Source organism: Saccostrea cucullata, unplaced genomic scaffold, assembly GCF_032062105.1.
Source record: "Saccostrea cucullata isolate Sc308-1 unplaced genomic scaffold, CSIRO_AGI_Scuc_v1 ctg766, whole genome shotgun sequence".
Classification (NCBI taxonomy): domain Eukaryota; kingdom Metazoa; phylum Mollusca; class Bivalvia; order Ostreida; family Ostreidae; genus Saccostrea; species Saccostrea cuccullata.
Window position 1 is genome coordinate 2,928 of NW_026923526.1, and position 72,089 is coordinate 75,016.

Consider the following 72,089-nt stretch of genomic DNA (forward strand, 5'->3'; position numbering starts at 1 on the left):
TGGAGAAATCAATTTAATTTAAGCATAAAATATTTACATTTGCAAAACTTTTTCTTTGATGAAACTATTGAAGAGAAGATAAGTTAAATTCATAGTGTGACCGATCACAGAGAGAGAGATGATATCTTATATCTATCTGGTTTCGGAACTAGTCTACTTAGTTAAATGCGCTAAAACAATATAATAATTGAAAGATATAACTTTTTTTTAATCAATTGATGTTCAATAGATCTTTCTTCGGGCTTCACATGATCACGTGACCAATTACGTTAATTTCCCAAAGAACTTTTTAACATTAAGGTTTATTTCTAAATCAATTTTTTTTAAAAAAAACTTCGTTGAATTCAAATTGAAGTTATTCTCCAATATTTAAGGCTTCATGGGAAGCCTGTTCACTTTGGGTATTGGGGAATAGGAGCATTCTATCAATTAAAATTTTATACATACTAATAAAAAAGAAAAGAAAATAGTTTCCAAAGGGTTTTATAAACAGCGTGGATGAGAAGTGTAACATCAGTTACGTTTATAACTTTATATTACTTAGTAGCAATATGTTTTATCAAGGGAGGGGTTTCACTCATATAATTTATTTATCCATTAAATATTGACACAAAAACACAACCACCCTTCCGACTTTCTATGGTCTTCTGAAGAAAAACACAAAATCATAAAAAAAATCATATGTAATGATCTTAAAAGGGGCTGCTCTCTTTCATTTCAAAAAATATATTTACCTTTAAATCCAATTTTAAATTCTGGAAGGTAAACTTATAATCTTTCCAACCTGCGCAAGGGTCACGTGTTACATATGTTTGTCATTGGAAATGAACAAATCCGTGCTTTTTCTCGACTAAAAGATAAAATCGCCTAAACTATTTTTATTATGTATAGAATAATATAGCATCTTATATTAAATTCCGGAATATTTGTGAATTTTACCGTAGGACATTTAAAGATCAGTGCAAAATATTTTTCACTTTCGTTTCATTGTTGTGATTTTATTTAAGTTATGTAACGGAGAACATGAAATATGCATTGCTACAGTAAGTTTTCAAGCAATTTTTTTACCAAATGAATTTATTATCACATGATTGTTTTATTCTAGGTATTGGTTTTTTTAATAGAAATATTTTAAAAGAATATAAATGAAAATGCGTTGCAAAATATATTGAATTATGTGATGTTTACTCTTGTATATCTTTCAAAAATAATTATTTATATCATGCAGCTATAGCCGAATTAAAAAACTTTATAGGTACGGCTTAGTTATCAAACATTGATCTATAAACCATAATTCATTTTATATATCATTGATCTCACAAATTATGAAAAAAGTTACCTGTTTCCTTTGTCATAACAAATATGTATTGACCTTCGAATCATTTTATGTCATTTACATTTTTTGGACTAAAGCACAAAGTATACGATTAGTTTTCGTTCAATCTTGAACCTTGAACTTGTTTCCTATCAAAAATACTGAAAATGACGATTGAACCTTCTATATTAGGATCAAATGGGGTTCATCCACCCAGATACATCCTAATGTCAAATCCTGTAATGAGCTCTTAAATCGCAGGTTTTTCAGATTTTTTCATCAATTTAAACCTTACCTGGAGTGCTGCATTCTGCCTACTTTAATATTTCCATTTTTCCGGAAAATGAGATGTCATTTAAGATTTTAAAAGCATAGGCTATAGCAAAAAAGTGTCAAAAGTTGATACAAATTTAGTATACCATAAACGTATTTCTTTTTGACTCAGTAGAGTCTTCGTGGGCCATCAATCTCTGGATAAGTAAATATTTTCAAATGAAGGTTTTCATGGAATGTATTTTTATAAGTAACATGACTGTCTTGTAGATATTAATTGAATTCTGTGGAACATTTGAATTGGTGTATCATGGCAGCCGCAAACAGTCCGTACAGTTCAACAGAAGAGACAACGAATGCTAACAGGGCTTGTCGTCTTCTGCTTGGACCCTGTACCGATCAATTAAGAGATGTTCTTCGCAAAGAGGTTCCACCTTCCACATTTGCCACGGAAATTATGAAGCAAAAGCATAATCTACCAAGATTAACTCTACAACAGAGAAACATCATTTTGCCTCAAAATGGGTCATATTCTGGAACTTATGATGACTATGATATTTCACTGTTGTACATTCTTTTACGGAATATATGTAACATCACACCCCATAAAAAGGGTTGGGGTAATATACCGGATGTAAGTGATGCATGTCTTTCTGCAAATATCGAAAGGATACGAGAGGCGCGAAACAGCACTGTCCATTCTGCAAAACCTTCCCTTTCAATAACCGAATTTAACGATATATGGACATACGTTCGAGCTGCGGTAGTAGCAATTGATGCATACCTTTCTAATGGACGTCTCTATGAGAGGAATGTTGACATTTTGAGAAAAGAAACAATGGATCCTGTCCAAGACAAATATTATAGAGATCAACTCACCAAACAATATGCTGATGATCAAGAATGCATTCGAAAACTCGATGGTATGTTCCTTTTCTTAAAATATAACAAAACGGTAAACTTGATTTAATAGTAAAACTTCCACACAATGGAATCTCAAAACAAGCATCAAGTGTAAATTTTCTGCAGACGAATTTACACATAATGTTTCAAACATATCTTCGCTGTAGTCAAAAAACATCAATCATTTTTTTTTCAGATCTGTAAAATAAAGTCTGTTATGAAAGTTCATTCTAATTTTTTTTTCATTTTAGAAAAGAAACGAGATCTTATTATTTGTGATGTCTTATGTTCAAAGAGTTTATTCTTGTTACTGATAAGTTTCTAACTGTGTTTTTGAACGAAAAGGAGAGGGAAGGTATTGAAACAGATGGCGTGCGTGCAGAAAAACGGATGTAACACATATTTATTGAACATTTAAAGCACATAGTACAACATATCCTTTCAAAAACCTGCGCAAAATTTATGAAATTAGCATGGAATTCCAATGTAAAAAAGGGACTTATCCTTCTTTTACTTAAGCTTATATTATCAGTCTTGCACGATGCAAGATGAGCAAAATCTTTTAGTTATGTTGGGCTGCAAAATGGAACCCTCAGTCAAATACTAGTTTGAAATTTTCAAACAGTGTCCATTTTTATGCCCTGTTGAAAAAAAAAAATTGTAGATTTTCATGAGATCAATCACTGTTCGCTATCTGGGCCCTTGTCATCGGGGTAATTTTTAAGTCAAACTGTCTGCTAAGAAACAATGGTATTTCTTGCATAACCAGCATATCTAATCGATTATTTGTGTAAGCTCTTAAAGGCACTACCTTTCACGTTATTTTACCCCACAGATACAAGAATCAAAGCCTTCATAAATCGCTACTGTGCAATTTTTAGGACATGTATTTGCACGATTAATATTGATTAGAATTGTATGAACCTTACGTTTTATCAGTTCAATGTAGAAATAATATTGTCCTATTTTTATAAATGCATTGCAATAAAATCTTAACTTCAAAAGAGAGCAAAATAATTAAAATATTTTTTTGCAAGCTAAATGAGAAAGTGTTACAACGGTCAAACGACTAGTTTCCTTATAGATCTAATACGCAAAGTATCCAATTATTAACCATATCTGCAATGGAAATATAAATGATATTTTTTAAGCAAGGAAAGGCAATATCCTGCATAGCATTGTGATTGTTAGCTAGGTGTAAGAGAAATACAATATAAATAGTTGCTTTAGTATTTATGCAATAGTAATTATTGCGGACAGAAGACTTATTTGTTCGTTTGAATATATTAGAAAACTTTAAAATGAATGAAATGGTACGAAAGACCATTTAGGACGTATCAAAAATATTTTTGAATTCGATATAACAAATAGTCGAATTTGTTATAATTAATTTCATTCGGTAACACAATTTCTTTAAATTCGTTATAATGAATTTAACGTGTTATAACGAATTTGTTGAATTTGTTAAAGCGAATTAAAAATTTTGTTTATACGAATTTTACTCGTTTTAACGAATTCTAAAACTTGATAAAACGAAAAAATTCCGTTAAATCATTCCTTCATTTATGACAAATAAAATTCGTTACACAAATTCTAGAAATCTTTAAAGCGTATTCATATATTCTTTGCTACATACCCTGATTGTTGAAATCGATAAGACAAATATAATTTGCTATAATATAACTTTAGAATTTAAACGAGCTTAATTTGTTATGAAAAATTTTAGAATTTGTTGTAACGAATTTAATTTGTTATTACATATTTCGATATCGTTATAACGAATTCAATAAAGAACAAAGTATTGTTTCAATACAATATTTTTCTGTGATTTTCTTAAATATGAAACTGATGTAAAAATGAAAACTGGTGCTTTCTGAATCATTGAAATTCCATTCAGAAAAATCATACAAATCATTTTTCTCGCATGCATTTCTAAATGCTAATTGAGACGTTAAAACATCTGCAGTTTCCCCATCGTTTGTTAAAAAGTTGTAGAAGACACCAATTTTCAGTGGGATTTTCCTTCATATAATAGTGTTCACAGGCATCGACCACAACGATTTTGAAATATATGATTTTTCATTGAATATTGCACAACATATCAAAACAATAAAATAGGGGACAGCCGTTGGCAATATTTTCTGAAGGACAATTACCCTTGAAATAGGTAATTTTGAGACATTTCAGTTAAAAATAGAGAAATTGCGTCAAATCAAATCAACGTCATATTTCCAGAATGGTACTCCCTTATGTCATATTCTTTCCTGATCTATTCTAGTCATAAATTCAACTAATATTTGAGCCAGTTTCAAAACTTTTTGAAAACATTAAATTTATGGATGCATAAAAGCTAAAAGTGTTTTTTCCTCTTTAATTGTTATAACAGATTAAAATCGTTATTATGAATATAAAGAAATTGTTATAACTAAAAAAAATTCATTACATCAAAATCGACAATTCAATATATCAAATTCCAAATATTTTTGGTAGGTCCTAAATGGCGTTTATTTTTATGGTGCTAAAAACTATGTAAAATCTCTTGATCAATCGTCCATTCGCGAATTATTGTTCTCGCAATTTGACGTTGAAGTACCCATTCCCGATACAAAGTACTCGCTAAAAATAAGGAATTTATAGTACGCATTTCTTGCTTTGTTGTTAATTTCAAAGAGAAAAACCAATAATTCTGTTCACTAATAGTACAATATTTCATTTCAGAAAACATTAAAAGTTACCATGAGGAAACATCAAGCAAGATAAGTCATCTTGAAGGTTAGATACCTACATTTTCACAAAATCCTTAGACTAAGACCAAAGGTATTTTTAATCATAATTACGTAATCGAAGGTTCGGGGATGAAGAGTTTTTGCCTTGTTTTTCCGTCTTTCTGCCTGTTTGTTTGGCTCTGTGATTCTTTTTTTTTGTTTATCCGCGAGAACTTTTTTTTTTTGCCGATTTTTGATATCAGGGGGTGATTGCTTTCAGATTTCATATCTGTATCACTTTTGGCACGGCCTTCCATTGGGTACCGATAGTTTTGACATTGGAGTTTTACCCACTTTTGCAAGAAAAGATTTCATAGCCTTGGTCATTTCTTTTCACAGTTTGGGGTATTCTTCATACTTGTTTTCATTGTTGCACAACAAATAATTTTAACCTTTTGACCTTTGTGTTTGACATCTGAAAAATAACCTTAAACTTTTTAAACAGTTAAAACTTAGGTTTTCATTTAATGCAGTTGTATTCTTTTTAACAAACCTTCGTTTGGATAACAACGATTTTAATCTTTTACAATGTCCTTGGAGATTGGCCTACTTATAAACTAAACCCTAGATAATTTTTGTTTAAAAAGTTGGTACTTCTGTTTTAATATTTTACATGTATGTCTATTAAGAACTGACCTATCCTTTAGGTATCTTAATTTGACCCTTGATGTTCGACCTTCATCTTAAAAAGTCCAAAGGCATTAATAAGAAAACATCTCAAGTTTTTGGATGTTTAGGGAGATATTTTGATTCTAGGATAATAAAGGATTGAAAAGGACTTTTACATGGATTCATGTTGAATTTTAATTTACTCATGATATTTATTAGTGGTTAGAATCCTGTTGAAATAGAAAATAATTTTATTGAAACCAATTTACCCAAAACGACAACAAACTATAATATCCAGCTTATTATGATTACTGGTCAAAATTCATATCAAGAAACTGGAGGCCACATTTTTCACCTGGGCAAGTTGGTTATAAAAAGCAGAATTCAGCTGAGTATTGAAACATTTAAAGAACTACATCACTACTCTTGATTCCTGCCTACATTTTACACCTATTTAATTCAATATTATTGACAATTTTTGCCCAAAACTCTTTGTTGAATGAAAAAATCTGTTCAATCATAATTGATTATGAATTTAATTTGATTAATAATTTTGATACCAGTGTAAAATTGTTAATTATCCCTTATTCTAGTTCTTTAAAAAAGGGAGGTAGGCGATATTTTCCGTTGAAACCGGGCTTTAAACCATCACCGTATTTTTTGTATGTTTTAAGCATATGAAATAAAACATATATTATGAATAAAATACTATTATATAGTCTGTGCTATTTTTTGTACTTTTTGGTAAAATTGTAGCGTACGTGATAAAACCATCAAGTGCCTAAAGCAAAAATTGATGAACTCCTGTACATATTTTCATGCGACAGGAGCAAATGTCAAAGCATTTTAATAATACCTGGTTATTCTGTTCATTTTATTTTCAAATAAACAATTGCAAATTGTGTTTAAAAAATTGAAATGATACTCTTTCTAGTTTAAATTTCAATCTACATATTTCGTACAACACTAAAACTTTGTTAGAGCAAGAACAAGAAAAGAGATCAAAAAACTTGGACAGTTTAATCACTTGTGTACGTTCTCAGAAGGGATAGTTATTGTATTAACGAAAATCTTAACTTTGTTTAATTTTATTTTGGGTTCAGCAGGGGGATGTGAGAGGTCTTTTAGAGAATAATATGGTATATGGATGTACATGTATGCAGTTGCAAGTGTGCATGTGCAATTTAATCAATAAAATGCTTTCTGTGGTTGTTAGAGGAGGAATCAATGTCGCAGCTGCTGCAGAAAAAATACATAACCCTCGTTAACGGCTTTCGTAATTTTCTTTCCATTGCTGTAATGTAAATTCCTGTCGAACAACCAAAGAAACGCATTTTATTGTTTATATTTATATCTGAAAAAATAATCATATCAAGTATAATAAAATTAGTTCATTATTGTATTATTGACATGCACATCACAGTATGTTTCACTAGTGGATCAGTCACTGATCAAAAAACTTGTGTACGTGATATGCCAAGCGTTGTTCACTGAAAAATGGTAATAGTTTTTAAGGAAAAAAGGAAAAATATTCAGTGGATGATATATATATATATATATATATATATATATATATATATATATATATATATATATATATATATATATATATATATATATATATATATATATATATATATATATATGGCAACAAGAAAGTTGTTGTCCCTTCTTTTGTACATAGGCCAATTTTCCATTTGCAGCTAGACAAACCAGTCTAGAGGAACAATGGAATTTGTCTTCACTAGGCCAGAATGAGCATCCCAAATTATTTTGTATTCCAGAAAACATCAGAGGTATTTTTATCTAACACACAAATATTTTGACACACAAATATCATATATGTAAGTAAGTAAGTAAATATTTTATTATAGTGACATGTGTATAATATAAACAAGTAAATACAATATAAACGTATATACATCACATCTGGCCCATTGGACCTATATGTCACTTTAATATATGTACAGTAATATATGAATAAGGTCTAGATGACAGACAAAAATCGTTCTTATTAGCCAAAATCGAAGCGTCGTGTTGGGATTGAAAAAAATGAATGCAGTTATCTACGCCTATTCCCTTCAAAGAAATGTACATGGCTTTTATTTTTATGTAAGAGAGGAAAATTCTTCTTTGGGAGATCCAAATCCTGTTTTCTTATCTTCTATATAGAAATTTAGTAACGCTGATATTCTAGGCAGTTGACGATGACTTGCAAGATGAAAGTGATATGCGTAAATACTGGGTATTTAAATTGAAGCCTTGAATGGAGCCTTAATGAACAAATAACATATTTAGTAAAGGAGGTTTATAATTTCTAAGGCATATTTTCATTATTAAGTAACCAGAATGAATTATGCATTTTAAACTCTTCTCAAGAACAATTTATTTTGTGCGATTTTTGGGGTGGGGGTAGGGTGGTGGTTTCTATGCATTTCAAAGGTTTCATAGAGGCCTAATTTATGAAACAATCAATTCTTGTCTAGGTGGTATATGTTTTAGCGATGTATTCAATAACCTTGAATCTGTAAAATATAGCTGTAGCGCAATCTAATTTAATTTAACATTCAATGCACTTTTACGAAAACGAACAATTCATGACATAGCATTCAAACGTAGCATCTTATAACCAGAGGGGAAGCCAAACGTAGCAATTACAAGTGCCAAGGGTAGCATACGGTATCCATATTCGCTTTGTTATCAGAAAACATTATATTGCATCAAAAGTTAAAATCTTATGAAACATTACAAACATATAAAATAATAAACAATTTAAATACTATATTATTGCATCACTTTTAACTCAAATAATGTAGTAGAATTCGTGTTCAAAATGTAAACTGGAAATATGAGCAGATCCGGTTAAACACATACAACGGGTGTATTCTAAAGCAGTTACTGATTGCTCCTTCCACGCATGTGATCAACCAACAAGCAATTTTTATTTTTCGGCTTTCTGCAAATTATAAAACCTGATGAGTTCAGAGTAGCTCTGGCGATGGCTCTGGCGAGAGTTACCGAGACTAAAGCGAGATAGGGTTAATTATTTACGGAAATGTGGCTAGGAAGTGGCTTGCTCGTGGAGACATGGTAAACAGAAAAGTTATGTTGCGTTTCAGTTTTCACCACCTTATAATATCTGTAGAAATGTACTTCAATCGATCCCTCTTGAATCAATTCAAACTTAGATAAGTATTCTCTATGATACAAGTTCTGCAGTCATGAATTAAAATTTCTTTTAGGACAGATATTCTTGCATGGGAACCGGAACTATATTTTTTGCGTCAGATTAGCAATAGAGGCACCAACATGTCTTTAACTGATACTACGAATACTACAAGAAATTTACGCTCGAAAGAAAAGGAAAATCTTATGGCGATTGGAAAGGAACAAAGACCATTTTTCCATCCATTTCTTAAATGAAAAATATTTTTTTAAATTATATTATTTTCATGCTCAAAATGACAAACAATTTATTTGTTAAATAAACGATGGAGGTCTAGGTTTCTCAAAGTCATGCTGCAATTGAAAGCGATTTGCGTCTCTTTTTCTTTTGTTGTACTATTAGTGAACTGGTGAATACAATTGTCAGGTGGATTCCCTGGCAAAAACACGTAATCACGAATATAGTTATGTAAAAAATGTTTTGTCCATTTAAATGCATAAGAGATGCTCCTCGTTTTCCTTACCCTTGTTGAGGCGCTGGTGTTCTGAACTTGACACAAAGTACATTTACCTAAACATATTTTTGTCTAATTAACCAAAGAAACGCCCTTGACATCTTTCATACCTTCTAATCTTTGTATTTTGTTCATAAGAACATTTTTATTTATTTTGCACTGCATTGACATGATCATAGACTGACCTGAACCACGTGTTCGAAGTAAAATATAAACATGTATTTGGTTAAATATTGCTATTCAACGATTTGTATCGTATAATATTACGCATTTTTACCCGCGTGTCGGTCGCATATGTGCTCTAATTTTCACCATAATTTATGATAAGATATATTGTTATTTTAACTCACCCTCCTTTTAGCCACCTTTTTGTTTTGAAATTCATGAATGTCTTTCAGAAAGGTCTGGAATCATATTTTGCATAGAACATTTTTTCAAAAGAAACAGACGGTATTCAAACAGACTATACCAATTTCCTGTTCACTGCCAATTTTATTTATAAAACAGGTTACATCATAAAACTTTTGAATGGGTCAACTTTTTTAAATCTAATTTTTGAATTAAATCACAATAACATTAACAAGGGTGTATTCTACCTCATAAAATCATACTGAACGCTAATAATAGTTTTGGAGAAGGCGTGTTCTCATAATTTGCGGGTTTCACATTTTCTGTCACTTTGTATCACAAATGGCTCTAACGAACTTGAAATGTAAACAATTAGAAAGCTCACAAATCAAGGGCTGATTAGATAAATTAAGTATTATAAATCAAGTATTATTACTATAATTGCAAGAATTCAATTTCAGGATTTACAAAAAATACTGTATTGAGAATTTTGATTCAACTAAATATTTCTATTTTCAGATCACCACAAACGAACATTACAATCTTGGGAGAAGGACGTCTTTTATGAAACGTCTTATTTTAAAGACGTAAAAGACTTTTTTATTGCCCACCAAACTGTTGTTGTGGTTGGATCTCCCGGGTCCGGAAAAACTGCTTTGATCCGCCACATCGCTTTACAGCTGGAGGCCCAATATCAGATTGTTCCAATCTCCAAACCTGAGGACATCATCACATATGGTGACATCAAAATATCTCAAATATTTATCATTGATGATGTTTTAGGCGTGTTTACTTTAGAGAGAAATTTGTTGTCAGATTTAGAAAGACACAGCATGCAAATTGAAAGCGTTCTGGATGTAAAAACAAGGAAATCAAAATTATTAATGTCATGCAGATTAGCAGTTTATAACGAGGCAAAGGAATTAGATGTAGCGTTTTTTGAGGAAAATAATATCCTCAGTTTGGATAGTAAAGATACCAGCCTTACACCGGAAGATCGAAAAGGCATATTTGAATCTCACATAAAGAATGTAGGGATTTCATGTTTCATTGAAGCTAAACTTCTTCATGAAAAAAAAATATTTATGTTTCCACTTCTATGTCAAGTCTTTAGCTGTGATAAAAGCATCAGGAAATATGGAACTGACTTTTTTAAATATCCAGCTAAGTGCTTGCTTACAGAAATAGGTAAAATTCAGAAAAGAAACAGTATGCAATATTTATCTATGGTTCTCTGCATGCTTAACAATAATTGCCTATCTGAAACAAAACTGAATGATAAAAGAAAATTAGAAAGTGTTTGCAGATCTTGTAAGATTAAGGAAAACGTTCAAAACTGGAAAATAATTGAGCATTTGGTACATTTAATAGGTACATATATTACGGAAAAAGATAAAAAATATGTATTTACCCATGACTCCATATTTGAAGTTGTAGCTCATCATTATGGAAAACAGTTTCCAGATCAGATCTTGGAGTATATGAATAGTACTTTTACTGCAAACAAAGTTGTTTTAGGCAACACAGAAACTGGAAACGACCTCTGTATCAAACTTAACAAGTCGCAATATGAAAATCTTGCAAGAAGATTGTACGTCGATGTAAAAGAGGGGAAATTACACGATGTCTTTTTAAATAGAGCCTTACTGGATTCCATTCTCAAAAAGCAGTTCATGAAAATATTGAAAAAACTACCATATGAGGAAGTCCGTTCTTCTTTTTTATTACCCAAAGAAGAATGTTTTGAAAGTATTATTCTTGACTCAAAGAAACATAGTGAAAACGAGAATGACGAAACAATGACACAGAGAGAGTCTGAAAGGCAGAACCTTCTTCTGGGCCTGAAATGCATTGAACAGCAGAAAATTTATGAAATACGTGCCATCAGTTTTATAATTTATTACGGTCATTTTGATTTACTGAAATATTTCGTTCAATTGGTGGTTAAGCATCATGAAGTCACAGACATTGTTTTTGGGTGTACACAGGAAGAACACGTGAGATTACTTGTTTTGGCATGTTATAATGGGAATTTAGACATGGTAAAATTCTTAATAGAAAATATTGGGGAAGGAAATATTAATAGAATGCCTGTGGAAGAAGTTTATCAATCACACAATCGACATAGATACATAACACCGGTGATTGCTGCTTGCTTGAAACTGAAACTTAAAGTTATAAAATATTTAGTTAATAATGGAGCAGATTTGAATGCCAAGAATTGTTTGTACCCTGCTTTGTGGACACCAGCTAGAATTGGGGACCTCAAATCACTTATAACATTAATTGAATTAGGTGCCAACTGTAAAAATTGCAGCAAAAGAGAAATTTCTCCCCTATATCTTAGGTCTCGATTTGGTCATGTTGATGTCGTTGAAAAACTAATTGAATACAGTGCTGACATCAACAAGTGTGAACTTCATGGTCGATCACCTTTGTTTATAGCATCATCAAAAGGTCATCTTCCTGTTGTAGAAAAACTAACACAGCAAAGCGCAGAGATCGACAAATGTGATATTCACGGACAGTCACCTCTACATCTAGCATCACAAAAAAGTCACTTACCCGTGGTAGAGACATTAATTCAGTACGGCGCTGAATGTGATCTATGCGATAAAAATAAGATAACACCTCTGCATAGAGCATCATTGAAAGGTCATAGTTTTATTGTAAAAAAATTAATGAAACACGGTGCAAATATTAAAAAGTGTGAAAATCATGGTCTATCACCTCTGTCCTTGGCGTCATGGAAGGGCCATCATCTTGTTGTAGAAATACTTATTGAGCAAGGTGCAGATATAAACTCGTGTGATATTTATGGTCAGTCATCACTTTTTCTAGCGTCTTCTGAGGGTCACATTCCTACTGTTTACAAACTTATTGAACGTGGTGCCGACATAAATAAGTGCAATACCGAAGGTCAAACACCTCTACATATAGCTTCATCAAAAGGGTATCTTCCTGTTGTAGAAAAACTTATTGAGGTTGGTGCAGAGATTGACGAATATGATATTCATGGTCAGTCATCACTTTTTTTAGCGTCCTCTGATGGGCATTTTCCTGTTGTTGACACATTTATTAAAAAAGGCGCCGACATTAATAAGTGCAATACTGATGAACAAACACCTCTCCATATAGCCTCATCAAAAGGGCATCATTCTGTTGTGGAGAAACTCATTGAACGCAGTGCAGACATCAATAAGTGTGATAAAAACGGTCAGTCATCTCTTCATCTAGCGTCACAGAATGGTCACTTACTCGTGGTAGAGACATTACTTCAGCACGGTGCTGAATATGATCTATGTGAAAAAAATGATTTAACACCCTTGCATAGAGCGTCATTGAATGGATATGCCACTATTGTAGAAACATTATTGAAAAATGGTGCCAACATCAACAAGGTTAACATATACTCACAATCATCTATGTTCTTTGCATCACTAAAAGGCCATCTTCCTGTTGTAGAAAAACTTATTGAAAATTGTGCCGCCATAAACATATGTGATATTCATGGTCAATCATCTCTTCATGTAGCCTCAAGGCATGGTCATTTGTCAGTTGTGGAAACATTAATTTTGCATGCTGCTTGCTATGTTGATGATGTAAATAATATGACACCTTTACATAATGCGTCACTAGAAGGCCATGCCTCCGTTGTTGAAGAATTAATTAACTATGGTGTCGACATCAACAAGCGTGATAGACATGGAAGGGTAGCCCTTCATTTAGCATCATCTAAAAGCCATCTTCTTGTTGTAGAATCACTTATTGAGAATGGTGCCGACATCAACATGTGTGATTTTCACGGTCAGACATCACTGCATTTAGCATCACAAAGTGGTCATTCTGTTGTGGTAAAAACATTAATTCGGAACGGGGCTGAATGTAATTGCTTTGATAAAAACAAACTCACACCTCTTCATAAAGCGTCCTTAAAAGGCAATTCTCGTGTTGTAGAAGAACTTCTGGCACATGGTTCTGATATCAATATGGTTGATATGAATGGCCAATCATCCCTATACTTAGCATCAACAAATGGCAACCTTACTGTTGTAGAAATACTTATTCAGCAAGGTGCCGACATCAACAAATGTGATACTAGTGGCCAATCTCCTTTACATCTTGCGTCGTCAAAAGGACATCTTTCTGTTGTAGAAATACTTATTCAGCAAGGTGCCGACATCAACAAATGTGATACTAATGGCCAATCTCCTTTACATCTTGCGTCGTCAAAAGGACATCTTCCAGTTGTAGAAATACTTATTCAGCAAGGTGCTGACATCAACAAATGTGATACTAATGGCCAATCTCCTTTACATCTTGCGTCGTCAAAAGGACATCTTCCAGTTGTAGAAATACTTATTCAGCAAGGTGCCGACATCAACAAATGTGATACTAATGGCCAATCTCCTTTACATTTTGCTTCATTAGAGGGACATCTTATGCAGACTAAATTGTAGAATGTGGTGCTGACATCAAGTAGTGTGACATATATTGTTACTCAGCACTACCTTTAAGGATATAAAATGATCATCTTCCTGTTGTATAAAAACTTAATGAAAACAGTGCTGACACCCACGCGTGTGTTCTGCATTCAGCGTCACAAAATGGTTCGTTGTCTGTTGTGGAAACGTTAATTCGACATGGCGCTTGCTGTGCATATGCTAAATATTATAATTTCCTGCTCTTAAAGAATTATTAAAAAAAAGATGTCGACCTTAACAAGCGTGAAATACATGGAAGGACACCATTGTATTTAGCATCATCAAAAGGCCGTTCTCCCATCGTTTAAAAAATTTATTGAGCAGGGTGCCGACATTAAGTGTATATCTTTAACAGGGTTCTCTACATCTAGCGTCGCAAAATGGTCATTTATCCGTTGTAGAGACATTCAGCACAGTGATTAATGTGATCTTTGCAAAAAATACATTAACCCACTTTCTAGAGAGCATTATTGAATGGCCATCCTACTATTGAAGAAAAATTATTGGAACATGGTGTCGAAATTAACAGAGTTGATATAAAAGGTAAATCACCTTTATTCTAGCATCTGGGAGAGGCAATCTTCTTGCTGTGCAAAGACCTATCAAGCATGGTTATCAACAAATACGATACCCGTAGAAGTTAAAATTTATATACTTTAAGTTGACGAAAGACCACAATTCTGTTTAAGAAAAACTTAATAAACGCGGTGAAGATAAAAACCTTTTTCTATATACTGTCGGTCAAAACGTGTATTTTTCATTAAAGGATATGAATGTTTCCGTTGTAACTGTATAAGCTGAAACGTAATACTGTCTTTTTCGAAAGTAATGCATGACCTTTACATCACTAGAGAGAGATCTGTTTCTGTTTTAGAAAAAAAAATATATAAAAATATTTTGTCACAGTTATTGTAATATGAATTTTATCTTTTATACTTACATTGTATGTTATGAAAAAACTTTGATTGTTTACATTGAATATGGCATTAGAATAATTTAATGGGCTTGTTTTAGTAAAAGAATGAACATAAGCTGAAATTTCTGTCCTAAAATTTATAAGAATAAGGAATTTCCTGTACATTATTTCTTTAACAATTTTAAATGGCATGCATTAATGAAGAACAATTATGATCTTTTAAGAGGGTCCCGACCCTCTGCTATAAATTTCACTTTAGGAAATTTAAAATTTGTAATAATGATTTTCATAAACAACAATAACAATAGAGCCACATGGAAAATAGTTTGAAGTATGAAGCGCTGCTTATTTTTTCAGAAATAATTTTTATTTCAGATCATGAAGAAATTGAACGCAGAGAACAGAAAGTTAAACGATTTATTATCACAGCAATAAATTTAATATATGAGGTGCATACGAAAATAATACTTTGTATCATACCTATAAAATTCATGTTAGAAAACATCATGAAGTGATGCTTCCTAAGTCAGAAAATAATATGTTGTACATGTATGTGGTTGTAAGAAAAAATTCATGGTAGAGGAGGAGTTATCTTTCTTCTAAATATTTCCTCATGTAAAAAAAGTCATACTAATAATAATGCTTTATTAAGAACTTGAAACATTAAACCATTTTTAAAATGGTCCTTAAAAGCTACAACTTATTCAATTCATAAGTCTTTTGATGTTAGATTTAGACGTTTTATGGTTAGACATGATAAAACAATAACGAAGAAATAAGCAAAAGAAATAGAAAGTAATGTTTCCATTGTAGGTAAGATTACACGAAATTAACTTCTCAGAGGTCTTAATAGGGAAACTTTGATTAAGAAAACTGTGAGTAGTATTCATAGTTTGTACTTTGAAGTTATCTCTCTTATCAGAGGGTCGATACCTCTTTACCTTTATTTTTTGTGTTTTGTTAACTAATTATTATTTGTTTTCAATTATTGTTTTATTCATTCATTGAATGAATGGAGGGGTATCTATACAGACATATGTATTGGAGAGATACATATTATAGATATTATACTGAGTTTATGATTTTTTTTGAACACATTTTAGTTAAATGCTTGAAATGTTATATTGTTTTTAAATAAATGGAGACAATGGCATACATTAATAATCCATAGATTTTTTTTTCAAATAACAATGATATTATTTTTTAATTTTTTAGTACATGTAGTGAATTGTAATATCAAGATTGAGTTACTCGGTAATAAATAGTTGGTTTTTCTGCTCTTCAGTCCATCATATGTGTTTTCATATGAATTGAAGTTTTTTAAAGCATCAATATTTACTTGCTTATCTCCATACGTCGAGGGTTCTGAGCCCAGTCCTCCGGATGAGACAGTATAAACCGAGGTTCCATGTAGGACTACATGTAGGTGTAGGAACGAAAATGATTCCTCAACGTTCAATGGTCGTAAGTGCCTAGTATAGGACAAAATTTATAGCTCTACATTGGCAGGTTGTGGCGTCCACATATGAGTGAAACATTTTCGAGAGGAACGTACAAGCAAAAAAAACAAACACTCAATATTTGAGCAACATTCCTCAGGCTTTGAGTTCTATCATCTGAATAAGAGGTGCAATAACAAGAAACCGTAATGTGTTTTTAAGACGTTAATAATAAGTTACAAGGTCGAATAATATTGGAAGCATACATGTATCTGCAAACAGTTAAAGCAGTTTTAAATTATCAGCGAGGTTTAGTGACAAGTGACAATACAAAGTGTGTGCGTAACTTTTACATACTCATTATAATTGACGTCAACATACATTACGTAAGAATTGAGTATAACATATATATTTATGGTTATACGTTTTATGTCTATTTTCTAAAGAAAAATATAAGCGAAAGTGTAAATGAATTATAGATAACATTTTACACTTTAAAACCAATTCGTGTATTTTATAGTACACTGTACATGCCCTTCGGCAAGTAGCTTTGCCTTTAATAGTAAAGGCTGTTTTGAAAATAATTGACCAAAATGTATTTAAAAAATTAAGTAATTACCGGACTTTTTGGATCAATAATAGAAGTGGGTTCTGTCATACTGCAAAAAAGTACATATGGATTTGTGTGGCTTTTTATTATGACGTAGACAAAGTATATAATGTTTAATGTGTAGTCCTTAAAATGATAGCTAGTTTATGACCCTTTTGTATATAAAGGGTGTTAAGAAAGTTCATTTCGTGATTTACAAATACATTTATTAATCATAAAAAACTAATGTGCCAATTTTTTACTTATAATAACCAGACAGTCCACCAATTTTTCTCAGAACTATTTGGCATTGAATGTATTAATGAAATCAAATGTTTCTGAGGTATTTCCCTCCATGCACGTTGAAGGCGGCGACCTAATTGTAGCATGGACGTTGGGTGCAGATCCTTGTAGGCCTCACTGTCCAGGATAATTACAGATTTTCTACGCAGTCTAGGTCTGGAGAATTGCCAGGCCATTTTCTCTTTTGAAATAAAGTTTGGTAAATTATTTTTACACCAATTCCGTCTTACCAGGGGCAGTATGAGGTGTCGTCCCATCTTAAACAAGCGTAGCGCGTCCCGGATAGTAGACATACCTCCAGACCTAAACTGCGTACAAAATCTATGAAGTATCCTGGACAGTGAGACCTACAAGGATGAGGTAGGTCCAGTACACGATGTTGTTTCGATATTGTCGACATCGCTGTAAAATACCAGTCCTCCTTATATCATAACATATTCAACATGACAATGTTTGATAATACTACGGAAACTTATAACCGCCTCGTGTTGTTGTTTTAGAAGGCGATATTATGATATAAAAATGTTGTAAAATACAATTGCTTCAATGTTTGGCGATATAATTAGGACAACAATCTCTGATGAATAATACTTTTCTGATATGTTTTAGACGACTAATACGCTTTGATATATCCAAGTTGAATTCCTAAATGTCGCACATAAAATAATATGTAAACATTATGCCGCTAAAATCAGATATCGAAGACTTTAGTGCAATTTTACATATATGAAGACTTCATTTAGACGACTCGATTTCATCAAAGAGAATAATTCAACAAAATTCGAACGACTTGCAATATCAGATTTATACAAGATTAATGATTTTATCAGTCCAACCTGGGCTCTTAGAGGAGAAAAATGTTTTACAAACAGAAGAAGGAGGAGGATCCAGTTGAAAGAACAAGCATGATCTTACATATAATGAGAGCAGTTGATAAAAATGTACTAATATATAAGAGATATACTGAATATACATACATGTATAGTGTATATGTTATAGCAATATTATAGTCAAAGGCAGGAAACTGGGAAAAATACATATATGCATATCAAAATATCCTCAATTTAGGTAGATCACCAAGGAATCAAGCCATTGATTTAAGAATGTCAGGGTCTCAATTAATCATGCACCAATAAAATTGATTGTCATAAAAAAGAAAATGAAAATTTTTACATTTAATTTTGCAAATATTTAAAAGTTCAAGTTCAAGTCTTTTTACATTAAGATGAGGACCATACAATGAGAAAATGAATCCCGTCCATAATATATATTTCACTGAATTGATGTCTGATTTAAATAAAATAATTCAAACAGTTATAGGATATCTTGCATGCTCTTCTCTAAACAAAAAATCTTATGAATATTGCTTCAAAGGACAGTCACTATATTTGGTAATACTTGTCCACTATTCAATGCAAACTATGATAACAATATCTTTAATCATGTTCCTATCTTGGAGAACATATGCATACATATATGCATTTAATATTTTTGTCTGATGTGATGTCATGCATCAAATATTTCTTCACGTCTGCACATACTCTATATTTTATAGTTATGTGTTGATTGATAAAATGAATGAAATAATTTGCATTTTATCCTCTTTCTTTTTCTTATTAGTTAGTGTTGTCACAGATACAATTTTCCTTCCAATCATGTTATGAATCATTTTTTAAATTCAGATTTATGTTATTATTTTATATAATCATATACATTTTATGAAGTTGCTCTTTGAGTACATTTTAAAAAAGAATATACACAAAGAATTATAACACGGTAAAAATTGCAAATTTATTTTTGTTTATTCTGAAATTTTAGGTTTTTATTTTTTAAAATCATATATTTTTGAATAATCATTTTCGGAGAATAAAAATCAGGCAAATAGTTACGGTTTTCAAAGAGTGTCCAGAGTCCTAAGAAAAGCACACACTCAGAAATAGAGGTAAGCATTGTCTAGACATGCAATTAGTGCTATAACAATGACATGATATCAATGCAATACAATACGTTACATTAATAATCTTTTTTATCATACTGACATATAAAAATTAAACTATTATAAACCCATGAAAGTAATTCTCTTTTATACACCATTTGCAATTGAAAGATGCGCAATGAGAAAACTGTTTACGCAGAATGTATTATAAATAAATACATAAATAGATCAATAAATCCATTAAGAAGGTCTTTTCCTTGAAGTAATGGTCTATAAAATATATATGCAGGTAGCTTTGATTATTTTATGTCCCACATATATTCTTTTAATTGCCAATTATTTGGGGGGATACTGGCAGTATACGACTGAAAATTATGTGTACATGCACCCAACAATCAAAGATTGGAATTTTGTGCATTTGTTTTAGACTGAACTATTAATTGCCTATTCGCGTTTAATGGCTCATGTGTTTGAAAACTGTGATTCCCGTAATATCCCAAATTAACAAAGGGTAATGTACCCTCGGTCCACCAGTAAATTGACAAAAAGTTAAATTTCTAATATTTTTTTGCATATGTTTTGTATCATGCACTGATATTCAGACCCTAACGGAACACTTATACTACTGTCGTTTCATCAATATTCGTTGGGCACCAATTTTCGTAGATTTCGTTGTTGAGCGGATCCACGAATTCAAATGTTCTTTGAATTACGAAATATGACATTCATTTGTATAGGCAATGCTTCTGTCCACGAAATTACGTATCCTCGAAAATGTCTGTTTTAAAAAATCCACGAAAATTGATGCCGACGAAAATTGATGAAACCACAGTACTTTTGCCAAAAATAGAAACGTAAATTATAAGATATAAATCTTAAATCTGGGTAGGGATTCCAAGTTTTCAACAAATTCCAATAGAGGTTTGACCCAGTCCAGCTCTTTGAAGCCATTGAAATATGTGAAGGTTCTTTTTTTGCCTTTAGCTGGTCATGTATGTAAAAAAAATCTACCTATATGTGAAAGAAGAAAATTGTAGCTGATAATTTGTGCTGATATGTTGTATAAAAAATATTGTAAGCTCCCCACGGATGGCCATCCTGGAATGGGGGCTATACAAAGTAATTACACACAACACTTTTCAAGGTCACTCCTTATTGCTTGTTTCATATTTCTCAGTAAGGACAAGGCATGGTATCAGTTTAATAATTGATTTATTAATTGATCATCAAACAGGAAATAACAGTAGATAAACACGCATCTATATTGGATACATATAGATAATTAATATTCATTTTTGGTCCATAGTGTCAACCATACTTTCTAGGATAAAATGGTAACAAAGTTAATTTGGAAATAAAAAGCTCTAAAAATCTAACATCAGGTGTCCAGTGTGTTGGGAGATAATTTACAGTTGTCTCACCTAGGATTAGGCTACTACTGCTACAGTGCTACATGTTGCCGATGCAACTTATCTGCCAGAGACTGGCGAGGCACTTGTATTTATAACCTTCGGAACTAGTCATGTGATACAAATTAACCAAAGAAAAAGCTGTACGGTGACACTCAACCAATCACAGCGCTGTACGGCGCCGTACAAACAAAGATCTGCCAAATAGTGCCAAACAACGTCAAACAAGGCTGCCGTACAACGAGGATTATAATAACAAAACAGAATTAAAATGTGAAAAGACAAAATAACCAATAAATATGGATTACAAAAGATGTTTTCATCTACTGTAAGTAAACAATCCATGTGAATTAAACGCGTATTTCATGATAGAAATCTGCAATCGTATAGCAAAAAAGATATCCAAATAGCCCTGTCATAGTAAAAATGTGTAACTACCATTAAATCCCGTTTAACGTAAAAACCCTTGATAAATCTTAGTAAAACATATTCAAACATTAATTTTGTGGATATTCACAAGCAAATATAACAGTGGATTGCATAACAAAATACAACCCGCACAAATACGAAACTCTGGCTAATACAAATAAGATGTCGGCGGGATGTAAACAACTTCCATGACTCCAACAATTGTGTGCAATTATGGCTATGTCAAGCGCTTATTTGACTCATAAATAATCAAGCAAAATACAGTAACATGTAAAGATTTTGAAGGTATGCACATGAATTCAAAGAATATAGGATTTCATGTATAAATCCAAACAACAAGTATGTCAAATGTGCTAAAAATAGACAATACTACCTTGAGTAAATAATCAAAGGACTGAAATGTAGTAGTGTAGTTAATGCATAATAAAATCCACCCAAATAATATTCCCAATAAATATTGACACATTTAAATCATAAAAAAATATAAACTAATTAATAAAAGTCTACCCCAGGCCATTACAATATGTTTTAATCTAGCTGACTTTTCCCATTATAATAATAAGGAGAAAAAATATTTTATTCGGACGTAAGAATAATTCATATGCATAAATATGCAATGACTTGACTTTCTGAGAAATAAGCTGCGTTGCATTCAAGTGAGTACATAAATGAATACTTGGAAAATTGAATGCTTTAAAAAATTGCATTCTTTTACTATCTACACAAAAGGCAATTCAGATGCATTTCAATCAATTACATATTAAATATGATTCTACAATTTCCATGCACACCGTTACAAACATTTTATTTATTGTATAATATAATGTATAATTTCATACCTTTGTAAGTCGATTGATATCAGTGAATTCAAAATTTCATTCGTTTTTCTTGGTCTAAAACGATTGACACCGAGTTTCCGTGTGTATTACCATGCACAAGAAGTTTGGGATTTAGTAGAAATGGGTCATTTTCAAAAAATGTTCATTTTTGGAATGACATATTTTTGAAAAATGAAAGTGGATTTACTATGATGTTTTTTAAAACTTTATTTGAATAATACAGTAATAAACAACTAAAATCCACTGCACTGCAGAAAAGAAAATACAAAAAAAAATATTGACATTTTATCTTAGTCTTTAAAACCTTAATGTCCTTCCTGGTACTTTCATAAAAAGAGCTGTAAAACTCTAATTTTAAAATTTCATCAAATAATCTTTTGTATATTGTTTAAAAATGAAAAAAAAAAATTATCATTGATGCCAAGATGTATTACATTCATTTAATATATGACCGTTTAAAAGCATGTCAAACTACCTTATACCAAGCAGAAGCAAAATCTACGGTTTTTCTTTTAATGAAAAAAACCTTATTGCAGAATGTTTATATACTACAGTCGAAAAAAACATTCTTGTACATTATTTTTGTGATTAGAATAAACAATGACAGAAAGTTATTTAATATCAATTCTCTGTAATTATCAAAATTGGTTGGCCACGCATTTTGATTTTTTTATAATAATTTTAAACAGCTATGTCATTAATTGTAAAATCTAAAGTGGGTTTATGAAATAGACCCTTGGTTGCCATAGAAACGGGGTGCAAAATTCTCAATTTCGTTAATTTTGAAAAACATGTACTTATCAAGAAAAACTGTGTCCAGAAATGAAAAGGGATAACTTTATATGTTTTCATTATTTAAATTTAATACTACATATTAAAGTAATTATATCTGTAGTTTTAATTTAATTTCTCAATAGTAAATGGCCATTTTAAATATTATAACATATCAGATATGTGATTGGTTTAGTGGAGTTTTTGGAGGCTTAAAACAAAAAAGGCACACTGATTACAAATTTAGTAATAATTAATTATGAAAGGCTAATATTTGATTATATCAAAATATGTAAAATATTGGTGGGAGACTCAAAGATGTAAAAGGAATTCAAAGGTAAAGATTACTTTTTTCTACATTTTGAAGCATTTTTTGCTTCCTAATTACTTCCCTTGAACTACTCTCTAACGTTTGGAGGTACAAGTAACAGCTTTTTAAAAAGCTTGCCTGACTAAATCAATCAATTTATCTGCATGAAGAGTGATAAACCTTTTGAGCAATACTTTTGTGGGTTTAAAACATATCCTAACTTTATATTTTGAGAACCTTGTATAATTAAAACTTTGATTTTATTTAACTTGTAGAAGAATCATCTCTACACTGCATACTAAACAGGCACGGAGCATCGTTTTTGAAAGTGGGGGGGGGGAGGGCAACCAGAGAAAATTTTTTTTTACTTACCTGTAAAAGTTGACAAGCAAAAAAAAAAAGGATATTGCCCAAACTCGAAAATCCTATTTCGTGGGGGGGGGGGGGGAAGTGGCCAACTTTTCCCAAGGCCAACTTTCCTTCTACTTCCATTTTTTGGGCATACAATACTACATTTCCTTCATATCACTATACTGTGGTAGGAAGTGGGGGGGGGGCAACCTGCCTTTCAGTGGAAATTTTCAATAGTAAAGGTAATGTTGGGGGAAAAAAAGTGGGGGGGGGCAGGCCCCCCTGCCCCCCCCCCTGTTGCTACGTCCCTGCTAAAGAGTTGTTATTCTGGGGAGGGGGGTCTGCAAGTGGAGTGATCTCTGCCCTTGGGTCTAAATTGATTTCAAGTTACATTGTAACACCTATTATAAAATCTGTTATCAAATCATACATTGTACACATTTTAAAAGATGGATATAATTAAAGACACATTTTGTTGGAGTGTAATTTCTCCTCTGAGGTAAACAGTAGTAATGCGTGTTCATTTTTTTTAAAGGGGGGATGGTGGAGACACTATCATATATTGAGAATGAAATAAGTAAATTCAATATTTAGGCCTTTGTGGAAAGAAAAATCCCAGAGTTTTCACTGCTTCTTATTTAATTGTGTGCATCTGAACAGGGGCATATAATAGATCATGCATCTGGAGACGATGACTTGAACTGCGTTGTTTATTATTACTGGACTAGTCCATTTATGGAATAAACCAACAGCGGGACCGGGAAAAAAATTAGAAAAATCATTTCATAGTGTTGCATGTCCATATACTGATGTATACGATAAGTTGTTTTAAAGAATGATATAAAACTTGTAGATAGAATTTCTGACGCATTAGAAGGAAGTTAAAAGGACAAACTTTATTTAATTCCATGGAAGTTAGCACACCCATTGCATACAATAGAACAATCCAAGGAAAAGGCGCGAAGTTAGCTTTCTAGTGACATTTGGCGCGAAAAGAGCATTTCACCCCTTTCGTAGAATATAAATGGACTGATCCAGTAGTATAGAAATGCGGAAAAAAGGATACACGGACATGTTGAAACGGCGAATCACATGGGATAATCTGTTCCATGCAAAAAGAGTAAAGGAAGTAAACACTGCATTTTTTGCATCAGTTATATCATTCTTTTTTCTGAAAACTTTTTCTTTTAAAATGCAGGTAAAGAATTCCAATGTAAATCAGCTTGCTCAAAATCTAGCTCTCTAGATATGATCGCACAGCTTCGGATCTTGGAAATATCAATCCTTATACAGCCTGACGCCGTGACGTCAGGCAACAATGTGTATTTAGTAAACAGCAATGAACATTTTCTGGCGAAAGATCTCATCAAAGTTTTACAGTCTGGAAGAAGAAAAGAAGGCTAGACATCTTAAACAATAAAGACAGAAGGTAAATTTATGTATATACTGAGCATTACAAAAATATCAAGATTAACAAATGCATATTTTCTTAATTTTATTTGCCTTACAATACACAGTTGTTTTACCGGTAATGGTCAGTGGTCCTTATCAAATCAAGCGAACTATACCTTTTGACAGTTTGACTTTCTGACCAATTAATTAATTATTTTTATTAATAAAAATTAATTTGAAGCATATAAACATCACTTGCTGATACAGCTGCCCCCCCCCCCCCCCCCCCGAAATATAAATGTCTATATAGAGATTGTACATGTGTAAAATCTGTGCCATTCAGTAGGTTTACTTTTTATGATGTGCTGAGAGAGACTTTTAAGTAAACATTATTTATCTTTATAAAATAAATTTCCACTTCTGTCAGTTTTCATTCATTGTTTATCCTATTATTTCAATTCTTTATTGGCATTAGGCACATATTTTACAGAACTGTGTTGTTAAAATATTAACTAGAGCAAGTTTAATTTGTTTCTATAAAAAAAGTGCATCAAACGTTTATAATGTGTGAGCACAAGCATAAAGTAGATAAGTTTTTTAAATAGTATTCTATATATATCAGCAAAATATGGTCATGTGATGTTCATAAGCAAGAAATAGGAAAACAGCATGTTTGTTTTGATGTCATTGTTTTATTTAAAAGCTTCTATCTTTTAAACTTTAAATTTATTATATACATGTATATCCAAAACTGTACTATATGTAATGACAAAATAGATCTAGGTTAAGAATGCACTGAAAATATTGAGTTATTTTTGTTTATATAGACTCTTTCGTTCATCTGTGAAGTACCGGTACTGTATAATCTATAGTTCAATTTTGTGTGAATAATAATTATCTTTTCAAATAGCAAACAGTAAAAATATATATATGTACACTTGTACATATGTATAAGTGTTAAAACAAAATTTAAGTAAAGGTTTTGTGAGCATTGAGCTCACTAAATGATACCCCCTGCCTCCCATATGGTTATAACTGATGACAAATCCATGTTTTACTGTGGCCGGGAAACCCAAAATATGTGTCGAATCAAAAAGTAAAATAGGAGGTGCACAATGACAATATGTAATAAAGATTCTGTGAAAGGTTCATTAAATTTCACTCATTGCAGTGGTATAAGAGGAGTTGTGAATAATAAGAGATGGATACCCTAAAGCGTAACAGACAGACAGATGTACAGACAGATGGACGTACAGTTAGACGGACATACCGATTACAGTATACCCTACCACTTTTCAAGCGGAGGGTATAATAAAACTATATACATGTACATGTAGAATATTCACCTCTGATTTATAATGATATTTGTTTTGTACACACTGACCATGTTTTATAATATTCTAAACAAATTAATTGATACTCAGGCAAATATTCACTACTGGTAAGATGATCACACACATGAACATGTCTGTGTATGAATGAAATGAATTTTCCTTTTGATCATGTTCCTAGGAAAATAATTATTTTCATCATTTTTTCATCAAAGGATTTACCATATAAGATGAATAAAGAAAAAGTAAGACCAGTAAACCAAAACAGGACCAAATAGGCCATGACTGAAGTTCAAGTGCATTCTGCAAGAAAGCGGACAGCCTAGATTTTGTTCTTTTCAAGGTAACCATTCTTAAAATATGAAAGTAAATTAAGGACAGATGATACAAACAAAAAATGGATGCCTGGATTGGTATATATTTTTTGGCATAATTTAATTGCAAATTAATGATGTATTAATAAATTTCTAGAATATTAAGAAATTGTAAACCTTCTGTGATGTTCAAAAGTCTGCTCTCTTGAAACTATCCTTATTTATCTATACAAATATTTTTCACTTCAAATTCCATTTTTATGCAAATATGAATTTAAAAGTACTTGTTGTGAGGAAAGTTATTAATTTTACTGATTTAAACATGACCCAAGTTGTTATTTTCAAATTCTTTGACAAAAGTTTGTTTGTATCATCTGTCCTTAAATTGTTAAAAATATTTCAGTTTTATATCTAAATTTAAACCTTGCTTATTTCTTCTTTTTTTAAACAAAATTTAATACCTGTCCAGTAACAGAAGAATTATTATACTAGAATAAAGAAAACAACTTTCTAAAGGATTACATACACATTTAATTAGCTTGAAATCAGTGTACTAGTATATTGGAAAGTGCAGGAATTATTTACCATTGCAGGTTGAGAAGGGATGCCATATTTTAGGTTTGAAACCAGGCAAGTGAAAGCTGAATTCCAACATACCTGTACCCACTGTCTTCAAGATATCAGTGTTTGAGATGTCAAAGTTCAAATATAATAGGAACATGTTTATCACATTATGTGATGGCATCCTCAAATCTTATGTTGTATAACAATATGTTTTAGAACTTATCAAGCTTTATCCTGTACCTTGCCAAAAAAACTCAACTCAGCATAATTCTCATTAACTAATTATCAGTGTTACTTGCGTATGTCAATGTAGGTCATTACTGGTACATGCCTGACCAACTAAAACTCTAAAATTGAAAATCAGAGTCAAGATTTTCAGAGCAGCAGAAACAGTAGATTTGTCATGTAAATCTAATGATATGTACCGTACTTGAGAATAAATGTACTCTAAATGTTGCATATATAAAAAATAAAAAAGCAAAAAGTTCTCTTGTTTTCAGAATTTATATTTACATGTGAAAAAAAAGAAAAGGAGGTTTATATAGTTGGTGTGATGAGATGTTGGCAGGAACCTAGTAAAATGAAAGGAAGAACTTCCTTAAAATGATACTTGTGGGGGACAGTGTCTCATGGGGGGGGGGCATTGTTTCAGCTGACTTTACAGAATACAAAAGATCCATTGCAAATCTAATTATTAATTATATGCCAAACACTATGTTTGAAGTTTTCCATTGTTGGATATTTATGTTTAAATCCAAGATAACTTACCCAAGAGGATGTGATTTTTTTTAAACCAATGTAATTTTTCTCAAGTTTGAAGCAGTGTTTCATAAGTTTTAATGAAAAAATCAGAAGGGGGGGATAAATTTTTGAAATTTTTGACTTCATTCAAAGTATCTGTGGTTTGCAGTTGCCCATGAATTTAATAAATAATCATACAAAGTAACAAGTTGAAATGAGTAAAATATTATGAATGTCCTGCTTGTTTTAGTTTCATTTCAGAATTTTTCAAGTTTGACCAAATCTTGAAAAAGTAAAAGCCACAAGGTTTTGCAATTATTTGACATAGCATTTCAAAATGCATTATATTTTTGCAACATCATAAAGATGCAAATTTAAGATGCCGAAAAATTTAGTTCACATTTACATTCAACTCATTACACATGTTTTATAAAAGAGTAAATAAGTGTAGTTTTGGGAATATTGTTATGTTAAACGCAGCCATTTTGGTTAAAAATCTGTTATTCATGTCTCCATGGTAACAAATCTTGCATTCCTGTTTCCAAAGTAATAGAGAATGGATAGGGAAAATTTTATTTCATATTAGTTTCAATCTAAGGAGATAGTTTCAGGAAACTTGAAACATGCCCTGGTTAGTCTACATGTACTTCAAAATTGTCAATTTTACGGAAGGGGGGGGGGGGGGGCATTTTGTGCAGGTGTTCACAGTTCTCCTATCTAAGAACATATTTACATGTATTAATGCTCTTGGAAACGGGATGTGAATATTTTTACATGACACTTCTCCTAGATATGGACTTATTTTACTGTAAATGACATCAAAACAGGTAGAAAGGAACATTTCTTTTCTATATGAACTTAAGGAAATGTGCATATGTTCCTTGAAATACGGAAATTTTGCAGATTTTGGGTAATTTTTCATCAGCTTTTAAAAAAAAAAATTTTAAGTGTCCCATAAATATTTTAATGTGTTTAAACTAACTTATGTACCCTCTATACAATGCACTGTTTCCTGAATTTCAAATCAGTGTGCGAAGTATTAAAAAATTGCTCTGAAAAAGAGTCTAAAATGGCAATTTTCTCAATTTGGCAAAATGCCAAAATCCCCAAAGCTAAGCGTTGTTAAGCCATTATGTAGAATTACAGATTTAAAAAATTATGTTGTTATACTAGAGAGGAATAATGATAGTTTTGAAACAAAAGTAGATTTTCCAATTCTCTTGTTTCTTTTAAGCTCATTTTTATTAAGTAAAACCTACAAAATCACGTTTTTTGGTCAAATTTTAGGAAGAATTTACAGGGGAAACAATAGGTGCCGTTACCATGGCAACGAGACATTTTTTGAAATAAAAAACTATAAAACCATTAATGATATGACAATGTGAGTACACACAAAAAGTTTCATAGAAATTGAAAATGTAGCGTGGCCAAGCATTTTTGATATTGTTTGATAATTACAGAGAATTGATATTAAACAGGTGCTCTGCCAAAGCAATTTCAACTGGGAAAATATACTGGTAACGGTAAGGACTCGGGTAACAGGAAGGACAAAACAGTAACAGGATGGACAAAACAGTGTTACAGGATGAAAAATGGAATCTTCAATTTAAATAAAAATTGATTTTTTCTAACTTTATTGGTTAAGAAAAGAGAAAGAAATGTAGAATAAAAACATGATTTGGCAAATTCGAGACAATGAAAGACATTTATGTCCATCCTGTTACGAAATTTGATTGTAAATGGCAATTAAAATATTTATCACTTCATTTTTTATTTATTGAACGTCCTCTGTGCCGTTGCAAAACTAAGAATTTTTCATAATTTAAAGGAAAACAAAAGATAAAACTTAAATAGGTATATAAATACCAGGATAAATTGTCCCTCCTGTTACAATTTCTGTCCATTCTGTTACAAGAGTGCACGTTTAAGATATAATGGCCATATTTGAAGCACAAACATATTTCAATATGATTTACGAAGTTTTTTAACATCTGTAATTAAACTTTTATTACTTAAAAAAATAAAAGTAATTGTTTTTATTGTTAAAACTCAAGATATGAAGTCCAGTTTTCCTTACTGTTATGATGTTAATGGTAAGAGGAATAACATGGTAACAGGAATGATAGTAACAGGATGGACGTTTCTCATATAAATCAACCGTTTTTTAGTATAATGTACTCTTTATGCATCACCGAGACATTGAAACCATTTCTTTGTAACTTAGTTCATTTAAGTGTTTTAGCAAAATAAACAATTTAAAGAGAACATGCATATTATGAAGGTAACAGATAGGATATATTTTCACTATACACTACCAATAAGACAAACTTATCCACCTTTGAACCTTTTCTTTATTTACTTTCAAATAATGGCGCTCATAAACTTGAGAAAACAGAAAATGATGATATATTGGGGATCGTGAAAACAGTTCCTAGGAAAGTGAGATAACTTTTATTTTTACATTTTCTTTTTGGTAACAGGAATGACATAAACTGGTAGAACATGTCACTTCCTGAATGTTAAATGCACAATACTAGTATTTAGTAGGAGGCATAAGTAAAACATTTATATTAAATTAGTCTGTGAATGAATTCAATTGACATGAGGTGCAAAATTTGTACATATCTACACAGGGTAATATTTTCCCTATCATTTAACTAAGTGAGTAATAAAATTTCTGTTAATGTGACATGGTTTACTGTCAAATTTTACTTGGAAAGCAGAAATATTTTTTTTTATAAAACACATGGGAGATGATCATAAAATACCGTATTAACTGTATGACTATGTATATTAACCAAAAAAATTCACTCTTAATAATATTTTTCCTATTATTCTGATCAAAAGACAAAAAGTGAACTTTTTTTTTGAAAATGACCCAAATAATGTGTAAATTGATATAATTTGCATATCTGTGTTAAACCGTAAACATATAGTAAACAAGAATGTTTTTTTTTTATTCTGCAGTCTTAGTGGATAATTGTTCTCCGTAAACCACTATGTGAGAAAATTTAAAAAGCTATATTTGCTTGATTCTTTGGACATTTATATACCTCTATTGTACTCAGACTTGCCTATTCTATCTCTCATCATTTTAATTCATAAAAGGTTATAAATCAGAGAAAAATTTTATATCAAAGGGACTAAAAATTCATAGATAATGCAGACTTCTTCAAAATTATAACCATTATAAACTATCGACAATATTAACAAAGCCCTAGCCGAAACCGTTTAAAAGTTATGGCCAAGGTTAAAAATTTGATAAAGAGGGTCAAACTCCCTCCGAGGTCAAAGGGTAAAAGTTCTTGTTATAAAATGGAAGGTCTTGTCACAAGGATTAAGTAAGTAAAGTAAGAAAACACTAGTCATTACCCTTCAAACGTCATTGTCAAGTTTTGTTTTTTAAAAGTAGGTTAAACCCCAAGGTCAAGACAAAGAGTCAAAGTTCTTAATATCAAATGATGGGTCATTTTACAAGGATTCCATATGTAAAAAATGAATGCCCTAGCCCTTCCCATTCTAAAGATATGTCCAAAGTTAATTTTATGTAAGTAAGGATCGAAAATTTCCAAGGTCAAGGTTAAAATGTCAAAGATTATTTATATATGCAGTATAAAGTCCTCGTATCTACCGTTTAAAAGTCAACCAACGTAAACTTATGGAAATTTTGTGTAAAAGAGGATTAAATTCCACGGTCAAAAGGTCATATTTGTTGGTACCCAAGGAAAAGTTTGTAACAGGGAATACAGATGTGACATGTGAAAGTCATAGCTCCACAAAATCAAAGGTTATGGGCATGGTTAAAGTTTTTGTGGACAAACAGACGGCTAGACAAACGGACGGACACGGCAAAAAGATATACCCCAAAACTTCAATTACGGAGGCGTAAAACATCTTTGAATTTGAATTCCTATATGAACTTAAATGTCTTATTTAAACTTTAATCTGGTGTTATTTTATGTCCATTGATTTCTTTTTTTCTGTTCTGTGTTTTATATATCAAGTCAAGCGCTTTAAGGTAACAGTAAAATTACAGAAGACACATTAATCAATTTGTATAATAATGATTCAAACTTTTAACATTAATATGTTTATTCCGTCGTTCCTTCCGTCAAAGCTTGCACTTTAACACGTAGATTTCTTGCTAACACTTTAAGTCAGGTCTGTTTTCCTTTCCTTCCTCATCTGAGCAATGTATTTTTATAAGGAAGTAAATGTATATACCTAGAAAAGAATATCTTAAATGTCAGCATTTGGTATTACGGTGTCTAAAAGACTCATAACAACATCGATGGCAAGTATATGATTTTATGATTAAGGGGAGGATTTGAGATCGATACCATGATGTATTTTTGAACGTTTATTCGTAGTATTTTTCATATAAAACGATGTTACAATTCTCAATAGTCCCCTTCCGGTGAACACAGAGGGAATTATTAGCTACTACTTTATTTCTCGTCTGTTTGTTTGTTCCACTGAACGTTTGCAGATATTTGGCTGATTATGATTTGTGAATGCATTTTGATGAGGTACAGATCCAGCTTGAACTTCGTTCCATTTTGACAATTCTTGACAGAATTACGGCACTTTCAGTTTTTCATAGAAACACTTGCTTATCAACACTCTGAGAATGCTTGTCAATATTTGCAATTAAAAGATATAACTATAGGCATTATTTAGTTTGCTCTTTGTATATTACAGAATTTGGAACCTGAAATTTTATTATAAATCGTTCAAAGTATTAAAAAAAACATATCTACAAACTTTGAACACAATGTGGTGTTAAATAAAGTAGATACGACAGAAGACCACATTTTTTCGAGCAAGCTTCATAGTGTTAGATATTGATAATATATCTTTATTTTATGGCAAGTTAAACTTAAAATCATAAATCAAAAGATTCAGGAATAATATTACGTCTTCAAATACGTCTACGTGAGCTAAGGCTAGTTATTATAATTACATGTACTTATACTTCATGATATATTTTACTCTACAATGCCCTAAGTCCGATAATAAAATAAAAGGAAGAAATTTTTTCACATTAAATGCGAGTCATCAGACTTTGGGCTAGTTTCCATGCACCCAGAAGTACTTGCTGTATCTTGGCAGTTGATCGGTTAGGCTTTCTTTCACATCTGTCCTAGAGAGAAGGTATAGCCTCGACACCCTCCAGAAATAAGAACTTGTACTTAGTTCTTCCGAGACCAGCTGTTTAATATTTAAAACCAACGGACTTGGCGTGGAGAGGCATTGCAATTTAAGGCAGTACTATTGTGATGTTAATGCTATTTTTCAGTACCATAATAATCATCGTAATTCAGACCAGATTATCGGACAATTTAAATAATATATTTGATTATTTAAAATTGTGACATAACCACAAAACTTTTTCTTGATTGGATATGCATTAAAGATAAAAAAAAATCAAAGTTAAATATTCCGGTACATGTACCTACCTAATCAAGTCTTTTGTTTGGCAGTCAAATGGCATAATTCCTGATTAAAATCTAAAGGATTACGAATTACGTTTTTGACGTCATCGGTATTGCAGCTAATTTGATTAATTCGTTAACCAAAGAGAAAAATGTTACATTTAGATAAATTGTTACCTTTAGATGTAATTTACTGAAACTTCATAAAATTATTCTTAATGTATTGATTTTAATGCATTCCAATTTTTAAATGTATAATATTAGTGAAACAATAATATTGAAAAAGGTATCTTATTCTGGGACAATCCTCGTACATGATAGTGCGATGTATCTAGTTGTAAGAAAATGGGAATTGGTATAATAAATAAAAAGAAAGAACATAGAGCATGTTTAATTTTATTATTCTGAAAAAAATGGACATAAATTATGGTCTCCGTGGAGCTCAAAGTTTAAAAAAATATCCTATTAAATTTCCATTTTCATAGAATTTTAATTACACATATACTTTCCTAATACAAGGTTTTTTTCTTAATACCTCCTCCCCCTCCAAAAACAAAAATCAATTAATGACCATTGTAAAAAGGACGTGAATATAAAATTATAAAATGAAAATCTTTAATAACATTCAAGTTACATATTTGATACAAAATTCACTTTTTGAAAGCTTATTTATGTGCATATTTAACATTTTTGAAAATTCAGATTATGAGTAAAAAAGTGATTCAAGTTCAATTATCTATTTGAATTTCAGACAAATGTTGCCTGTTCTGTGTTTTCTAAAGTTTGTGTAAATTTCAATGAGTTTGTGTGTATTTTTCCCAGTTTTTAAAGACTTTACTTACTCGTGTAATTACTCTTCAAGATAGTACAGAAACAAACTAACAAAAAAAATTGGGACATTGTGTTTACAGTAACAGTCTCTCGTATCTCTTCCTTGGCTGTGTAATGTTGGTTTTTACACGGATGTAAGTACTTAGCAATGAAAGTTTGTCATTTCCATGCCATGGTGATAATATCAACACGTGATCAAGTCTCCGATGAGTATTCATAAGAAATGTCTATTTGTTTTTATATTTTATCAGAATTACGGTGTACCTTAAGGTTTCTTTACGTAGGGAATAAAACATAACTGTGAAACATTATTAAACAATTATTATATAATTGTGAGGGAGACATGAAGATTTCTTCGCTCATGAAAAATCATATTCCCTAGGGAATTATTTCCCATGGGTGAAGAAATCTACATGTCTCCCGAACATTCATGCAATATTTTTTTATTCTACCGAATCAAGAACAATGCCGGAATTAAGAAAAGAAAATCCAATGTATAAAGTAAAAAAGAGTAAACATTAGATGGGAAAATATGATACAGGCGTAAGTTACACCACTATATATACAGCGCTTCATAAGAAATCCTCCGTTACAATTCAATTTGATTCACACACTATTAACAATCATTCTCTGATCATGGACACACTTTTCTAAATATTTATATTTTACAATTTTGTATCGACATAATTAATCAAAGATATAAACAGAGCGAACATGGTAGTAATCATAATATTCGCCTCATTGTGACATCACGATCGTGGAACACGACGTGAAAACATTCGACACATCTCGGCTGATTACATCTAGATGTAGGGTACGGTAGTCAGCCGAGGTGATCCGAATGCGTGAAACACGACGTTTTGTTGCAGGGCGAACGTGACTTCCGCGGCCAATCAGATTCCCTTTTTGTTATTATTTATATGAGGTATAATAAAAACGTTTTTGTAAACAGGTCACGAGCTCTGTTTTATTTTGTTAATGTTTGCGTATTACCGCGTGTGTTCAATATGATAAACTCTGTGCACACCGCTGATCAGGGACGGACAATAATGATCATTTTGTTTTAATTTCTTACATTTCTTCTCTGAATTTTCTGTAATTCAGTTTGAATATATTTCATTATTACACAGATCATTTTTCTTAACATTTCGTTAGTAAACTCTTCGTAAAGTTTGCTTTATGAAACCACAAGCATGTAACAGATAAACGCATCTCAAAATTTGTATAGTTTCAACAATTTCCAAATAAAGGAAATTTTTTTAATATGTCCGGGTGAAATGCTATAGCAAAAAATAAAAGATGGTATCATACAGAAAAATTGAGAAAATATAAGCTTCAAATCCATGTTCAAGCACCTAAAATCCTATTTGTTTGAAATTTTAGTAATTTTTTTTTTTTCAATAGAAAAATGTTTAACAATATTTACATTGTAGAATACAAATGCAACATACAATGACACGAAATTAACTAAAACGTTCATAATCCTATCTCCTTAAACAACAAAAAGTAAAAACAATATTTTAGATGACTCCACATCCTTGAATTTTATCAAAAGTACAAACAGTGGGTGCTGAAGGAGAAGAGTTTGTTTTGTTGTTAACTCTCCTGTATATCATATTTTGTTTTTATTCATATAGGCCTACATGTATGTGTCCTTGTTTTAAACTTTCAAAATATATTTTTGCTGTATAATTTATACGTATAGAATTTGATTAATAGTTTTTTTCAATAGAATATTGTTTGACTATAATAGCACCGTAGAATGCAAATTCAATATACAAACTAATTATTAAGCGGAATTTTAGAAACTTTGAAATATCCAGGCATCTGTTAACTCAAAATATGACTCTATCAGACTACCAAATATATTCCTTCCAGTTTTAATGGATTGTGATAATAACAAATTACGAAATAAATGTTATTTATCGGTTTTCCCTCATTGAATGCCTTATATCCAACTGTTCAAGTTAGAACTTAAAAGTACCCATTAGAGTGTTACTAACATGGATTTAAGTTTTATAGTGGTTGTGCACTTATTAACCTACTCTCTTGTTTTGTAGATTGAGAACAAAATCTTTTTGACTATTTAGCGTTAATAACATGGCCACCAGTAGTTCATACAGCTCAACAGAAGAGACAACGAATGCCAGCAGGGCTTGTCGTCTTTTACTAGGACCCTGTACCGATCAACTGAGAGATGTTCTTAGGAAAATGGTTCCACCTTCTACATTTGCCGCTGAAATTATAAAACCCAAGCATAATCTACCGAGACTAACTCCACAACAGAGAGATCTAATTTTGCCAAGGAATGGGTCTTACTCTGGAAATTATGATGATTTTGATATTTCACTGTTGTACATTCTTTTAAGGAACATATGTAACATTACACCACATAAAAATGGGTGGGGAAATGTCCCAGATATTAATGATGTATGCCTTTCTGCAAATATCGAAAGGGTACGAGTGGCCCGAAATAGCACTGTGCACTCTGCACGTCCCTCCCTCGCAAACTCTGAATTTAACGATATCTGGTCGTCAGTTCGAGTTGCAGTAGTAGAAATTGATACATTCCTATCAAATGGAAATTTTTATGAGAAGGAAGTTGACATTTTGAGACACGCAACAATGGATCCCGTCCAAGACAAGCATTACAGAGACCAACTAGCAAAACAATATGCCGAGGATCAGACTACCAAAGAATGCATTCGCACACTGCAGGGTATACTTATTTTTTTTTAACAAATAATCAAATATTGATTTGATATAAAAATTGAAAGAATATGCAAAGATAAGCTTTAAATATACGTTTAACGTTAAAAGAGCTGAATGTATGATACACGAAAATCAAATAAACGGAAATATCTATCTAAAGGCTGACTTCGATCATAAGAACTTGAGTAACTGTTGTTGAACTAGAGTAACATCGAATCCGATACAATGTATAATTTAACTGGAGTGACGTAGTTTTTCTACCATAGTTCTACCAACAGAAACATGAGGGTAGAACTATGGTAGAAACATTACGTCACTCCAGTTAAATTATATCGGGTTCGATTTTACTCTACTTCAACAATAGTTACTCAAGTTCGTGATTGAAGTCAGGCACAATATCTTTTACGCATCAAACATCAATCACTACTATACTGTTGATTGAAAAGAAAAAGAAAATTTTTCCAGATCACTATTTTTTTTTGTTTTCTACAATTCTATTTTTCTTAGAAATAACAATGTGGTGATTGTTTTGTAAGAAGTATTATTAGCCCAATTTTCAAATTGTCCTCCTGTTGATATAAAAATGTACACCCAAATTACCACTAAAAAATAATTACAGCTACATGCATTTCATTTTTAGAAAACGTTGGAAGTAATCTGAAAGAAACAGCAGACAGGATATATCTCCTCGAGGGTTAGTTGTACATGTTTTTTCGAATGTTGATTTTTTGATCCTCATTTTGATACACAAATGTACTCCTAAATTACCTAGAGCAACATGTATTTAATTTTTAGAAAACATTGGATGCAATCAGAAAGAAACAGCAGACAGGATAAGTTTCCTCGAGGGTTAGTTGTACATCATTTTCGAATGTCATTAATAGGTATAAAAGGATTTTTTACTAGATGAAAAAAAAATCTTCAAAATTGAATGCAGACAAGGTAAAAATGAAGTGAACATTTAAGGCTCTAAGCAAACATTCAAATACATGTATATAATAACATAAATGTATTATTTTATATTGGCTGCTTCATAATTGAAGGAAAAAGTTGCTTCAAGTTAATTTTTTTTATCAATATTCCTGCCAATACATTTTTTTATAAAATGTATGTTTGAATTAGTGTTAACTGGATGCATTACATTTTCATTCACGGTTGCTCAATAATGCACCATAAAAGGAAAAAAAGGCATAGTTTTATGGTGCTTCCGCTACTTTGATCATTACTTACATAAAGAAGGAATATTTTTTGAAATATGTAACTGCCAAGATATTTGTTTCTTGTAAAATTATTTATCAAGACAATTTAGCCTAAATTTGAAGAGGGTTTTGATTTTCTTTAAACTTAGAAGCCTGTTTCTAATTCTCATTGTGTATTCAATTTGTTTGATTAAATGTTATGATACCAGTTATTATGCTCAAAGGTTCAATAAAAGCAATTCAAATTGTGAGCAGAGAAATTAAAACTTCTGAGAGTATCGCAATCATTGTGTTTACAATGTATATTTCTATCGTGCATTCTAACATCCGCTCAAAGCAATGAATAAAATGTATTATATTCTATATAACTAAGCAAAAGCAAAAACATGAGCTTGAAAACTTAACATGCAATTATTTGCGAAATTGCCCGGTCTTCAGCAAGGCTCATAGAAATAAAGGGAATTATTGTTATGTAATTCGTGTTGGTTACTAAGAGCTAAAATTATATAATTTTACATTTTTTTTCGTTTTGCAGAGACTCAAACAACATTAGAGACCAGATTAGACATATCTTCCCAACTTCAGAAGCAATTTCAAAATGATTTAAAAGAAGATTTACAGAGGCACAAATCAACCTGCATACCGGAAAACGTCAGAGGTAATTTATTTCTTAAACGGGTTAGTTTGCATAAGAGTTTCATGGGCAACATCGCTCTATCAATATAACTCGGCATTAGTTTTGTTTTACACACTTGAGCCGAAGGCTATTATTATTATTATTATGTTTATTCAGGCAAAGAGTCAAATTCATTACAAATCATAACACAAATTACATTCAAAAATTAATTAGGGATCGCTTAAAAGTTCTAGCACATACATGTAGCTATCACATTAAAACAATATCACTCCAGGTATCATCACAGTTATCATTATCACAGGATTTACACAGATCTTATCACATACAACACAAATAAACATCTTTTTAATCAATCTTTGCCTAGGATAACCCATGAAAGCAATATATAAAACATGCTTATTTCCAATGGGGTCCTAAGATGGTACAAGTTGATTATAATTTAATTGACTAAGACAGCATAGACAAAAAATAAAAAATAAAATTGAGGATTACATAATTTTCCTAGCCTGAATAAAATAATTTGACATACATATACATTTATAATCACAGTTTTAGGTTAATACAAATTATTTTTAAAATTTTCATTCCCTTGTAAAAATATTATATATAAATACTTTCTTCCATCCTTCGAGCTTCTTGTGTAAGATGCAACTTGACAGCAGATTTAAAACTAGCTCTATTGGCTATAGTTTTTACTTCCAATGGAAGAGAATTCCAGTTTAAAATGGCTTGATAATAAAAATTTGAATCATTGTATGCTCCAACCCTGGGTACATGATAATTAAAATTGGACGCTCCCCTAGTAGCATTATTATTCCTATTAAAGTTCTCATTTAGATAATTTGATGCTAGGCTATGATTGATGTTAAAAACATGATTTAGTCTTAACTGTTTTACACGATCAGATACACGTAGTGTATTTATTGAATCTTAAAGATCGCAATTGATCCTGGCTCTAGGATTCAGATTTAAAATAAATCTTACTGTTTTGTTCTGAAGAACTTGTAACTTATTTTTCAAAGATTTGGACAGACTTTCGTACCATGCTGATGAACAGTAATCAAAATAGCACTGAATTAGTGCAGATGCTAATGTTAATCTGGATCTTTTATTTAACCATTTTCCATTCCTGTATAAGAACTTCAGTCTAGAATTGACCTTGGCCCCGATCTCATCTACTATTAGGTTACATTTTAGAAATTTATCAATTGTGATACCTAGATACTTAACAGACTCACTGGATTTGATAATATGATCGTGACATTTGACCTCAAATTGACATTCATTTTTTTAATTTGCGACTTGGGCCAAAAAGGATAGACTCTGTTTTTCCAAGATGGAGAGATAACTTATTATCTATTAACCACTCGGAACACTTCTCTAGCACCTTCCCAAGTTTGTTAGAGATAACATCAGGGTCTCTATGTGAGTATAAAATAGCGCTATCATCAGCATAAAGAATGAGTTTACAATCTGTATCTATACTGATGGACATATCATTAACATAGCATAAAAACAATAAAGGGCCTAAAATGCTCCCTTGGGGAACCCCACAAGTAATTTTCTTTGACTTAGATACAACACCTCCGTAACCCACCACCTGAGACCTGCCAGTTAGATATGACTTAAACCATTGATTATCAATTCCCATAATGTCTAATTTGTTACATAATATTTCATGGTCCACTGTATCAAACGCTTTTTGTAACATTATCATTCCTGTAAATAATCCCTTAGAGTTATTGTCTCTAATATGGTCCAACAAATGTATAAGGCATGTATCAGTAGAATATTTACTCCAAAACCCAGATTGAAACTCATACAACATGTTATTGTTATGTAAAAATTCATTAAGTTGACAATAGACACTTTTCTCTAAAATCTTTGATACTACGCTTAAAATACTCACTGGTCTGTAGTTCCCCACTTGGAGTGGGCTACCCTTTTTAAATAAAGGCTTGACCCTAGCCTGTTTCATACTCTCTGGTACACATCCAGAACTTATTGATTGATTAATGATTAAAGTTATAGGTGATTTAAGAACCCTTGCTCCTATTTTTAAAAATTTTGCTGACACCTCATCAAGACCAGTACTTTTTGTTGTACTAAGACCACATAGTTCTTCATACACAAAAGTCTCCGACACAGGACTTAAAATAAGAGAATTGTTGTATAAATTTCTGTTTGAATAAAAACCTCTAAAATGATTTGACAAAACATTGTATGTGCCCTTTGCAGTGGGTAGAGCTTCCACCAATTTTGATGCAACTGTAGTAAAAAAGTTATTAAAATGATTAGCAATATCCATGTCATCATGACTAATATCATCATTAATATTTAAAACAATTTTTTTCTCTTCTTTCTTTTGATTTCTATAACCTAAATCTTTCAAATGTTCCCGAAGTTTTTTATGATTATCCTTATTTTCTTCAAGTTTTTCTGTTACATACTCTTCCCTAGCCTTTTTAATCTTTCTTTGATTGATTGATTGATTGTATATTGTTTAACGTCCCTCTTGAGAATTTTTCACTCATATGGAGACGTCACCGATGCCGGTGAAGGGCTTCAAATTTAGACCTATACTCGGCACTCAGGGCCATTGAGCAGTGAGGGTTCTTTATCGTGCCAACGCCTACCGTGACACGGGACCTACGTTTTTAAGGTCATATCCGAAAGACCCGTGACTTTCACTTCTAGTGCCGAGCGCTTGGCGAAGGAACCAAATTTCTAACCCTTGAAAAATTTTTCTGATCTTCATCATTTTTGCTTTTTCTAGAAATGTTCAAAAGCCTATCTCTCTCATTAATAAGTTCTAAGATTTCATGATTCATCCAAGGTTCTGTTCTCTGTTTTAATCTCACTTGTTTTACAGGTGCAAATCTATTAACAATATTCAAAAATACTTCCTTGAAGGCATTCCAGTTTGAATCAACACAATCAGATGATATACAAGATGTCCAGTCTACCTTTTCTAGTTCTTCAACAAACAGAGCAGAATCAAAATGTTTCATTGATCTAATCTTCACCGTGTTATGTTCTTTAATTTGACCTTTAGAAATTTTTCTTGTGCAAAAAATTAGATCATGATCACTAAGACCCATTGTGATAGTGCCTGCCTGAACATATTTTTCATCATTGTTTACCAAAATATGATCTATTAGTGAAGAGCCCATTTCAGTGATTCTAGTTGGAATTGAAATCAATTGGCTAAGCCCAAACAAATTTAGAACATGCTTATATCCTTCATATAATGGATTTTTCTTATTTTGCATACAAATATTAAAATCGCCAAGAATAATGTTATCTAAGTCAGATCTTAGACACCCTAGGCACTCCTCAAAATGTCCAAGAAACTGTTGATCCTGGGGTGGTTTGTAAACTGTACCCACTATAAAAGGTTTTGTTTTTGGTAGGTAGATTCCCGCCCAGACAGATTCTGTGTCATCTGAATTGATTTGTTGTTGAGAAAAAGCAAACTTCTTGTTGATGAACATACACACACCTCCACCATTTCTATTTCTATCTTTGCGAATTACAGAGTAGCCCTCAATATGAATTTCTGAGTCGTTAACTGAAGAGTCTAGCCATGTTTCACATATCCCAATTACTGCTGCTTTCGTTTTTTGTGCTATGATTCTGATTTCAGACATCTTTGGAAGTAATGATCTTATACTTAAGTGTATAAAGTGCATGCCTCTACGCTTAAAGCATTGGAATTTTTCATCATCCATATCTTCAATGCCAATTGCTTAATCGTTCCTAATAGGTGTATTACTTAAGTGATCATTTTCGGATGGAGAAGGTGAAGGAATTTCGAAAGCTCAAGAGATCTTTTCTGATGAAAATTTGTCCATGGTTTTTCGTCGTTGGCGTTGCAATCGTTGTCGTCGCAGGAAACTTTCACAATTTAATCTTCTCCAGGACTACTGGGCCAGTTTTCAACCAAATATTGCATAGAGTATACTTGGGTAAAGTGGATTCAATTTTTTAATGACGGACTAAACCCTACTCAAAGGAAAGATATTTATGAAAAGTGAAAAATGGCATCATTAAAAAACTCCTTTTAAGAACCAATGGACCAGGAAAGATGAAACTCATGTTGAATCATTGACAAGAAGAGTGGACTCAAGTTTGTTAGCTCTTCTGAGCCAAAGGCTCAAAGAGCTAATGCTATGGCCATTTGTGCGGTGTGCGGTGTGCGTTAACTTTTTAGAATATTGGCCATAACTCAAGAACCCTTTGGCCAATCAGTACCAAATTTGCCACAGGGTATCCTTGGCCCAAGGGCTACCATTTATAATACTAAAAAAAGGGTTGGGACCCTAAAACAAGGGGAGATAATTAGGAAAACAAAACCAAAAGTACTAGTTGCTAAAAAATCTTCTCCTCCAGAACCGCCAAGCAGATTTTCACCAAACTTACAAACAAGGATCAGGATATGTTGAAGATTAAAAATTGTTCAAGGCATGACCCTGGGGCAAAGGGCGTGGCCTCAAGGTCACTTTGAAGTTGACCTAAATTTACAATTAATAAAAATGTTTATATTTTGCTTACTATAAGGGCTAGGATCATCAAATCTTGTAAGTTGATGCATCTTAGGACTTCACATCATGTTAACTCAAAAGTAGGTCACGGTGACCTACTTTTTTAATTTTGCAGGCATTTGTTTTCAAATTGATTTGAAGGCATATTTTGGACACTTTAAATCCTATGATCATGAAACTTAGTCAGTTGATGCATCTTGGGTCCTTGAACAATGTCAACCTAAAAGTAGGTCACCGTGACCTACTTTTTGAACTTTATGACTTAACCATTTTAAAACATTTAATCCCATTATTTCAGGCACTGAAAGGGTTAGAATCATCAAATCTTGTAAGTTGCTGCATATTGGGACCTTAAAACATATTTAAGAAAAAGTAGGTCACTGTGACCTACTTTTAGAATTTTGCAGGCATATGTTTTCAAATTGTTAAAAATGCATATTTTGATTACCTTCAGACCTACGATCATCAAACTTGGTCAGGAGATGCATCTTGGGACTCTGAAAAATGTTGATCAAAATGTAGGTCACGGTGACCTACTTTTGACATTTTATGGCTATATTTAGGTATCTTAGGTATTTATTGACTTAGAATCATCAAACTTTGTGAGTTGATTTATCTTGGGTTTTCGGAGAGTGACGATCAAAAATAAGGTCACGGTGACCTACTTTTGACATTTTATGGCTATATTTAAGTATCTCCGGTACTTATTGGCTTAGAATCATCAAACTTTGTCAGTTGATGCATCTTGGGTTTTTAGAGAGTGACAACCAAAAATTAGGTCACGGTGACCTATTTTCGACATTTTATGGCTATATTTAAGTATCTTAGGTATTTATTGGCTAAGAATCATCAAACTTTGTGAGTTGATGCATCTTGGGTTTTTGAAGAGTGTCGACCAAACATAAGGTCACGGTGACCTACTTTTGACATTTTATGGCTATATTTAAGTATTTCCTGTACAAATTGGCTTAGAATCATCAAACTTTGTCAGTTAATGCATCTTGGGTTTTCGGAGAGTGAGGACCAAAAATTAGGTCACGGTGACCTACTTTTGACATTTTATGGCTATATTTAAATATTTCCGGTACTTATTGGCTTAGAATCATCAAACATTGTCAGTTGATGCATCTTGGGTTTTTGGAGAGTGACGACCAAAAATTAGGTCATGGTGACCTATTTTTGACATTTTATGGCTATATTTAGGTATCTCCGGTACTTATTGGCTTTGAATCATCAAACTTTGTCAGTTGATGCATCTTGGGTTTTCTAAGAATGCCGACCAAAAATTAGGTCACGGTGACCTACTTTTGACATTTTATGGCTATATTTAAGTATCTTCGGTACTTATTGGCTTAGAATCATCAAACTTTGTCAGTTGATGCATCTTTGGACTCTGAAAAATGTAGACTAAAATGTAGGTCATGGTGACCTACTTTCGACATTTTATGGCTATATTTAAGTATCTCTGGCACTTATTGGCTTAGAATCATCAAACTTTGTCAGTTGATGCGTCTTGGGTTTTCGGAAAATGTTGACTAAAAAGTAGGTCACAGTGACCTACTTTCGACATTTTATGGCTATATTTAAGTATCTTAGGTATTTATTGGCTTAGAATAATCAAACTGTGTAAGTTGATGCATTTTGGGTTTTCCAAGAATGTAGACCAAGAAGTAGTCCTAATTGGCTAAGAATCATCAAACTTTGTCAGGTGGTGCAACTTTGGTCTTAGGATACTTAGGGTTAGAGGCTTCAAATACAAGTGATATGTTGTACAATTTATCAGAAGAGCGATTCAAGGCCCTTGGGCCTCTTGTTCAGATCATTACTTACAGGGGCTATTAGGATGGGGCCACAATTGACGATCAAAGTTTAACATTGGAATATATAGGAAAAATCTTCAAAAATCTTCTTATCAAGAACAGCAAAATTGGACGTATTTAAGTGAAAGCATTCTTATGTGGTGTAGAATCAACTTTGTTCAAATCATGACCCCCAGGAGTAAGTTGAAGCCACAATGAAATTTTAAACTTGCAGGGGTCAATGTCACAGCATCCCTGTTTAGTTTGATTTTGAACAGAATTTTTTCCAAGTATTTACATGCCCTTAGTTGTTCAGAGTTGGAGTCGCATGGATGAGGCACCAAATATGCTTATTTGTAACTGTCTGGACTCAGATGCTGAATAATCATTAACATCTTCATATGAATAACTATGTTAATGTTTTGGTGCAGATTGATATAATAACTTATCTTTCATGGATGTTTTATCTAAAAATGGAAGCTTCCAAACTTCATTTAAATGTTGGAACTGACCTTACGATTCCGGAAAATTGAGCGAAGTTAAAATGTTTAAAGTTTATTTGGTTAAAATTGCAGACCAAACTCACATTAATGATGCATCGGTTCAACTAGGGTATACGGATAAGTAGTTCCATAAAACCGATTAACATCTTTCAAATTTAAAATTTGATAAGAAATAGTTCCTTTTATAGTAGATAGTGGGAATATTTTGCCTTATTACTCCAAATTAATCCTTTTATAAATAGTCCATAAGAAGTCCCCTTTACAAAAAATGTCTGACAATTCCATATTAAACCTACATTGACATCAAAAGTGTCGACAGATCGATAGTTGATACCTCTTACTAATCAACAGTGTCACCACAAAGGTCGACAGTTGACTCCTCTTCTTGGTAAACCTATGATGTCATCACAAAAGTCGACAGGTTGACAGTTGACACCTCTATTTAATTCTCAAACCCATCTGAGATATAAGAGTTAGTTTTCAAATCACCTTGAAAAATAAGGGTAAGTATTCATACCAGACTGAGAGATTACGTTTAGTACTCAAACCCCCTGAGAGATCAGTGTTAGTTCCAAAACCCAATTAAGAGATTAGGGTAGTTCTCGAATCCACCTGAGAGATTAGGGTTAGTTTTCGAATCCACCTGAGAGATTAGGGTTAGTTCAAGAACCCACCCGAGAGATTGGAGTTAGTTCCAGAACCCACATGAGAGATTAAGGTTAGTTCTCCAATCCACCTGAGAAATTAGGGTTGGTTCTCGAATCCACCCGAGAGATTAGGGTTAGTTTCAGAACCCACCTGAGAGATAAGGGTTAGTTCTAAAACCCACCTGAGAGATTAGGGTTAGTTATTGAAGATGATTTGATAAGGGCTATTCCTCTATCCCACTTTGGGGTCAACCCGTCGAATACATTATTTACAAACAGAAAATGCACATAAAAACAAAGGGAAAAGCAGAAATCTAAGACCCCAAAGAAGTACTACATGTTGGCCACGAGTTTCGAGTGTGCAATCGGGTGTAACGAAATCTCACAGTTTATATACACATCTGACAGTGCCTATTGGACTTTTACGAGGAGCGCTGACTTTTACAGTTGACGCTTACTTTTACACTAGGGCTATGTACGGTAGATCCTTTACGATATAAATATTTAGCTCAACATTCAATTAAACAGAAATAATGGGTTATTTCAATGCACTGTCAACTACCTATTTTTACGTCTTAGGTTTAACACGGCCCCGCGAACGAGAATCAAACCCAGGCCTCACGATCACGAAGCGAACGCTCTACCACTAGAAGATCCCGCACTGTTCAATGGCCCTGAGTGCCAAGCATAGAACAAAATTTGCAGCTTTTCCTCGGCAATTGGTGGCGTCTCCAAATGCGTGAAAAATTCCCAAGAGGGACGTTAAGCAACGAACCAACAAACCTAAAATAATGCTTACAAACACAACGACTTCATTGTTTGTAATTGAAACACATACACAAAAAATACATTAGGAATCACACATTATTGTAGGCTCTTTCTCAATCACGAAAGCTAAATAGTAGACTGAACAAAATGTGTTTCAAATAATTGGCAAATTCTGAAATTGAATAAAAAAAATGATTGTAACTATCGATAAATTCCTTAATTCTTTCGGACAGTTAATTTACTTAAAGAAAAAAAATCAATTATGTTATGTCACTACAGTAAGTAAGTACGTAAGTCAATATTTTATTATAGTGACAAGTGTATAGACAACAAAAAGATACAATAAAAACGTAAATACATAACATCCGGCTCTTGGACCGATATGTCACTTTAATATATGTACAGTAATTTCATAATCATATATAATCACTACATGAATAATCTTGAGATTGAATAAGCAGGGAATCAAAACAATAGTTTTAACGTTTAATTGCACCTGTCGGGTATGGAAGTGCAAATGTCTTAAAAATGATTAACAAGGTTAAGCAAAGAGTCTGTGATATTAAAAATGATATTGATATGTTTTATATTTTATGTCCCCAAATTTTTCATTTTCCAGATCAACATAAAAGAACTTTGAACAAATGGAGGGAAAGTGTTTTCTTTGAAATATCCTCCTTTAAAAGCATGAAAGAATTTTTCATTTCCAATCAAATTGTTGCTGTGATTGGATCTCCTGGGTCTGGGAAAACTGCATTAATCCGCCACATCGCTTTACAGCTGGAGTCCAAATATCAGATTGTTCCAATCTCCAAACCTGAGGACATCATCAACTTTGGTGACGTACACAGACCGCAAATATTTGTCTTAGATGATGTTTTAGGTGTGTTTACCTTAGAGAGAAGTTTGTTATCAGATTTAGAAAGGCATAGAGAACAAATCGAAGATGTTCTAGATAAGCAATCAAAGAGGTCAAAGTTATTTATGTCCTGTAGATTAGCAGTGTACAATGAGGCAAAAGAATTAGATGTAATGTTTTTTGAAGAGGATACCATCCTTAACTTAAATAATGAAGATAACACTCTTACTTTGGAAGACCAAGAAGGTATATTAGAATCTCACTTGAAGAATAGAGGGATTTCATGTGATCTCGACTTAAAATTTCTGCATGAAAAAGGGGAGTTCATGTTTCCACTTCTTTGTCAAATATTTAGCAGCGATACATTCATTAGAGAATATAGATCAGACTTTTTTAAATATCCATATAAATGTTTCCTTTTAGAAATAGAAAAAATTAAAACAAGAAATAAGCTGCAATATTCTTCCATGGTTCTCTGTATGTTGAACAACAATATCCTATCTGAGGAAATGTTACTTGACAACAAAATGCTAAATCTAGTGTGCAGATCTTGCAAAGTTAAAGGATATCCTCAAATCTGGGAAATAATTCAGGAATTATCACACCTAAGAGGTACATATATCATGGAAAATGCTCAAAGATATACTTTTATCCATGATTTGATATTTGAAGTCGTTGCCTTTCATTATGGCCAGCAGTTTCCTGAGCAAATTATAGACCATATGAACAGCATATTCATTGCAAATAGAGTTGTTTTAGAAAACTCAGGCATCAAAAACGACCTCTGTATCAAACTTAAAAAGACACAGTATGAAAATCTTGCAAAAAGATTATACGAGGATGTTAAGAAAGGAAAATTACACGATGTGTTTCTAAATAAAGCATTGAATAATAAAGACTTTCAGCAGCATTTCTTAAGCATTTTGGCGCCGTACAATGATGTCAAAAAATATTTCTTATTACCGAGGGAAGAATGCTTTGACAGTGTTATTCTTGACTCACAGGAACAAATAAAAAAAAATGCCAAGGAAACAGTTGGACATAGAGAGTATGAAAGACAAAACCTTCTCCTTGACCTCAAATGTAGTGGCATAAAGAATACCTATGAAATACGCGCTATCAGTTTCATAATTTATTATGGTCATCTTGATATACTGAAATTATTGATAAACTTGGTGAGTAGGCAGGATGAATACAAAGACATTGTTTTTGGATCTACACAGGAAGAACAAGTAAGATTACTTGTTTTAGCATGTTTTGATGGAAATTTAAACATGGTAAAATTTTTGGTAGAAAAATTTGGGAAGACAATTATTAACAGAATGCCAGTAGTAAATCTTAATAGATCGGAGAACCGACACAGATTCATAACTCCAGTGATTGCTGCTTGTTTGAAAATGAAACATAATGTTGTGAAATATTTGATTGATAATGGAGCAAATTTGAACATCACAAATAGTTTTTACCCAGCTTTGTGGACTCCAACTAGAATTGGTGATCTAAAAACGATAACCAACCTACTTGAATATGGTGCCGACTGTAACATATCTGAAGGAAAAGGTCAATCTCCCCTGTACGTTGCGTCAGAATTTGGTTACGTGGATGTCATTGAAAAACTTATTGAACATGGTGCTGACATCAACAAATGTGATAAAGACTGTCGGTCATCTCTGTTTACGGCATCACAACGTGGACATCTTCCTGTTGTAGAAAAACTAATTGAACATGGTGCCGACATCAACAAATGTGATAATGAAGGTTGGTCATCTTTACATTTTGCATCACAAAATGGTCATCTTCCTGTTATAGAAAAACTAATTGAACATGGTGCTGACATCAACAAATGTGATAAAAAAGGTCAGTCATCTCTGCATGCAGCATCATTCAATGGTCATCTTTCCATTTTAGAAAAACTAATTGAACATGGTGCCAACATCAACAAATGTTCTAATGAAGGGTGGTCATCTTTGCATACAGCATCATCCAATGGTCATCTTCTTGTTATAGAAAAACTAATTGAACATGGTGCCATCATCAACAAATGTGCTAATGAAGGTGGGTCATCTCTGCATATAGCATCATTCAATGGTCATCTTCTTGTTATAGAAAAACTAATTGAACATGGTGCCATCATCAACAAATGTGATGAACAAGGTTGGTCATCTCTGCATTTTGCATCACAAAATGGTCATCTTCCTGTTGTAGAAAAACTAATTGAACATGGTGCCGACATCAACAAATGTGATGAACAAGGTCGGTCATCTCTGCATAAAGCATCATTGAATGGTCATCTTCCTGTTGTAGAAAAACTAATTGAACATGGTGCCGACATCAACAAATGTGATAAACAAGGTCGGTCATCTCTGCATACAGCATCATTGAATGGTCATCTTCCTGTTGTAGAAAAACTAATTGAACATGGTGCCGACATCAACAAATGTGATAATGAAGGTTGGTCATCTCTGCATAGAGCATCATACAATGGTCATCATCCTGTTGTAGAAAAACTAATTGAACATGGTGCCGACATCAACAAATGTAATGAACAAGGTCGGTCATCTCTGCATACAGCATCATACAAAGGTCATCTTCCTGTTGTAGAAAAACTAATTGAACATGGTGCCGACATCAACAAATGTGATGAACAAGGTCGGTCATCTCTGCATAAAGCATCATTAAATGGTCATCTTCCATTTGTAGAAAAACTAATTGAACATGGTGCTGACATCAACAAATGTGATGAACAAGGTCGGTCATCTCTGCATAAAGCATCATTGAATGGTCATCTTCCTGTTGTAGAAAAACTAATTGAACATGGTGCTGACATCAACAAATGTGATGAACAAGGTCGGTCATCTCTGCATAAAGCATCATTAAATGGTCATCTTCCTGTTGTAGAAAAACTAATTGAACATGGTGCCGACATCAACAAATGTGATGAACAAGGTTGGTCATCATTGCATAGAGCATCATTAAATGGTCATCTTCCTGTTGTAGAAAAACTAATTGAACATGGTGCTGACATCAACAAATGTGATGAACAAGGTTGGTCATCATTGCATAGAGCATCATTAAATGGTCATCTTCTTGTTGTAGAAAAACTAATTGAACATGGTGCCAACATCAACAAATGTGATGAACAAGGTTGGTCATCATTGCATAGAGCATCATTAAATGGCCATCTTCCTGTTGTAGAAAAACTTATTGAACATGGTGCTGACATCAACAAATGTGATGAAAAAGGTCGGTCATCTCTGTATAAAGCATCATTAAATGGTCATCTTCCTGTTGTAGAAAAACTAATTGAACATGGTGCCGACATCAACAAATGTGATGAAAAAGGTCGGTCATCTCTGTATAAAGCATCATTAAATGGTCATCTTCCTGTTGTAGAAAAACTAATTGAACATGGTGCCGACATCAACAAATGTGATAATGAAGGTTGGTCATCTCTGCATTTTGCATCACAAAATGGTCATCTTCCTGTTGTAGAAAAACTAATTGAAAATGGTGCCGACATCAATAAATGTGATGAACAAGGTTGGTCATCTCTGCATAAAGCATCATACAATGGTCATCTTCCTGTTGTAGAAAAACTAATTGAACATGGTGCCGACATCAACAAATGTGATAATGAAGGTCGGTCATCTCTGCATACAGCATCATACAATGGTCATCTTCCTGTTGTAGAAAAACTAATTGAACATGGTGCCGACATCAACAAATGTGATGAACAAGGTCGGTCATCTCTGCATAAAGCATCATACAATGGTCGTCTTACTGTTGTAGAAAAATTAATTGAACATGGTGCTGACATCAACAAATGGGATGAACAAGGTTGGTCATCTCTGCATAGAGCATCATTAAATTGTCATCTTCCTGTTGTAGAAAAACTAATTGAACATGGTGCTGACATCAACAAATGTGATAATAAAGGTCGGTCATCTCTGACTATCGCAGCACTACAAGGTCAATTTCCTGTTATAGAAAAACTTATTGAACATGGTGCCGACTGTAACATATCTGAAGGAAAAGGTCAATCTCCCCGGTACGTTGTGTCAGAATTTGGTTACGTGGATGTCATTGAAAAACTTATTGAACATGGTGCTGACATCAACAAATGTGATAAACAAGGTCAGTCATCTCTGCATAGAGCATCATTGAATGGTCATCTTCCTGTTGTAGAAAAACTAATTGAACATGGTGCCGACATCAACAAATGTGATAATGAAGGTTGGTCATCTCTGCATTTTGCATCACAAAATGGTCATCTTCCTGTTATAGAAAAACTAATTGAACATGGTGCTGACATCAACAAATTTGATGAAAAAGGTCGGTCATATCTGCATACAGCATCATTGAATGGTCATCTTCCTGTTGTAGAAAAACTAATTGAACATGGTGCTGATATCAACAAATGTGATGAAAAAGGTCGGTCATCTCTGTATAAAGCATCATTGAATGGTCATCTTCCTGTTGTAGAAAAACTAATTGAACATGGTGCCGTCATCAACAAATGTGATAATGAAGGTTGGTCATCTCTGCATAGAGCATCATACAATGGTCATCATCCTGTTGTAGAAAAACTAATTGAACATGGTGCTGACATCAACAAATGTGATGAACAAGGTCGGTCATCTCTGCATGCAGCATCATTCAATGGTCATCTTTCCATTTTAGAAAAACTAATTGAACATGGTGCTGACATCAACAAATGTGCTAATGAAGGTTGGTCATCTCTGCATACAGCATCATCCAATGGTCATCTTCTTGTTATAGAAAAACTAATTGAACATGGTGCCATCATCAACAAATGTGATAATGAAGGTGGGTCATCTCTGCATATAGCATCATTCAATGGTCATCTTCTTGTTATAGAAAAACTAATTGAACATGGTGCCGACATCAACAAATGTGATAATGAAGGTTGGTCATCTCTGCTTTTTGCATCACAAAATGGTCATCTTCCTGTTATAGAAAAACTAATTGAACATGGTGCTGACATCAACAAATGTGATGAAAAAGGTCGGTCATCTCTGTATAAAGCATCATTGAATGGTCATCTTCCTGTTGTAGAAAAACTAATTGAACATGGTGCCGTCATCAACAAATGTGATAATGAAGGTTGGTCATCTCTGCATAGAGCATCATACAATGGTCATCTTCCTGTTGTAGAAAAACTAATTGAACATGGTGCTGACATCAACAAATGTGATGAACAAGGTCGGTCATCTCTGCATACAGCATCATACAATGGTCATCTTCCTGTAGTAGAAAAACTAATTGAACATGGTGCCGACATCAACAAATGTGATGAACAAGGTCGGTCATCTCTGCATAAAGCATCATTAAATGGTCATCTTCCATTTGTAGAAAAACTAATTGAACATGGTGCTGACATCAACAAATGTGATGAACAAGGTCGGTCATATCTGTATAAAGCATCATTGAATGGTCATCTTCCTGTTGTAGAAAAACTAATTGAACATGGTGCTGACATCAACAAATGTGATGAAAAAGGTCGGTCATCTCTGTTTAAAGCATCATTAAATGGTCATCTTCCTGTTGTAGAAAAACTAATTGAACATGGTGCCGACATCAACAAATGTGATGAACAAGGTTGGTCATCTCTGCATAAAGCATCATACAATGGTCATCTTACTGTTGTAGAAAAACTAATTGAACATGGTGCTGACATCAACAAATGTGATAATAAAGGTCGGTCATCTCTGACTATCGCATCACTACAAGGTCATTTTCCTGTTATAGAAAAACTTATTGAACATGGTGCTGACATCAACAAATGTGATGAACAAGGTCGGTCATCTCTGCATAAAGCATCATTGAATGGTCATCTTCCTGTTGTAGAAAAACTAATTGAACATGGTGCTGACATCAACAAATGTGATGAAAAAGGTCGGTCATCTCTGTATAAAGCATCATTAAATGGTCATCTTCCTGTTGTAGAAAAACTAATTGAACATGGTGCCGACATCAACAAATGTGATGAACAAGGTTGGTCATCTCTGCATAAAGCATCATACAATGGTCATCTTCCTGTTGTAGAAAAACTAATTGAACATGGTGCCGACATCAACAAATGTGATAATAAAGGTCAGTCATCTCTGACTATTGCATCACTACAAGGTCATTTTCCTGTTATAGAAAAACTAATTGAACATGGTGCCGACGTCAACAAATGTGATAACGAAAATCAGCAGTCTAGGACAATCTCTTTTTTTTCATAGGACATGTACCTGTTGTAAAAAAAAAAGAAAACTAACAAAATCAAGTTAGCGATTTGAAAAAATATGGTAAAAAAACTTGACTATTTATTTCTAGTCTACTAATATGGAAACAAAAAATCGAAAACCTTACTAAATACGATTAAAAAATAAATACAATATTAATAATTAGTCTATTCATAATAAAATATAGTATATGGGGACTTGTTCATAGCCTGAATATCATCAGACCAAGATAATAAAAATGATAAATATATTTTACATATTAGATCATGTTTTTCTTCCAGTAAAGTGCTGTTGTCTGAGAAGTCAGTGAACGTCATTGTATTTCATTTGTCATTATTGCCTTTTTATTTAGCGTAATTGCTATGTATGAATAAGTTTAGTTTATAATCATTTCAAAATGATGTAAAAAGTTTTTTAGGTCACCTGAGTCACTCAGGTGACCTATTGCTATCTGTTTTCGTCCGTCGTCGTCCGTCGTTCGTCGTCAATCGGTCGTAAATTTTTGAACATTTTCAGCTTCTTCTCTGCAACCACTGAACCAATTTCAACCAAATTTGGCACAAAGCATCTATGGGTGAAGTGGAACAAAAATTGTGAATTTCATGATTCCTGCCCCACTGGGGCCTGAGGGGTTGGGCCAAAACAATTAAAATTAATGCAATCTTTAAAAAACTTCTTCTTTACTCCTGGACATCAAGCAGTCAAACTGTTTGCATGATTGTAATCAGCATTGAGTCCATTACCAAAATTGTGAAATTCATGGCCCTGGGGTCAGGGGTACTTGTGCTAGGGCGGGGCTAAAAAAGTATATAGTGAAAATGCATTATTTTTTTTAAAAATCTTCTTCTCTGCTCCTGGGTATTAAATAAACTAACTTAGTACATAGTTATGATGAGCAAGAGTGCCTCTACCAAAATTGTGAATTTTGTGGCCCCAGGGTCAGGGGTTCTGGGGTAAGGGCGGGCCTATATTGATTATATAGTGAAAATACATGAATTCTTTGAAAATCTTCTTCTCTGCTCCTGGGTATTAAATAAACTAACTAAGTACATAGTTATGATGAGCAAGAGTGCCTCTACCAAAATTGTGAACTTTATGGCCCCAGGGTCAGAGGTTCTGGGGTAAGGGTGGGGCTCTATTGATTATATAGTGAAAATACATGAATTCTTTGAAAATCTTCTTCTCTGCTCCTGTGTATCAAATAAACTAACTAAGTACATAGTTATGATGAGCAAGAGTGCCTCTACCAAAATTGTGAATTTTATGGCCCCAGGGTCAGGGGTTCTGAGGTAAGGGCTGGGCTCTATTGATAATATAGTGAAAATACATGAATTCTTTGAAAATCTTCTTCTCTGCTCCTGGGTTTTAATTAAACTAACTAAGTACATAGTTATGATGAGCAAGAATGCCTCTACCAAAATTGTGAATTTTATGGCCCCAGGGTCAGGGATTCTGGTGTTGGGGGTGTATTGATTATGCATGTATAATGAAAAAACATTAAATCTTTGAATATTTTCTTCTTTGCTCCTAGACTTTAAGCAGATGAAATACCTATATAGTTATGAGCAAGGGACCTAATCTTCAAGAATTGTAAATTTCAAGACCCCAGGGTCAGTTGTACCATAGAGGGGGGGGGGGCTGTACTTATATTGAAAATGAATGGTTTGAAATGTGCTCCTTGGTATTTATCAAATATTTTTGAAAAGCAAGGATGCCTTTCCAAAAATTGTGCAATGTGTGGATCTAGGCCTAAGAGTAAAGGGTTCATGTGTGGTAGTGGCACAGCTGATTATTGCTGAATATTACTGATTTGTTGAAATGCATTTTTTGTTCCCCTACCATGCCTATGGGTATTAAGCAACCAAACTAAGGAACTGTTAAGTGTATAGTTATGATGACCAAATTGTAAATGCTACACTTAAAACATGGATCAAATTCAATCACTGGAAAGTTGTTGAATAATGCTCAGGTGACCTATAAGGCCCATGGGCCTCTTGTTTTTTTTTTTTTTGGATGTTTTTTGGTCTGACTTGCTCTGTCCATTCTGGAATCTTTTTATGTCCCCTGTGCGAAAGAATTTTTGTACCCTCTTTAAATAATTGACACTTCTCATATATATCCCCCCATAGATTTCTCAAAAAACTATGAATTATTTACAAACAATATTGACACAGATCATCCTTGAAAAATTGAAAGCCAGTTATGTTCGAAAGAATAATCTTGTCAATGTCAAGGGGAAAACCTTTTCTAAACGAGACAAGAAAATATGTCCACTATACATTATGTGGACGTTTCTTACACAGTGTTATTGTAATGTTAGTTTTATAATAGAATACATAGTAAAATAATCAATTAATCTTCCTTTCGAAAATGGAAGAAGAAGGATTTGTATTCAATATTTATATCCATATGATGTTTTAGATTACAATACAAGTAAGTGTTACATTATATTATGCACAAATGTGTACATAATATGAATATTTCTTTTTTACCTATACCGTTTATTTTTCAAATATTATTTTTTTTTTCAAAACACTATTATTTTTCAAATCATTATCAAAGTGATTTTTGAATCATTATTTTTACCAATCATTATGATTTTTCAAATCATTTTATTTCTTATATATTTCTTCAAAATATGTTCAATGAAGTAAGAAGAAATTTCTGGAGTAATTTGTGGTATTTATTTAAATGATTTTATTTATTGCATTGTGAAAAAAATTAATGTACATTAATGTTTTACGAAACAATTACATGATTTCACATTAGTGAGAAGAAATACGAATATTTCAGAAGAAGAATTAACAATTAAACAAGACTGCTTTACATTGTATTAAATAAAATGAAGAACATGAATGTTAACTCTTGAAATCTGTTTTGCGCAGTTTATTTGTATATCATTAAAATCGTATACTTTTAAACGAATTCACTAGAGGTACTGTGAGCAATGAGCTCACTAAACAATACCCCCGCCACCTATATGAATATATGAGAGTATCCATGTTTTGCTCTAGAAAATCCAAAATATATGTCAGATCAAAAAGAAAAAATAAGAGGTGCACAATGACAATATGCATTAAAGATTGTGTGAAAGTTTCATTAAATTTCCTTCAGTAGTATGAGAGGAGTTGCGGATAGGAGATGGGTACCCTAAGCGTAATATACGGACGGACGAACACCTGGACGTACAGACGGACGGATGAACATACCGTTAACTATATACCCTCCCACTTTTCAAGCGGGGGTATAAAAAACACGTCTGAAGAAACAATTGTTTGCAAGTATTCACTCCAGGAGGCCTAGGTGGACTGTTTATCAATTCGTATTTGCCAATAATATCTTTGCGATTTTACTTCAGTGCTTGCATATACTGATTTGTTTATTTTCTTTTAAAGGTAAAAGAACGTTATTGCAGTGTGATTGAATATTTTGCTTGTACAGTGTTGATAATTTTTATACCTCCCCCCCCCACCCCCCGGGCTTGAAAATTGGGATTGTATATAGTAATTGGTATGTCCATCCGTCTAGCTGTCCGTGCGTCCGTCTGTCTGTTACGTTTTGGGTACCCATCATCTCTTATCCGCAACTCCTCTTTTACCACCGAGTGAAATTTAATGAAAATTTCAAAGAATCTTTAATGCATATTGTGCATCTTTTATTTTACTTTTTGATCCGACATACTTTGGGATTCCTACACTAAAACATGGACTTTGCCATTATAACCATGTACATTTGGGAGGCGGGGGTATCATTTAGTGCGCTCATTGCTCACAATACCTTTAGTTTATACTTAAATTCAGCATCTATTGGTTTATTAATTTATCAAACTGTGTTTGTAGAACAACATCTTATATGCAAATTTTTACTCTAAATGAAAACATATTGTTAGAATTCTGTGTTTTCCTACGATATCATAGCAAAGCTAAAATGAAGTGTCTGTGTATACTGATACATGTATTGTTCTAAAGGAAAGAGAAAGTTAATATTTTGTTATATTTACATTTCGCTAGGGTGTACTGGAGTGTTTTCAAAAATGAAGATAAATTCTTTTGAAGGAATGAAGCTCTTCTAAATTCAGCTCATTCAAGAGTTCTAACTCTATGGTAATTCTAGGCAGGTACACTGTTCTGCATTTTAATAAATAAAATGTATTCTTAGCATCATTATCCTTGATTAAAGAGGCGCGAAGATAACGAAAAGGGATGTATCTAAAAATAAATCCATAAACAACAGATATGTATCTTAACCGAAATCAAGTATGATGCCCTGGAAATGCCCAGGAGGAGTAAGCATCCCCTGTTGACCGGTGCATCCTATGTATAGATTAGTTAGATGAAGCATTCTAGTGACAAATACAGTATAACAACAAAGGCCAAAATACAACCTAATAATAGGTTAAATTTGCTAACAAGGTCATTATAATGACCAAAGAATACAAGAAATGCTGACTTTCAGTTGGAAATCCACTTATCTGTCAGTAATCTCTCTCGGTTGAAAAACTGTTTATCGTTCAATTCTCCAATCTATAAAGAAATTAATAATTCATAAATAAATTGTCTTATTACAATTTTTGCGAGTCTGTACTGGATGATCATTTTGTATTTGTCTCTGATATCTTTGCAAAGTCGATGCTTGTATATATTGATATGTTTATATCTGAAGAAAGAAAAGGCAATGCACTATATGAATTTCATATTTTGCATGATTAGTATTGTTTATTATTTTATCATTTAATCCATGTATTAAGTATATTAGTAGATAATAATTTAAATGCAGGTACTTACACTAGAGAGAAGTAAAAGGGATGACATTGTATATTTCCTATGATATAGTTAAAAAAAATTAAATTCAGAGCCTGTATATACTGATATGCTTAATTGTTTTTACAGGGAGGAGAGATTCAATGCATTTTTATATTTCATATTTGTGTATTGTTGTGTTTTCAAAAAATAAAAAGAAATAAAGCCTAAGACATATATTGTATTTAATACTTTTGTTCATTGAAGAGTTCGAAGTCTATGGTAATATTTTAGACAGCTGCCTTTTGATAGATGGATTAAATGTGTTCTTAGCATTATTCTTGAAGAAAAAGGTGAAGATATCGAACAGTCATAAAAATAAATCTATAAACAAATTAATGAAAAGTGAACAATGAGAGGTGAGATCAGGTGCCAAGGTCATTATAACGACCATAGATTTTACGAAATGCTGACTTTGACCGGTGATGTTGAAATCACTGTAACATCCATTTATATGTCAGTAGTCTGTCTCGGTTCAAAGAATGATTGCACTAGGTGCATGATTTAGATTATCGGATAAGGTTAAAGAAGTAGACACAATATGCAAGTGATACAGTAGAGGGATATTACTACATAAATAATGAATCTGGACGATGAAAAACTTGTTATCTCTTTTGTCATAAACAGTTGTTGTCAGTTTGCTTCTACCGTCTATAGTCAATAAAAATCTTTATATTAAACATATGTCAGTTTAATTTCAAGGTCACTGAAGTATATTGAGTTAGCATATGAATGAATGTATGTAACTATTTTTAATTGATAGCATGCCGTCCACATTCCAAACTATTGACATGAAGTATACAAAGTGTTTTCTTCTTTTCATATAGCGCGGGTTCGAATCCCACTGTGGGACGTGGAGACCGGTCCTTCGGATGAGACCGTATAAACCGAGGCCCCGTGTCGCAGTAGGTGCTGGCACGAAAAAGATCCCTCACTGCTCAATGGCCCTGAGTGCCTGGAATAGGAAAAAAATTGTAGTTATCCACCGGCAAGTTGTGGCGTCTCCATATGATTCTCGAGAGAGACGTTAAACAACACACAATCAATCAATCTTTTCATTAAGGTCGCCCGCGTGATGCAGGGGTTAGAGCGTCTACTCTAAAGTCGCGAAGTAAGAAGTAAATCCTTACGTCGCGGGTTTGAATCCCACTGTAGGAGGTGGAGACCGGCCCTTCGGCTAAAACCGTATAAACCGAGGTCCGTGTCGCAGTAGGTGCTGGCACAAAAAAGATTCCTCCTCCTCAATGGCCCTGAGAGCCAAGTATAGGACAAAATTTGCAGCTCGCCATTTTACTTTTTGATCCGACATACTTTGGGATTCCTACACCAAAACATGGACTTTGCCATTATAACCATGTACATTTGGGAGGCGGGTGTATCATTTAGTGCGCTCATTGCTCACAATACCTTTAGTTTATAATTAAATTCAGCATCTATTGGTTTATTAATTTATCAAACTGTGTTTGTAGAACAACATCTTATATGCAAATTTTTACTCTAAATGAAAACATATCGTTAGAATTCTGTGTTTTCCTACGATATCATAGCAAAGCTAAAATGAAGTGTCTGTGTATACTGATACATGTATTGTTCTAAAGGAAAGAGAAAGTTAATATTTTGTTATATTTACATTTCGCTAGGGTGTACTGGAGTGTTTTCAAAAATGAAGATAAATTCTTTTGAAGGAATGAAGCTCTTCTAAATTCAGCTCATTCAAGAGTTCTAACTCTATGGTAATTCTAGGCAGGTACACTGTTCTGCATTTTAATAAATAAAATGTATTCTTAGCATCATTATTCTTGATTAAAGAGGCGCGAAGATAACTAAAAGAGATGTATCTAAAAATAAATTCATTAACCGAAATCAAGTATGATGCCCTGGAAATGCCCAGGAGGAGTAAGCATCCCCTGTTGACCGGTGCATCCTATGTATAGATTAGTTAGATGAAGCATTCTAGTGACAAATACAGTATAACAACAAAGGCCAAAATACAACCTAATAATAGGTTAAATTTGCTAACAAGGTCATTATAATGACCAAAGAATACAAGAAATGCTGACTTTCAGTTGGAAATCCACTTATATGTCAGTAATCTGTCTCGGTTGAAAAACTGTTTATCGTCCAATTCTCCAATCTTTAAAAAAATTAATAATTTATAATTGTCTTAATACAATTTTTGCGAGTCTATACTGAATGATCATTTTGTATTTGTCTCTGATATCTTTGCAAAGTCGATGCCTGTATATATTAATATGTTTATATCTGAAGAAAGAAAAGGCAATGCACTATATGAATTTCATATTTTGCATGATTAGTATTGTTTATTATTTTATCATTTAATCCATGTATTAAGTATATTAGTAGATAATAATTCAAATACAGGTACTTACACTAGAGAGAAGTAAAAGGGATGACATTGTATATTTCCTATGATATAATTAAAAAAAAAAAAATTCAGAGCCTGTATATACTGATATGCTTAATTGTTTTTAAAGGGAGGAGAGATTCAATGCTTTTTTATATTTCATATTTGTGTATTGTTGTGTTTTCAAAAAATAAAAAGAAATAAAGCCTAAGACATATATTGTATTTAATACTTTTGTTCATTGAAGAGTTCGAAGTCTATGGTAATATTTTAGACAGCTGCCTTTTGATAGATGGATTAAATGTGTTCTTAGCATTATTCTTGAAGAAAAAGGTGAAGATATCGAACAGTCATAAAAATAAATCTATAAACAAATTAATGAAAAGTGAACAATGAGAGGTGAGATCAGGTGCCAAGGTCATTATAACGACCATAGATTTTACGAAATACTGACTTTGACCGGTGATGTTGAAATCACTGTAACATCCATTTATATGTCAGTAGTCTGTCTCGGTTCAAAGAATGATTGCACTAGGTGCATGATTTAGATTATCGGATAAGGTTAAAGAAGTAGACACAATATGCAAGTGATACAGTAGAGGGATATTACTACATAAATAATGAATCTGGACGATGAAAAAGCTGGTCATCTCTTTTGTCATAAACAGTTGTTGTTAGTTTGCTTCTACCGTATATAGTCATCAGTGTTTCATATCATATATATCTAAGAAAGTTTTGATATATTATTTCCTACAAAATCATAATGAAACAAAGTTACTAGCGCTTTCATTTGTGAAAAAAGTAATACATATTATTAACTGTAAGTGTGTAAATATCATTCCTTTTATTTAATATTGTACTCATGATATAATATACATGTACATATTAAAAGATATAGATGCATATTTAAATCAATTTTTATTCATTAAAGATTTTTTTTAATTGTTATATTTTCCATTGTAACAACAGCAAAATTACCTCTAGTAATTGATTTAAATTGTATTCAATGTCATAAACACAAAAAATTTCATACTATTTCACAGCTTTAACCAGTTAAATCAATATGAATATAAACATACCAATGTTAAAGGGTCGTTTGAAAACGTATGTACAAAATCTTTGCTTACCTAGGATGGATTTAACCTTAATTTATGACTCTCACACAGGTATGCAAGTTCACTGTAATTAAAATTTTTGTGGCGTTGTACTCTTGAATGCTATTAAAAACAAGTAAAAAAAAACACACAACACTATTTATTGTAGTATTTAAGAAAAAAAAACCAGTCCTATTTTCAGGAAAAAAATCTAGGTTATGATTTTAAAACGAAATTGAGAAAATCATTATAAAATCATATATTTTGTCATCTCTGATATTCCTCACGCAAAGGCTTGTGATACGAAAAAATACAAAACAATCTCCAAGCTCTTGTGAAAAGAAGGGTTTATATCATCTTCACAGTCTAGATATTGGACTTTGGACCCGAAAAATTCAATTTGTGAATGGTTTGTTTTCCAGTGAATGTAAAACAGACAGTGTACATATCGCTTAGCAAGTTTGTGTCATGTAAATTTAAAAGAAAACTGATCCACGACTATCATTGTTTAGACTGTTTCACTTATCCAGAAAATGTATAAGAAAACAGTATACCGAGCGTTTTTAATTGTACTTTCCGAAGCACAGGCACATTTGATACAGAACGTATTTTTTTAGATGATGTTATTTTAATAAATCTAGCACAAGATCTGTGTAGCTCATCAGGGCAATATAACAATACTAGTAAACAACGTATAAATTTTAAAGAATTAATTAAGTGCCTGGTATTCGAGATTTTGGAGTTTGAAATACAAAAATTTATCTGTAATCTGAATTTCAAGCAAGTATTTCTTGCAGCAAATTATTAACTTGTCTAAGAATTTAAGCAGAAAATATTTTCAGGCACAAAACTAAATTGTCCGCATAGATTTCAATCTCATAAATCACAAACCTCATAAATCACAAAATAACTTGTTGGCATAGAAAATATACAAAATCACTCAATTACCGATGTCTTAGTATTAAAAAGTTGTTGAAAAATCAAATGAGCTAAAACCTGTGGTGAAGATTGCTGCATTAAAATCTTTAAATTATTAACAATAACCTGACAATGATTATAAATTGTTGAAGTTTAAAAGATCACACGTTTAAAATACTATCAATAATAACAAAATTGAATGTAATGTTATCATATAATACAATATTTCAAACAACAATAACGTATGCAATCAATGACATTTATTTAAATGCAAGATTTTTCTCAGCTATACTCTCTCTTTGTCAAACAACCTATCATGAAGATCATAATGTTGTCAAGATTTACAATGTTATGCATTATTTTTCAATTTTATACTTTTATGTAGATTAGTTGAATCTGATTGGTCCAGAAAAAATTGTTAAAAAACGCTATTACTCGCTGAATAATGAAGACATACACCTGATTGAATGGTCAAAGTGGGAACTGTTTACGCATATCGATTTCTCAGGAAGCCAGGAATCGATTTTAACCAAAACTAGCAAAAAATGTCTTCCCAAGAAACACAAGACAAAAAGATTAATACATTATGTGAACACTTTACTGCATAGTGTTTGAAAATATGACCCTGTAACTTTTGAAACCACAACACTACTGGACGAAAAAAGTGCTGAGAATCCCAAATTTTACTGATAAAGTTTGATAATTACTGATAATGTGCTGTTGTTGCTGATAAATACTGATATTTACTGTTATTATTACTGTTGTTGCTGATATTTTTTGTTGTTTCTGATAAATACTGATAATTACTGTTGCCTTTTACTGTTGAGTCTGATAAATACTGATAAATACTGTTGAGGTACTGTCGTTGCTGAGAATTGCTGATAATTACTGTTGAGGTACTGTCGATGCTGAGATTTACTGATAATTACTGTGGTCATTGTTTTAACCTGGTAATTGGTTTAAAATAAAACAGAGGGCTATAAAAACCTTCAATTATTACTTTATTTTACTTGAATTATCATGGCAAAATTTTCATATTTTTTTTAAATGTTCTGCTTGTGGCAAAATTACATGACTGTATTATGTATGCTGATCTCAATTTCTACATTACGTTAACTTTCAGTTGTGAAAATTTTGACAATAATCAAATGAATTATTAATAGAATGAATATATAGAAATAGAATTAATAATAAAAATTAACGGCAGAAAAAAAAATGGAATTTTACTTTTGCATAAGATCTTATTGAAAAATAAACTGTAAATAAAAAGAAAAATATGCTATCTTAAAAAAGATCCATCGCCGCCTTTCCCGACTCCAAGAAAAATTATGTAGGGAGATCGGTGATCTTTTTTTTTAATAATAAGAAAAAAGTTCTTAATGGATGGGAAAAAATCGGGATAAAAAAAGTTTCCTGCAGGTTAGAAAAGTTGGATTTGTTCCGTTTTCACTAGGTCAACTGGTCGAGTTTGGACAACATTTTGTGTTTGAAGGCCTTTTCTTCTCGAAAACAATTATATTTATCTTGTTAAATGTTCAGTTTTCTGGTCTCTTTTTGTCGAAATATTTGAAAATTTGCTCGGAAATTAGAAATTTTATCCCTTTTAAAAAGTAATTAAGAGGTGAAAACAGGTTTGAATATGTTCAATCTGTGGGCACTGATTTTAATTAATAATTTATTTATTTATTCATTTATTTTAATGTTATGTAGACGTTTGTAGATCGTCCAAGAATTAAACTCCTCCACATGTACATATGTACAAGTACACACTGTATGCATGTGCAACCGGCAAATGGGGCGAGCTGATTAAAAATTAGAAGTTAAGATTCCCTAGTACAAAGGTACATGTGTTTAGTTTGTCTTAAAATTTAAATACAAAATCATTTTTTATTTAATCAGTTTTGAAATCTCATTAATTTTTTTTATTTGATTTTATGGAATGGGAAATAAGAACTGAAATGAGACTTAATTTAATATGTTACTATTAGTATATGATCAAATTAATCGATTTTAATTTTGCATGGTAAAAAGTTGAAAGGAAAACACCTTTAAATTGATTTCAATTGATCAGAAATCGGTGATCGACCTGTGATTTGGCTGTATTGTGTACATGTCTTCAGCCCCGGGGTAGAACGGGGTACAACGTGTATATTCCATGCAAATTGTAGTGGTCAGCGTAACAATGGGCACTAATTACCTATTGTTCTTCGTCTGCGGCTACCGGTGTTTTCAATAAACAAACGACCTACACTGTACATGTACTCGCTACTTTGGAACAATCTTAAAGTTTATGGTCGCACGAAAAAAAAATTCCATAATATTGAATTTGATGACAAATAAAATTGATAGAAAAAATATTTAGAATAGAACACTTTGGTACTATAATGAAAAAAAAGATATATACATGTACATCATGTACGTTGTACAGACTTATTTTCATTATTATTTCAATTCTCAAAGATCTATCTTCTTCAGTATTTAATTTCATTTTTTAGTTTTACGCATATTTCTTCAATCAATCAATCATTTGAATCTTTTTACCATTTTACTTTAGTATACATAGACCACAAAAGCATATAAAATGTATGTGATTTTATACATAACAGTAGGTCTAAAAGGCATGCGTAAATAAGAAACTAAACAAAAAAAAATTTGTAGGTTGCTATAAATGCGAAGTAAGGGAATTTAGGCCGGGGAGTACATTTTGTTTATCAGATAAAAGAATATTCCGGGGGAGGTGGTCAAATGTATTTTCAATTCTGAATCTCTGCTAACGATTGTTTGGGACCGGTAAATACGTAGACGAAAAATTGACTTCACTTTTTAATAAAAAAAAAAGTGTGCAAAATATACAATCATATAGATATAAAGAGAAAGATTGTTTAGTGAAGCACTTTTTTGAATTAATATTAGCATGAATTGTTCCCAATTCAGATGCAGGGAAACTCCACTTCGCTTAATCCGAGAAAAAAAAAACCTTAAATGTATGGATTTTGAATGTCAGAAACATGACGTTGTGTATCGCACTTATGAATAAATGTTATAATTACTTCAGTTCTGAAATTTGTATGGTTCATTACAATTGATTCTCTAAAATAATTTTATTCATGCATATAAAAAATTCGATAAGTATAATATCATAACTTGCATGACTTTTAAAACACACAACTAAAGAACAAACCTTGCCCTATCCGCTATCACTTAATCGTAAACAGTATTAAATTTTCACCCCCTCCTTTTTGTGCTACAATCAAGTAAAATCATATAAATAAGCACCAAGTCTGTACTATCTGTTTATACCAAGGTCTCGGAGAAAAATGGAATTTAAAAAAAATTATAATCACTGCACAAAGTTCTAATTTTACAAAAACGCAAGCCGTAACGATATTCCAATGGCAGAATGTACTAATAATTGACCCGATTCTAAAACGAAAGTAGAACTTTTACACGTGGTTGACATGTATGTTCAATAACAACAAGCACAAAGTTTGCATTAACAGAAAAAGTTTATTCAAGTTATGATTTATTTTAATTAGTTCTTTAACTGACTGACCGCATATAACATGTTTAAGGAGTGGCGCATAATATTAGAAGCCATATGCCCATAGACTTAAAACTGTATACAATGAAAAAAGAATTAGCCTAAAGAAAGACGTATATTTCATTGACTGAAAATCACTCTGCATAAGATTTATGTCATGTAGTGTACAATCCTTAAGCCTTAACAAATAATTTAAAGGAGATTGAGAGAGAGAAAAAGCTAGAAAGCGACACGATATAAAATTCGCATGCAGGGAGGACATCGGAGAACTAGAGCGCGCTGTCTACATAATATATATATTTATAAAAAAAAATAATTAAAGATGCTTCAATTTAATTATTTAACCCTTTCACATTCTTCTATAAAATAACAAAGTGCACTCTTCAAGACTAGATTTTATGAAAAATATTTAATACTGTCTTGTTAAAATGAGAGCTTAAATTTAAAAGTAATTGGAAAAGGGGGGGGGGTGTTTTCAACTTAATGTGGTCATGCATTTTCAGTTCTCCACACGGTAAAATAAATTGATATTTAAAACCATTGACTGTATTGAAATATTAAAGAAACCCACAAAAAGCTTTTGATGACAGTACAAATAAATGTGAGAAAAAATATGAGATGAGATTTTTTTTTGAAAAAAAATTAAACTTTAAAAAAAAAGTACTTGGGAAGAAAAACCACTGCAAATACAACAGAATAATTTTCCTCAGATAATGTCATCTACGTGTAAGGAGAAATTTAAAGAAAAAACATAAACATTTATGAAAGCTTATGTTAACATTATGGTCAAAAATTATTATAATGAAATTAAAATATTAAAACTGAAAACAAATTAATAAAACGTGACTTTTTTTATTTAGAATAATTTATTTTGTAATTGACTGTGATGAATTTGTTAAAATGCTTTTTTTTAAAAAACAAATAATCATTTCTCAGGCTATATTAATCCATTCCCAGGTTAAAAACAATGACCACAGTAATTATCAGTAAATCTCAGCATCGACAGTACCTCAACAGTAATTATCAGCAATTCTCAGCAGCGACAGTACCTCAACAGTATTTATCAGTATTTATCAGACTCCACAGTAAAAGACGACAGTAATTATCAGTATTTATCTGCAACAACTAAAATTATCAGCAACAACAGTAATAATAACAGTAAATATCAGTAATTATCAGCAAGAACAGCACCGTATCAGTAATTATCAGACATTATCAGTAAAATTTGGGATTCTCAGCACTTTTTTCGTCCAGTAGTGCAAAGAAGGGTAAAATGTTACACAGTTTCCATACGTAGTGCATTTATATAGGACATATATAATCTTCTCAAAAGCCGATTTGTGGTAAGTCCCTAAAGTAGACTCTTGCGTTGTACATTTATAGATTGTAAGATTGTTGAAGGACGTTTTTCATACTAATTGTTAGTCCATTTCTTCTGCTCTTCATTGTCGTCGGATTTTCTTGTTATTTCCCGATCATGACAAGGAGTACACGGCGGGTGTGACCTGTCAGCAAGGAATGCTCACTTCTCCATGGCACCCGATACCACCCCTAATTTTTGGAGGTCCGTGTTTGCTTTGCTCCTGTTTTGCATTGTTTTACGGACTTTGATATTGAAAACTGTTTAACTCCATATTCTACATTAATTCAATGTTTCTTGATCGTCAGTGGCCTAACATTGGATGGTAATTTTACATAGGAATATATACTAAGGCCAATATATAGATTAATTAAGTTCTTTTCTTTCAAAATATGTTTTTCTCGGAAAAAGTAGGGTTCCTATTAGTGGTAGATAAAATTATACACAATCATCCTGGCATCTGGAAGGCAAAAGTTTTGTTTTTTTTAAATTCATATGAATTAGTTACTGTTATTTAAATTTTATATTGGGATATCAATAAAATTTACTAAGGGGTGTTAAGAAAGTTCGTTGCATGATGATATATTTTCAATAATGTCAAAGTAGTGCTTAACTAAAGAGATGAATTTGACAAAATCAAAAGAGTTTGCTGTACATTTATATCAATTCAATTCCAGCAGGAAGTTATAGGATTTTTCTTCTACATGAAAATATATGTAACATCTTTAAAGCACCCAAATGATAGAAATGCAAGTCATTTTGTGTGAAATAAAGGAAAATTTACTATTGTTTCTATATATCTTATTTTGTGTCAAACAAGTTGATGTGCGTAGGTATAAGAACGATAGATCACTTTTCAAAAAAAATAGGTTTGTCATATTGATTTTTTTTTTTACAGATTTGATAATTTTTGCATAGTGTTTGAAAAGGATGTTTTGACCTGTGTGCTTAATATTAGTCACAAAAATGCGCCATCCCTAATTTTTTTGAACAGGTATCACCTGTTTTAATACCTTCCCCTCCTTATTGATTCAACAAAAGACAGTTAAAACCTAATCAGTAGCAACAATGGATTCTGTAAACATGAAATATCACAATTTTTTAAACATCATCCAATCGTACTTTTTGTCGAAAATAAAAGAAAAATGTGGAACGAATTTTCTTATCATCCGTTATATACAGCATTTAAAAAAAAAAGAGCTTTACATAAAGGGTTTTGTAGGGTACCTATGACAGTAAGTTTAAAACATGATATGAATCTTTACTCTGTATATTTCTGTATAATTAACCCTCATCCCCGCATAAAATTCCCCATATATATCAGTTTATAAACATCTAATTGAGCAGCTTTACCAGTTCTACATTGACGGATCACGCATTATCTGTTTTGACTAGGAGAAGGTGGATAAATTAGGAATCCTTGATGCAAATTGTATTGTGAATTAGAGAAAAAAGAATAAAAAATTAAATAAATAGAGGATATCTATATTGTGTGATTTCATATTGGCTTTATTCATCGAGTTGAAATGGTGTATATATTCGCGAGGCTTGCCGAGTGAATATACACCATTTCAACGAGTTGGATAAAGCCAATATCAAATCTCACAATTATAGATGTTCTATTTATCTTATACGACTTTCATTTTCACAAAACTTTGAGACTACCCCTGCGAAACTACATGAATGATTGCCAAATTCATATTGATGACGTACAAATTGATGACGTAGCACCGTTGATGTTGACTTCCCTCGAAAGAAAGTAGATCTTCTTCAAAATCTAGAATTTTTGCTATCTGCGTCTTTGAAAACATTATGTGACAATTGCTGGCACTTTACATCAAAAGAACTTCTGACTGATTGTTGTAAGGACCATGGGATCGTGAAAATGGACTCTTTGAACGATGGCAGTACAAAACGTGTTCGGCAAGGCTAGGGGCCTACTTGTAGATTCATTGTTGATCCATGGTAAGTTACACATATATTACTAGGTAGGCATATGTAGTATAATATAAGAAAGCATTATTAAAGATGTTTAAGGAATCTTATTACAACAACTTATCTGCTAGGCTTTACTTACTCCGATAACGATTTAAAAGCGGGGTGGGGGGGGGGGGTGGGGTTAACATCTGTCTTCAAGTACCAATACAGGTTCCTTGATAAAATAAAACACTTCTTTGACATATACGAGTCTTTTTCTGGCTTTTAACGATAGTTTCGCTCTTTATCATTCATTTTATTAGGGCAATAATTTTCACAAATAAAAGTTTGATAAAATATAATTTTGAAGCGAGAGGGATCGTGTCAAAACCGGAATGATTTCATTATAACTGCAAAATTACACAAAGTGATCTCTTTATCCTAAAAAAAAAATTCTCAATTTAGAAAACACAATTTGTTTATTATGGCCCCGTAAACGAAGTTTCAGGTGTATATAGTTTTTGTCGTGTCCGTCTGTCTAACTGTCTGTCTGTCTTGCTGTCTGTCTGTCTGTCTGTTTGTCATCAAAAACTTTAACCTTGGCCTTAACTTTTGATTCAGAGGAGCTATGACTTTCATATTTCACACATGTATATTCTTTGATACAAGACCTTGATCTGGGTACCACCAAATTTGACCTTTTGACCTTGCAGTTTGACCCACTTTTACACAAAATTCCACACATTTACTTTGGCCATATCTTTCATATAGTAGATACCAGGACATTTATACTTCATATAGGTATTTTTGGAAAGACCTTTCATTGGAAACCTAAAACCTTGACTTTTTACCTTGGAGAATTCCGTACTTATGAAAAATTTACCATAATTTTCAAAGGGTTATGGCTAGTGCTTTCATACTTTATAAATTGAGTCCTTCTGACCAAAACTTTCATTTGATAGCAATACCTTTGACCCTTTGACACTGACCTTTGAGTTTGACCTACTCTTTAAAACTTTTGACCTTGGAAGTGGTAAAGCCTAGCTTAGGTTCGGCTTCCGTAATTTACATATGTATTTCTATAGCAAGACCTTTCGTTGGATATCAAAAACATGACCTTTTGACCTCAACCTTAAAGATTTTTGTAATTAAGAAAAAACATACCGGTAAACCTTGACCATAACTTATGAATGCTAAGGCCTAATGATCTCAGACTTCATATATGTTATCCTTGTATAATTTTAATCTTCATCTTATTTATTGATTTTCTGTGTTTTGATTGGACGAGAACACGTTTTAGAAAAAAATTACACATCGATAAAAATATTCAATCAGAACTACTTTCTTGATGAAGTTTAAGCAATGAAAGCAGTTATTTCTGGTCTGTTTTAGCTAAATCATGAATACTTCAAATTTAATTAAATGAAAAAAAAACTGGCGACAAAATGGGCTGACCAGCTGACAGACGTCATGAAAATATATTTTGTCACGGATGTGAATTTTAAAAATTGCTGATGTCATATTCTCGACGTTCATAATAAGAAGCAAATAAGCTTATTTTGTATCGTTGTGACAGGGAAAAGAAAGGTACCTCAAACTCTTGCCATACTAACATCAAATTCATATTATTACTTTCTGTATTCTTCCTTAATCTATGCACAAAGCAGTGCCAATCGAAGGCGTCGTCGGTCTGCAACTTTCGGTCTTGATCGTTGTCGTTCATGTCAACTATTCTTAAGTAAAAACTCGTAATTACGATTACTGTTGACTTGATTCTTGTCAGCATTTTACGTCGTCAATGGGTCTCAATACATTATGTATGTCGTAAAATGTAAATTTCTTATTTGTTCCCATCAGATGAAATACTTGAGATATTTTTATTTTTAATCAAAATATAAG

The 72,089-nt window shown here is 32.3% G+C and overlaps 2 protein-coding genes and 1 long non-coding RNA gene across 3 annotated transcripts; all 3 read left to right on the forward strand.

Annotated features, from left to right (window-relative positions):
• The first annotated feature begins 1,898 nt into the window (after positions 1-1,898).
• Positions 1,899-14,353, forward strand: LOC134264240 (ankyrin-3-like). Its single transcript, XM_062746538.1, has 3 exons — positions 1,899-2,511; positions 10,413-10,862; positions 11,325-14,353. The coding sequence occupies exons 1-3, from the start codon at positions 1,899-1,901 to the stop codon at positions 14,351-14,353; spliced, it is 4,092 nt and encodes a 1,363-aa protein (XP_062602522.1).
• A 10,633-nt stretch (positions 14,354-24,986) lies between these two features.
• On the forward strand, positions 24,987-27,757 carry LOC134264242 (uncharacterized). Its single transcript, XR_009991479.1, has 3 exons — positions 24,987-25,098; positions 26,608-26,735; positions 27,300-27,757. It is a non-coding gene; the product is annotated as an uncharacterized LOC134264242 (long non-coding RNA).
• Positions 27,758-36,337: 8,580 nt separating this feature from the next.
• Positions 36,338-54,533, forward strand: LOC134264244 (uncharacterized). The gene is made up of 6 exons (XM_062746539.1): positions 36,338-36,996; positions 37,630-37,683; positions 37,785-37,838; positions 38,724-38,846; positions 47,706-53,663; positions 53,763-54,533. Exons 1-6 carry the CDS (start codon positions 36,378-36,380, stop codon positions 54,191-54,193), a joined length of 7,239 nt encoding a protein of 2,412 aa, XP_062602523.1. The 5' UTR covers positions 36,338-36,377; the 3' UTR covers positions 54,194-54,533.
• Positions 54,534-72,089: the final 17,556 nt, after the last annotated feature.

What these genes read in the sequence shown, in the direction of transcription:
- LOC134264240 (XM_062746538.1), top strand. Translation starts at nt 1,899, where the DNA reads ATGGCAGCCGCAAACAGTCCGTACAGTTCAACAGAAGAGACAACGAAT. An exon ending in ATGCATTCGAAAACTCGATG is followed by an intron (nt 2,512 to 10,412) that starts GTATGTTCCTTT and finishes TTCTATTTTCAG; the next exon opens with ATCACCACAAACGAACATTA. An exon ending in TAATATCCTCAGTTTGGATA is followed by an intron (nt 10,863 to 11,324) that starts GTAAAGATACCA and finishes CCATATTTGAAG; the next exon opens with TTGTAGCTCATCATTATGGA.
- LOC134264244 (XM_062746539.1), top strand. Translation starts at nt 36,378, where the DNA reads ATGGCCACCAGTAGTTCATACAGCTCAACAGAAGAGACAACGAATGCC. An exon ending in ATGCATTCGCACACTGCAGG is followed by an intron (nt 36,997 to 37,629) that starts GTATACTTATTT and finishes TTTCATTTTTAG; the next exon opens with AAAACGTTGGAAGTAATCTG. An exon ending in CAACAAATGTGATAATAAAG is followed by an intron (nt 53,664 to 53,762) that starts GTCGGTCATCTC and finishes GTGATGAACAAG; the next exon opens with GTCGGTCATCTCTGCATAAA.